The sequence below is a fragment of the Bubalus kerabau genome, chromosome 12 (genome assembly GCF_029407905.1).
Source record: "Bubalus kerabau isolate K-KA32 ecotype Philippines breed swamp buffalo chromosome 12, PCC_UOA_SB_1v2, whole genome shotgun sequence".
Lineage (NCBI taxonomy): Eukaryota > Metazoa > Chordata > Mammalia > Artiodactyla > Bovidae > Bubalus > Bubalus kerabau.
Window position 1 is genome coordinate 42,855,448 of NC_073635.1, and position 72,089 is coordinate 42,927,536.

At 37.5% G+C, this 72,089-nt stretch overlaps 2 long non-coding RNA genes across 2 annotated transcripts; one reads left to right on the forward strand and one right to left on the reverse strand.

Moving 5' to 3' along the window:
* Window positions 1-28,877: 28,877 nt before the first annotated feature.
* LOC129624132 (uncharacterized) lies at window positions 28,878-53,849 on the reverse strand. The gene is made up of 3 exons (XR_008700767.1): window positions 53,728-53,849; window positions 29,207-29,256; window positions 28,878-29,102 (listed from the first exon to the last, which is right to left on the reverse strand). It is a non-coding gene; the product is annotated as an uncharacterized LOC129624132 (long non-coding RNA).
* Window positions 53,850-65,430: 11,581 nt separating this feature from the next.
* On the forward strand, window positions 65,431-71,701 carry LOC129624133 (uncharacterized). Its single transcript, XR_008700768.1, has 4 exons — window positions 65,431-65,647; window positions 66,128-66,249; window positions 66,544-66,679; window positions 70,466-71,701. It is a non-coding gene; the product is annotated as an uncharacterized LOC129624133 (long non-coding RNA).
* Window positions 71,702-72,089: the final 388 nt, after the last annotated feature.

Below are 72,089 nucleotides of genomic sequence, written 5' to 3' on the forward strand. Positions count from 1 at the left end.
GCTGCACCAAATAACATTCCCACCAACAGTGCAGGAGGGTTCCTTTCTTGTCACACCCTCTCCAGCATTTCGTGTTTGTGGATATTTTTATGATAGCCATTATAACAAATGTGATGTGATATCTCATTATGATTTTGATTTGCATTTCTCTAATACCTAGAGATTTTAAACGTCTTTTCATGTGCCTATTGGCCATGTTTACGTCCTCTTTGGAGAAATGTCTATTCAGGTCTTCTACCTATTTTTTGAGTGACTTGCTTGTTTTGATGCTATTAAGCATCCTAAGCTATTTGTGAATTTTGGAGAGTAATCCCTTATTCGGAGAAGGCAATGGCACCCCACTCCAGTACTCTTGCCTGGAAAATCCCATGGGCGGAGGAGCCTGGTAGGCTGCAGTCCATGGGGTCGCTAAGAATCAGACACGACTGAGCGACTTCACTTTCACTTTTCATTTTCTTGCATTGGAGACAGAAATGGCAACCCACTCCAGTGTTCTTGCCTGGAGAATCCCAGGGACGGGGGAGCCTGGTGGTCTGCTGTCTATGGGGTCACACAGAGTCGGACACGACTGAAGTGACTTAGCATAGCATAGCATAGCAATCCCTTATTAGTGACATCATTTAAAAATATTTTCTCCCAATCTGTGTGTTGTCTTTTAGTTTCATTTATTATTTCCCTTGCTGTGAAAACACTTTTGAGTTTAAGTAGGTCCCATTTGCTTATTTTTGCCTTATTTCCATTTTTCTGGGTTGTTGTTCTGCCTCTCAGTCATATCCAACACTTTGCAACCCCATGGACTACAGCACACCAGGCTTTCCTGTCCTTCACTATCTCCTGGAGTTTGTTCAAATTCATGTCCATTGAATAGATGATGCCATCCAATGATCTCATCCTCTGTCAGATACTTCTTCTCCTGCCCTCAGTCTTTCCCAGCATCATGGTTGTTTCCAGTGAGTCTGCTCTTCATATCAGGTGGCCAAAGTACTGATGGTTCAGCTTCGTCATCAATCCTTCCAGTGAATATTCCTTGGTTGATTTCCTTTAGGATTTACTGCTCTGATCTCTGTGCTGCACAAGGGATTCTAAAGAGTCTTCTCCAGCATCACAATTTGAATGCATCAATTATTTGGCACTCAGCCTTCTTTATGGTCCCACTGTCACATTCATACACAAGTACTAGAAAAACCATATATTTGACTGTACAGACATTTGTCAGCAAAGTGATGTCTCTGCTTTTTAAACACCGTACAACTTTTTCATAGACTTTATTACCAAGGAGCAAGCCTCTTTTAATTTCATGGTTTCAGTCACTATCCACAATGATTATGGAACCCATAAAAATAAAGTCTGTTGCTATTTCTATTTTTTCCTGATCTATTTGTCTTGAAGTGGTGGAGCCCAATGACATAATCTTCGTTTTTTGAATGTTGAGTTTTAAGCCAGCTTTTTCACTTTCCTTTTTAACCTTCATCAAGAGGTTCCTTGTGCCTCTTCACTATCTGTAACTAGGGTGGTGTCATCTCAGTATCTGAGGTTGTTGATATATCTCCCTGCACTCTTGTGATTCATCCAGCCCAACATTTCACGTGATGCAATTTGCATATAAGTTAAATAAGCAGGATGAAATATATCATCTTTGATGTACTCCTTTTCTAATTTTGAACAGTTCTCTACATGATTCTAACTGTTGCTTCCTAATTTGCATACAGATTTCTCAGGAGGCTGGTTCAGTTCACTTCAGTCACTCAGTCGTGTCCAACTTTTTGTGAACCCATAAACGGCAGGACCCCAGGCTTCCCTGTTTATCACCAACTCCTGGAGCTTCCTCAAACTCATGTCCTTAGAGTCCGTTATGCCATCCAACCATCTCATACACTGTCATCCCTTTCTCCTCCTGTTTTCAATCTTTCCCAGTATTTGGGTCTTTTCCAAGAAATCAGTTCTTCGCATCAGGTGGCCAAAGTATGAATTTCAGCTTCAACATCAGTCCTTCCAATTAATATTCTGGACTGATTTTATTCAGGATGGACTGGTTGGATCTCCTTGCAGTCCAAGGGACTCTCAAGAGTCTTCTTCAACACCACAGTTCAAAAGCATCAGTTCTTCAGCACTTAGCTTTCTCTCACATCCATATATGACTATTAGAAAAACCATAGCTTTGGCTAGAGGGACCTTGTTGGTAAAGTAATGTCTCTGCTTTTTAATATGCTATCTATGTTGGTCAAGCTTTTCTTCCAAGGAGCAAGTGTCTTTTAATTTCATGGCTGCAGTCACCATTTGCAGTATTTTGGAGTCCAAGAAAATAAAATCTGTCACTATTTCCATTGTTTACCCATCTATTTGCCATGAAGAGTTGGGACCAGATGCCACAGTCTTAGTTTTATGAATGTTGAGTTTTAAGCCAGCTTTTTCACTCTCCTCCTTCACTTTTATCAAGAGGCTCTTTAGTTCTTCTATGCTTTCTGCCATAAGACTGGTGTTATCTGCATATCTGAGGTTACTGATATTTCTCCCGGCAATCTTGATTCCAGCGTGTGCTTCATCCAGGCTGGCATTTAACATGATGTACTCTGCATATAAGTTAAATAAGCAGGGTGAAAATATACAGCTTTAATGCACTCTTTTCCCAATTTTGAATCAGTCTGTTGTTGCATGTCCAGTTCTAACTGTTGCTTCTTGACCTGCATGCATATTTCTCAGGAGGCATGTCAGGTGGTCTGGTATTCCCATCTCTTGAAGAATTTTCCAGTTTGTTGTGATCTACACAGTCAAAGACTTTGGTGTAATCAACAACAGACTGGATCCAAATAGGAAAATGAGTATGTCAAGGCTGTATATTGTTACCCCGCTTATTTTAATAACATGCATAAAACATCATGAGAAACGCTGGGCTGGAAGAAACACAAGCTGGAATCAAGATTGCTGGGAGAAATAGCAATAATCTCAGATATGCGGATGACACCACCCTTATGGCAGAAAGTGAAGAGGGACTAAAGAGCCTGTTGATGAAAGTGAAAGAGGAGAGTGAAAAAGCTGGCCTAAAGCTCCACATTCAGAAAACTAAGATCATGGCATCTGGTCTGAACACTTCATGGAAAATAGATAGGGAAACAGTGGAAACAGTATAAGACTTTATTTTTTTGGCTCCAAAATCACTGCAGATGGTGACTGCAGCCATGAAATTAAAAGACACTTACTTCTTGGAAGGAAAGTTATGACCAACCTAGATAGGATATTCAAAAGCAGAGACATTACTTTGCCAACAAAGGTCCATCTAGTCAAGGCTATGTTTTTTTCCAGTAGTCATGTATGCATGAGAGAGTTGGACTGTGAAGAAAGCTGAGTGCTGAAGAATTGATGCTTTTGAACTGTGGTGTTGGAGAAGACTCTTGAGATTCCCTTGGACTGCAAGGAGATCTAACCAGTTCATTCTAAAGGAGATCAGTCCTGGGTGTTCATTGGAAGGACTGATGCTAAAGCTGAAACTCCAATACTTTGGCCACCTCCTGCAGAGTTGACTCATTGGCAAAAACTCTGATGCTGGGAGGGATTGGGGGCAGGAGGAGAAGGGGATGACAGAGGATGAGATGGCTGGATGGCATCACTGGATGGCTGGCTGTCCGTCATCGATGGACATGAGTTTGAGTGAACTCCAGGAGTGGGTGATGGACAGGGAGGCCTCGCGTGCTGTGATTCATGGGGTCACAAAGAGTTGGACACAACTGAACGAGTATACTGAACTGAACTGAACTGATATGTTTTTCTGGTATTCTCTAGCTTTTTTGATGATCCAGTGGATGTGGGCAGTTTGATCTCTGGTTCCTCTGCATTTCCTAATCCAATTTGAACATTTGGAAGTTCACAGTTCAAGTACTGTTGAAGCCTACCTTGGGAAATTTTGAGCATTACTTTGCTAGTGCATGCTGCTGCTGCTAAGTCACTTCAGTCGTGTCCGACTCTGTGTGACCCCATAGATGGCAGCCCACCAGGCTCCGCCATCCCTGGTGTTCTCCAGACAAGAACACTGGCATGGGTTGCCATTTCCTTCTCCAATGCGTGAAAGTGAAACGTGAAAGTGAAAGTAAAGTCACTTAGTCGTGTCCGACTCTTCGCAACCCCATGGACTGCAGCCTACCAAGCTACTCCGTCCATGGGATTTTCCAGGCAAGTCTTGGAGTGGGTTGACATTGCCTTCTCTGTGCTACTGCATGAAATGACTGTAATTGTATGATCATTTGAACACATTTTGGCATTGCCCTTCTCTGGGTTTGGAACCAAAATTGACCTTTTCAGTGGAAACTGACCAGTCCAGTGGCCACTGCTGAATTTCCAAATTTGCTGGCATATTGAGTGCAACACTTTCACAATATCATCTTTTAGGATTTGAAATAGTTCAGATGGGACACCATCACTTCCTCTAGTTTTGCTTGCAGTAATGCTTCTAAGGCCCACTTGCATTCCAACTCCAAGATGTCTGAGTCTATGTGAGTGATCACAACGTCTTGGCTATCCATTAAGACCTTTTCTGTATAGTTTTTCTTTGTATTCTTTCCAGCTCTTCTTAATATCTTCTGCTTCTGTGAGGCCAATACCATTTCTGTCTTTATTGCACCAACTTCACAGGAAATGTTCCCTTGGCATCACTAATATTCTTGAAGAGATCACTAGTCTTTCCCATTCTATTGCTTTCTGGTATTTCTTTGCATTGTTCAGTTAAGAAGGCTTTCTTATCTCTCTTTGCTATTCTTTGGAACTTTGCATTTAGATGGGTATAACTTTCCTTTTCTCCTTTGCCTTTCACTTCCATTTTTTTTTTTTTTTTTTCCCCTCAGCTATTTTTTAAGGCCTCCTCAAATGACAATTTTACCTTTTAGCTTTTATTTTTCTTGGGGATGTTTTTGATCACTGTGTCCTGTACACTGTTTCTAACTTCTGTCCATAGTTCTTCAGCCACTCTGTCCATCATATCTAGTCTCTTTATTCTTTTTGTCACTTACACTGTATAATCATAAGGATTTGATTAGGCCATCCCTGTATGACCTAATGGTTTTCCCTAATTTCTTCAGTTTATCTCTGAATTTTACAAAGGGTGTTCATGATCTTACTATTCTGATAGATGGATTGAAAAAGATGTTGCTGTAATTTATATCATACTGTGTTCTGCTTGTTTTTCCACTAAGAGTTTTATAATGTTCTATATCACATTTATATATTTAATTAATTTTGAATTTATATTTGTATATGGAGTTAAGGAATGATCTATTTTCATTTTTTTTTTTTTTAACCTGTGACTCTCCAGTTTTCCCAGGACAATTTGATAAAAAGTCCGTCATTTCAACATTGTGTAGTCTTGCTTCCTTTGTCATAGATTACTTGACCATATGTGTATGGGCTTATTTATGGTTTTTCTATTTTGTTCCCTGATCTAAATTTTTATTTTTGTGCCAGTACCATACTGTTTTGATGGTGATAGCTTTGTAGTATAGTCTGGAGTCAGTGACCCTGATTCCTCCAGCTCTATTTTTCATTTTCATATTGCTTTTGCTATTCAGGACGTTTTGTGTCTCCATACAAATTTTGAGATTTTTCATTCTAGTTCTTTGTATATATGGTTGGTAATTTGATAGGGTTTGCATTTAATCTGTAAATTTCCTTGGGTAATATAGAAATTTTTTGAATATTGATTCTTCCAATATATGAACATATTTTCATCTGTTTATGTCTTTGATATCTTTCAGCAGTATCTCATAGTTTTCATAGTATAGGCCTCTTTTCATCTTAGGTAGGTTTATTCCTATGTATTTTATTCTTTTCAACACAGTGGTAAATGGAATTGCTTATTGAATTTCTCTTTATGACCTTTCATTGGTATTGTACAGAAATGCAACAGATTTGTATTAATTTTTTAACCTACAATGTTATCAAATTTACTGATGAGTTCTAACAGTATTCTGGTAGCATCTTTAGGATCTTCTATGTATAGTATCATGTCATCTGCACACAGTGATGGTTTAACTTTTTCTCTTCCAATTTAGATTCCCTTTACTTCTTTTTCTTCTCTGATTGCTGTAGCTAAGACTTTAAAAACTATGTTGAATAAAAGAGATGACAGCAGACATCTTTGTCTTGCTTCTGATATTAGAAAAATGCTTTCAGCTGTTCACTACTGAGTATGATGCTGCTGTAGATTTGTTATATATGGTCTTTATTAGGTTGAGGTATGTAGCCTCTGTGCCCTGTTTCTGGAGAGTTTTTATCATAAATGGGTGCTGAATTTTGTCAAAGACTTTTTCTACATCTATTTTGTTGAATATTTTGCATCTATATTCATCAGTGATATTGGCTGACAATTTTCTTTCTTTCTTTCTTTCTTTCTTTTTATGGTATCTTTGTCTGGTTTTGGTATTAAGGTGATGGTGGCCTCATAAAATGAGATGGGAAGTTTTCTTTCCTCTGTGACTTTTTTGGACAGTTTTGGAAGGATAGATGTTAACTCTTCTCTAAATGTTTGATAAAATTCACCTGGGAAGCCATTGTGTCCTGGACTTTTGTTTCTTTGGAGGTTTTTAATCATGGTTTCACTTTCAGTGCTTGTGATTGGTCTGTTTGTATTTTCTATTTCTTCCTGGTTCAGTCTAGAGAGACTTACCTTTCTAAGAATTTGTCCATTCTTTTCAGGTTGTCCATTTTATTGGCATACATTTGTTCATTGTGCTCGTGGTCATTCCTGTTTGACTCTTTGAGGTTCCATGGGCTTTAGCTCTGTCCATGGGATTTTACAAGCAAGAATACTGGAGTGGGTTGCCATTTCTTTCTCCAGGGGATCTTCCTGACCCAGGGATCAAACCCATACTTCCTGTGCCTCCTGCATTGGCAGGCAGATTATTTATCATTAGTGCCACCCAAGAAGCCTACAGTTGTTCATGATAGTATCTTATAATCCTTGGTATTTCTGTGAAGTCAATTGTAACTTCTTCTTTTTGTATTCTAATTTTACTGATTTGAGTCCTCTCCCTTTTCTTCTTGGTGAAGAAAAAGAAATATTTATCAATTTTGTCTATCTTTTCAAAGAACCACCATTTAATTTGATTGATCTTTATGACTGATTTTTTCTTGTCTCTATTTCATTTATTTCTCCTCTGATCTTTATGAGTTCCTTCCTTCTACCAACTTTAGGTTTTGTTAGTTCTTTGTATAGTTGTTTTAGGTGTAAGGTTAGGTTGTTTATCTGATATTTTTCTTGTTTCTTGAGGTAAGACTGCTATAAACAATAGCAAGGTAAGGTATTGCTATAAACTTCCCTTTCAGAATTGTTTTGCTGCATCCCCTAAGTTTTGGACCACTGTGTTTTCATTCCCATTTGTCTCTAGATATTTTTTTTTAATTTATTGTTGTATTTCTTTTTTATTTCTTCAGTGATCCAATGGTTGTTTAGTAGTATATTGTTTGTGTTTCTTAGAGTCCTTTCTTGTACTTTATTTCTAATCTCATAGCCTTGTGATAAAAAAAGATGCTTGATATGATTTTTATTTTCTTAAGTTTACCAAGCTTTGCCTTATGGCCCAGAATGTGGTCAATCCTGAAGAAAGTTCTGTGTGCACTTGAGAAGAATGTTCAATCTTCTCCTTTTGATAGAATGCTCTATAAATATCATTCATGGTCTGTGTTTCCTTATTGATTTTATGTCTGGATGATTTGTCCACTGATGAAGGTGGGTTATTAAAGCCCTCCCCTATTTTGGGGACCATCTTACTTGTTGCCTAAGTAACCTGTGTATGGATCAAGAAGCAGCAGTTAGAAACTTACGTAGAACAACTGACTAGTTAAAAATTGAGAATGGAGTAAGACAAGGCTATTTATTGTCACCCTGCCTATTTAATTAAAATGTAGAGCAGAGAATGCAAAATGTTGGGCTGGATGAGTTACAAGCTGGAATCAAGATTTCCGGGAAAAATATCAACAACCTGAGATATGCAGATGATATCACTTTAATGGCAGAAAGAGAAGAGGAAGTAATGAGCCTCTTGATAAAGGTGAAAGAGGAGAGTGAAAAGCTGACTTAAAACTCAACATTAAAAACACTAAGATCATGGCATCCAGTCCCATTTTTTCATGGCAAATAGAAAAGAGGTAGGTGAAAACAGTGACAGATTTCTCTTCTTGGGTTCTAAAACCACTATAGATGGTGACTGCAGCCATTTAATTAAGAGATGATTGCTTCTTAATTGAAACTCTATAGCAAACCTACAGAATCTGTTAGAAAGCAAAGACATCATTTTGCCAATTAAGGTCCATATTGTCTTTCCAGTACTAATGTACGGATGTGAGAGCTGGCCCAGTAAGAAGGCAGAATGCCAAATAATTGATTTTTTTGAACTGCAGTGCTGGAGAAGACTCTTGAGAGTTCCTTGGACTGCAATGAAATCTAACAAGTTATTCTTAAAGAGAATCAACCCAGAATACTCACTGGAAGAACTGATGCTGAAGCTGAAATATTTTGGCCACCTGATACTAACAGCTGATTTATTAGAAAAGACCCTGATGCTAGGAAAGATTGAAGGCAGAAGAAGAGGACACCAGAAGGATGAAATTGTTGGGTGGCATCACCAATTCAATAATCATGAATTTGGGCAGTCTTCAGGAGATGATGAAGGACAGAGAAGGCTGTCTTGGGTAGACAGCACAAAACTTCCTCTACAAATTTCAGTAATAGCATTGAAGGCTGAGAAGGAACTGGAAGAATTAAACTCTCTACAGGTATTTCCATATATTGGGTCTCATTTGATTCTGGATAGTTTGAGTTTACAAACTCAAAATGTATGAAGGTAGTAAAAATGCCTGTATCAAAAGTTCTCTGTCTCCAAGAATAAAGGATTCTCGGGACAGCATCTGGATTAGTATTATTCCATTGTATATACATGCACCATATTTTCTTTATCTGTTTATCTGTTAGTGAGCACTTGAATTGTTTCCATATTTTGGCTATTGTAAATGCTATAATGAACACACACACATACACACACACACACACACACACACACACACACAAATAAGTGAATAAAATAAGCCAAACAAACATAAAGGCAAAAATTCAAAGAACAGAGCAGTGTTTACCCAAGGGAAAAGGGTTTGGGGAAGAAAGAGCAAAATTATAAAGGTGATCAACTATATGGTGACTGGATTTTTGGTGGTAAGCTGGCTATGTTATACAAGAAGTAGAAATGTAATGTACAGATAAAACTTACATGATAGTGTATAGAAGAAACATACATAATGTTATAAACCAATGTGGAATCAATAAAAACATAAATTTAAAAATCTTTAGAGATTTCTCTGGTGATTCAATGTTTAAACTTTTCTTACATCACAGGACCATTAGATCAGTCCCTGGTTAAGGAACTAAAATGACACATGTCACAGGGCACACAACTAAACTCTTTAAAAAATGAGTGATTGTAAAGGGAGGAAAGAATGAAATTAATTTAAATGAAATTTAGATGAAATTGGATATGGTAACAGAGATTGCAAAATTTTCTTTAGTGGAGAGACATGAATGTGTTTAACAACGAATGAATAGGATCCAGTAAGAAGGAAATAGTTGAATATACAAGGTAATAAAAAGGATACTTAAAGCATTAGGCACAATTTTGCCCTTAATCTTCTCAGTAGCTTTAAGCAAGGTTTTCAATATCACAGGAAAAGCAAAGCATCATTTAATAATATCTTAATTTTTTTAGTCTGCTTAAGTATAATATTTTTTAACTAAAGTATCAAATATAAAGCATATTCTAGAATTTCTTGGATAAATATATGGATTTTCTTTTTGGGTTGGATAAAATTCTGCTTTGTTGATATTTACAGCTTGGGCTTTAGACTCAAGCAGACTGGATTTGATTCCTTATAGTGCTTGGTAGCTGCAGGACATTAAGGCCTTTACTTATCTGTATCTGATCCCATTGTGACTGAATTACTTCACTATAAACATATTTACTTTTTGTTTACTCATGCTTCTTGTCCAATTTTATCAAATTTTTTATAATTTTTATCTCCTTGATTAAAAAATTATAGATAGCAGTTTTCCTATCATATTCTACTAGAAAGTGTTGCTTTGCAATTATTTTGTTTGATAAACATAGTAACCAAAACATTTTTATAGATATGTGTGCATTTATCATTATAATTTCTTGCTATAATTTTATTATTGTAAAACTTCCTCATCCCATTAATTTTTTAAAATATTCCTGAAATAATTAAACACTGAAATTTATTCTGACATTGATTTCATGATTAACTTTGCCAGGTATTGATGATCTAAGAACTCAGATATTTCTTTAGCTTAGAAAAGTAATAATTTGTCATGTTCTTGATCCATGTATTTCTGAACCTTTTAAAAATGAAAAGGATAACCATAAAATATATGCAAGGAATAAAGGATGTGAATACAGACAGAGCACAACACTCAAAATCCAGCTCAAGAAAAAAAAAAATTTTTTTTTCCATTGTTTTTGAGGTCTCTTTGTGGCTCTTTAAATACTATTAAATCTTCTACTCTCTTAAAGTACAAAGTATGTGCTATCCAGAATTTTTTGTTGTTGTTGTAAAATTCCCTGAAGCACTTTTCTAATGTAAGTTGGAACCTCTAAATGTGTGTAATTTTACATGGTTTTAAATTTTAAAATTGAAATGTAGGGCGGGTCATGGTGGAGAGATTTAACAGAATGTGGTCCACTGGAGAAGGGAATGGCGAACCACTTCAGTATTCTTGCCTTGACAACCTCATGAACTGCATGAAAAGGCAAAATGATAGGATACTGAAAGAGAAACTCCACAGGTCAGTAGGTGCACAATATGCTACAGGAGATCAATGGAGATATAACTCCAGAAAGAATGAAGGGATGGAGCCAAAGCAAAAACAATACCCAGCTGTGGACATGACTGGTGATAGAAGCAAGGTCTGATGCTGTAAAGAGCAATATTGCATAGGAACCTGGAGTGTCAGGTCCATGAATCAAGGCACATTGGAAGTGGTCAAACAAGAGATGGCAAGAGTGAATGTCGACATTCTAGGAATCAGAGAACTCAAATGGACTGGAATGGGTGAATTTAACTCAGATGTCCATTATATCTACAACTGCAGGCAGGAATCCCTCAGAAGAAATGGAGTGGCCATCATGGTCAACAAAAGAATCCGAAATGCAGTACTTGGATGCAGTCTCAAAAACGACAGAATGATCTCTGTTCGTTTCCAAGGCAAACCATTCAATATCACAGTAATCCAAGTCTATGCCCCAACCAGTAACACTGAAAAAGCTGAAGTTGAACGGTTCTATGAAGACCTACAAGATATTTTAGAACTAAAACCCAAAAAAGATGTCCTTTTCATTATAGGGGACTGGAATGCAGAAGTAGGAGGTCAAGAAACACCTGGAGTAACAGGCAAATTAGGCCTTGGAATATGGAATGAAGCAGGGCAAAGACTGATAGAGTTTTGCCAAGAAAATGCACTGGTCATAACAAACACCCTCTTCCAACAACACGAGAGAAGACTCTATACATGGACATCACCAGATGGTCAACACCGAAATCTGATTGATTATATTCTTTGCAGCCAAAGATGGAGAAGCTGTATACAGTCAGCAAAAACAAGACCAGGAGCTGACTGTGGCTCAGATCATGAACTCCTTATTGCCAAATTCAGAGTTAAATTGAAGAAAGTAGGGAAAACCACTAGACCATTCAGGTATGACCTAAATCAAATCCCTTATGATTATACAGTGGAAGTGAGAAATAGATTTAAGGGCCTAGATCTGATAGATAGACTGCCTGATGAACTATGGAATGAGGTTCGTGACATTGTACAGGAGACAGGGATCAAGACCATCCCCATGGAAAAGAAATGCAAAAAGGCAAAATGGCTGTCTGGGGAGGCCTTACAAATAGCTGTGAAAAGAAGAGAAGTGAAAAGCCAAGGAGAAAAGAAAAGATATAAACATCTAAATTCAGAGTTCCAAAGAATAGCAAGAAGAGATAAGAAAGCCTTCTTCAGCGATCGATGCAAAGAAATAGGGAAAACAACAGAATGGAAAAGATTAGGGATCTCTTCAAGAAAATTAGAGATACCAAAGGAACATTTCATGCAAAGATGGGCTCGATAAAGGACAGAAATGGTATGGACCTAACAGAAGCAGAAGATATTAAGAATAGATGGCAAGAATACACAGAAGAACTGTACAAAAAAGAACTTCACGACCCAGATAATCACGATGGTGTGATCACTGACCTAGAGCCAGACATCCTGGAATGTGAAGTCAAGTGGGCCTTAGAAAGCATCACTACAAACAAAGCTAGAGGAGGTGATGGAATTCCAGTTGAGCTATTCCAAATCCTGAAAGATGATGCTGTGAAAGTGCTGCCCTCAATATGCCAGCAAATTTGGAAAGCTCAGCAGTGGCCTCAGGACAGGAAAAGGTCAGTTTTCATTCCAATCCCAAAGAAAGGCAATGCCAAAGAATGCTCAAACTACCACACAATTGCACTCATCTCACACGCTAGTAAAGTAATGCTCAAAATTCTCCAAGCCAGGCTTCAGCAATATGTGAACTGTGAATTTCCTGATGTTCAAGCTGGTTTTAGAAAAGGCAGAGGAACCAGAGATCAAATTGCCAACATCTGCTGGATCATGGAAAAAGCAAGAGAGTTCCAGAAAAACATCTATTTCTGCTTTATTGACTATACCAAAGCCTTTGACTGTGTGGATCACAATAAACTGGAAAATTCTGAAAGAGATGGGGATACCAGACCTCCGGATCTGCCTCTTGAGAAATTTGTATGCAGGTCAGGAAGCAACAGTTAGAACTGGACATGCAACAACAGACTGGTTCCAAATAGGAAAAGGAGTACGTCAAGGCTGTATATTGTCAACCTGTTTATTTAACTTATATGCAGAGTACATCATGAGAAACGCTGGACTGGAAGAAACACAAGCTGGAATCAAGATTGCCAGGAGAAATATCAATAACCTCAGATATGCAGATGACACCACCCTTATGGCAAAAAGTGAAGAGGAACTCAAAAGCCTCTTGGTGAAAGTGAAAGAGGAGAGAGAAACTGTTGGCTTAAAGCTCAACATTCAGAAAATGAAGATCATGGTATCCGGTCCCAGCACTTCATGGGAAATAGATGGGGAAACAATGGAAACAGTGTCAGACTTTATTTTTCTGAGCTCCAAAATCACTGCAGATGATGACTGCAGCCATGAAATTAAAAGACGCTTACTCCTTGAAAGGAAAGTTATGACTAACCTAGATAGCATATTCAAAAGCAGAGGCATTACTTTGCCAACAAAGGTTCGTCTAGTCAAGGCTATTGTTTTTCCTGTGGTCATGTATGGATGTGAGAGTTGGACTGTGAAAAAGGCTGAGTGCTGAAGAATTGATGCTTTTGAACCGTGGTGTTGGAGAAGACTCTTGAGAGTCCCTTTGACTGCAAGGAGTTCCAACCAGTCCATTCTGAAGGAGATCAGCCCTGGGATTTCTTTGGAAGGAATGATACTAAAGCTGAAACTCCAGTATTTTGACCACTTCATGCGTAGAGTTGACTCATTGGAAAAGACTCTGATGCTGGGAAGGATTGCGGGCAGGAGGAGAAGGGGACGACAGAGGATGAGATGGCTGGATGGCATCACTGACTCAATGGACGTGAGTCTCAGTGAACCCCGGGATTTGGTGATGGACAGGGAGGTCTGGTGTGCTGTGATTCATGGGGTCGAAAAGAGTCGGACACGACTGAATGACTGATCTGATCTGATCTGATCTGACACATATTTTAATATCTTTTTTTTTAGATATAATATTATTAAAATTGGGAAGTCTTGATGGTTCAACAGTAAACAATCCACCTGGAATTCAGGAAAAATTAGTTTGGGTCAGGAAGATGCCTTACAAAATAAAATGGTAACCTGCTCCAGTATTCTTGCCTGGAAAATATCATATACAGAGGAGACTGGCCAACTATATTCCATGGGGACAAAAAAAGAGTCAGACATGACTGAATAAATAAACAACAGCAACAACAACATTAATAATGTTTTTTTTTAATTGTTATAATTTCTATTATGATTACATTGCATTATACTGTACTGCAATTTATTGATCCACTGATTATCAGGGAACATTTGTAGAAGTTTGGGTTGAATTTTTTTTTTGTCTCTTTTGCAAACAATGCATGTTTTACATATCTACTTTTACATACTTATAGGTGAATATGTAAGGAATGTTATAAGATATATACATGAGTAAATTGCTATATTAGAATTTTCAACTTTATTATATGTCTATTTCCTCAAAATAGTGCTCATTTATATTATCATTTGAAAGGCTTGAATAAAAAAAGAAATTCAAAAGTATTTACATTAAAAAATGGAGCAAAGTTGCATGGTAGCAGCTGGCTTAAAAAATGAAATTATTAATTTTTTTTTTTCTTTGTGCATGATAGGAGAAATAATGCCAAGTATACAAGCTAATTCAAACTTCACTACTTTAACATGGTGATAATGTACTAAAGGTAAATAAATGTCTAGCTTATTCTTTTATTGATGAAAGGGTTGCAGTTTAGTGAATACCTGGTGGGATTAACTCTAGTTAGGAGTATGAACATTTTACCCAGAATAGCAGGCTGGAAAAGAGTGTGTGAGTACAGATTCTGGTTAAGTGGGTAGAAATCATGAAAGAGTTCTATAGAATTCAATTGACTCCTTTCCCTTTGCTTCAGTTAGGTTAAAAGCAAGATCATTTTCTTGAATTCTATAGGCCTCTTTTATTTAAGTTAAAATAAAAGAGTACCAGTGATTAACCTCCTTAACTTTTATTTTAACTATGATTAACTTTATCCCCAAATTCCAGCTCCTTCTTTAGTTTCTCTGTTGTGGTTCAGTCATTAAGTCATGTCAACTCTTTGTGACCCCATGGACTGTAGTCTTCCAGGCTCCTTTGTCCATGGGATTCTCTAGGCAAGAATAGTGGAGTGGGTTGCCATTCCCTTCTCCAGGGAATCTTCCCAACCCAGGAATTGAACTCAGGTCTCCTGTACTGAAGCAGATTCTTTCCCATCTGAGCCACCAGAAGAGTCTCAGAGATAACTACAAATGTGAGTTTGACTTTTTGTCCATTACTAAAAGAAGTTATCAGCATATATGAATATAAGTACATGCTCCATTGTTATTGTTGTTCAGTCTCTTAGTTTTGTCCGACTCTTTGCAACTCCTTGGAGTGCAGCATGCCAGGCTTCTCTGTCCTTCACCATCTCTTGGAGCTTCCTCACACTCATTTCCATTGAGTCAGTGATGCCATCCCACCATCTCATCCTCTGTCATCCCCTTCTCTTCTTGCCTTCAGTCTTTTCCAGGATCAGGATCTTTTCTAAAGAACTGGGTCTTTGCATCAGGTGGCCAAAGGATTAGAGCTTCAGCTTCAGAATCGGTCCTCCCAATTAATATTCAGAGTTGATCTTTAGGATTGACTGGATTGATCTCCTTGCAGTCCAAGGACTCTCAAGAGGCTTCTCCAACACTATAGTTCAAAAGCATCAATTCTTCAGCAGTTAGCCTTCTTTATGGTCCAATTCTCACATCCATACATAACTACTGGGGGGAAAAAAAACAAAAACAAAAACATAGCTTTGACTATATAGACCTTTGTAGGCAAAGTAATGTCTCTGTTTTTTAATATGCTGTTTAGGTTTGTCACTGGTTTTCTTCCAAGGAGCAGACGTCTTTTAATTTCATGGCTGCAGTACCATCTGCAGTGATTTTGGAGCCCAAGAAAATAGCCTGTCACTATTTCCATTTGTTTCCCCATCTATTTGCCATGAAGTGATGAGACTGAATGCCATGACCTTAATATTTTGAATGTTAAGTTTTAAGCCCGCTTTTTCACTCTCCTCTTTCACCTTAATCAAGAGGCTCTTTAGTATATAAGTATATGCTTCTAAATAAAACATTTTTTAATTAATGTTTAATTGGAGGATAATTGTTTTACAATGCTGTGTCGGTTTCTGCCATACAAAATGAATCAGCCGTGTGTGTGTGTGTGTGTGTGTGTGTGTGTGTGTATCTATTTATCTATATATCACGTCTCTTGTTCCTCACTCCCCTTCCATACCACCCCTTTGGTTGTCACAGGGCACCAAGTTGAGTTCCTTGTGTTATAAAGCAACTTCCCACTAGCCATCGTTTTTGCATATGATAATGTATATACTTCAATGCTACTCTCTCAATTCATCCTGCTTTTCCATATCCTACTGTCTACACAAGTCTGTTTTCTGTGTCTACATATCTGTTCCTGCCCTGCAAATGTGTTCATCAGTACTATTTTCTAGATTCTATATATATGCATTAATATGTGTATTAGTTGTTCTGTTGTGTCTGACTCTTTGCTACCCCATGGACTTTGGTCCATCAGGCCCTTCTGTGCATGGGATTTTCCACGCAAGAATACTAAAGTGGGTGGCCATTTACTTCTCCAGGGATTAAACATTCATCTCCTGCATTGTAGATGAACTCTTTACCATCTGAACCAGCAGGATAAAATGTTAATATATGACAGACTTTATTTCCTTGGGCTACAAAATCACTGCAGATGGTGACTGCAGCCATAAAATTAAGAGATACCTGCTCCTTGGAAGAAAGCTATGACTAAACTAGACAGCACCAGAGACATGACTTTGCCAACAAAGGGCCATCTAGTCAAAGCTATGGTTTTTCCAGTAGTCGCGTATGGATGTGAGAGTTCAACTATAAAGAAAACTGAGAGCTGAAGAATTGATGCTTTTGAACTATGGTGTTGGAGAAGATTCTTGAGGGTCTCTTGGGCGGCAAGGAGATCAAATGAATCAATACTAAAGGAGATCACTCCTGAATATTCATTGGAAGGACTGATTCTGAAGCTGAAGCTCCAATACTTCGGCTACCTGAAGTGAAGAACTCTCATTGGAAAAGACCCTGATGCTAGGAAAGATTGAAGGCCGGAGGAGAATGGGACAATAGAGAACAAGATGTTTGGATGGCATCACAGACTCAATGGACATGAGTTTGAGGAAGCTCAGGGAGTTGGTAATGGACAGGGAAGCCTGGCATGCTGTAGGCCATGGGGTCACAAAGACGCGGACACGACTGAGCAACTGAACTGAAACTGATATATGTATATGTATATGTATGTGTGTGTGTGTGTATATATATATATATATATATATATATATATATATATATGTATGTATGTTGGCTCTTTCTGACTTATTTCATTTTGTGAAGTAACAGGCTCTGAGTTCATCAACTTCAGTTCAGCAGACTCAAATTCATTCTTTTTTATGACTAAGTAATACCCCATTGTATATATGTATCAAAACTTCCTTAATCATTCATCTGTGGATAGACATCTAGGTTGCTTCCATGTCCTGTCTACTGTAAATAGTACTGCAATGAACATTGGACAATATTTTTATATAACACTTTATAATATTTATAATTGAGATTCCATGAGTTAACTCTTCCATTTACTAATGTTATACAAGTCTCTGTGTGTATGTGTGTGTGCATGTGTGTGTGTGTGTGTGTACATGTCACTGAATCCAATCACAGCTTCCTCACCACTTGAAAGGTTAATAAATTGAGAGACAAGTTCTTAGGGCAAGGAACTGTGACTATATTTGTAAAACCATCAGGCTGAGAACTAGTGTCCTAAAGAACAGTCCTAACTGAGTTAGAATTCACGCTTATCTGTATTCCAAAGGGAGGGGATTGTAGCTAGTAGTTGCAAACTTCTGGGTGCCAGAATTTTTTGTGCTTGCAACTGTCCATATAGGTCCGGTTACAATATCCTTATGAAATTCCAATAAGACACTTGTTATTTTATGTTATGCAACTTTTTATTATATCTTTAAAGATCAAGACTGGGAAGCAGATCCTTGAGAATAAATTGTAGTACGTATATTTTAGGCTACTGACAACATTCTTTTACAAAAGTGCAGAGCCAGCATGACTAAGCACAGAAAACAGAGTACAATAGTTAGAGATAAAGGAATAAATACAATATGGAGTCAGGCTTGTTTTTCTATTGCAAACATACCACAAAGTTTGAGAGCAATTAACATTCAGCCTGCTTGGGTTTGGATTTCTGCTCCAAATTTTACTAGTTCTGTGACCCAAGCCATGTTTCAAAATCATCTTCTGAAGTTTTCTTATCTCTAAGTGAGGATAAAAGTGTACCAATCTAATAAAATTGTTGTTGCTGTTGTTTAGTCACTAAATCATGTCTGACTCTTTGGGGAGCTCACAGACTGCAGCCCCATCAAATTCTTCTGTTCATGAGATTTCCCAGGCAAGAATACTGGAGTGGGTTGCCATTTCCTACTTCAGGGGATCTTCCTGGCCCAGGGATCAAACTCACATCTCCTGTATTGGCAGGCAGATTCTTTCCACTGATTCTGTACCACTGAGCCACCTGAAAACCTCTTCTCATAAGATTATCAGTATTAAATAAGTTAATATTTGTAAAACACTTAGAACCATATTTAACAGATATGAGACACTATTTAAGTAATTATTAAATAAATATGCAAATATAGGAATATTGCTATATGTAATTTCTGGTTATTGATTTTATCTGCAATATAGTATTCCATCAGAGGTATGCATTTAAGCATTCCCTTTGGATGGCTCATCTAGCCATCTGATCTAATTATATTTCTCTTCAAACAAGAGTAGATAAATTCCTCATGTTTGTCCCTTTGTTCACCTGTGCTAATTTGTATTTAGATTCAATGTCAGGAATTGGAAATTGACATTGAGATTCCATGAGTAGCATTCTTATATTTATTAATGTTATATAAAACTGACATTAGTATTAAAGTTAATATTTAACTAATTGGAAATGCCTATGCAACTGTATTGGATGAATGTTTTCAGCTTTAATAAAGACTTGATCTCAGTGTGCTTGCTTTAATATGTGTGCTTTCTTATAGTCTGGACACTTTTCATGACGTACTAATATATGATATTGTCAAACTTTTGCCATCTTATGTCAGTTTAATCCATATAAATACATTCTTATCATAACATAAATTCTATTCATTTACCACTTAGATTGTTTCATTTCATAACTATCTATGTAGCATGTATCATTTGCCAGATATTATTCTAGACACTGTATACAGCCAAGACAGGATGTTCACTGAATATTTAGGACTCACTTTTTACCTCTATGGATGGTGGAAAGGAGGGCTTCCCTGGTAGCTCAGCTGGTAAGGAATCCACCTTCAATGCATGTGACCCTGTTTTGCTTCTTGGGTCAGAAAGATACCCTGGAGAAGGGATAGGCTACCCACTTCAGTATTCTTGTCCTTCCCTAGTGGCTCAATTGGTAAAGAATCCGACTGCAATCTGGGAGACCTGACTTTGATGCCTGGGTTGAGAAGATACCCTAGAGGAGGGCATGGCAGCCCTCTCATGCCTGGAGAATCCTCATGGGCAGAGGAGCCTGGCTAGCTGCAGTCTATGGGGTCACAAAGAGTCTGACATGACCAAATGACTAAGCACAGCATGACACAAACTTGGTAAAGGCTTGAAAAAGAACAACAGAAAAAAGAAAAGGATAAGAAGAGATGGAGAAACTGGAAAACATAAACTAAATTAAGTGGGAGCATTGAATATGAAATAGAAAATGTGCAACAAACTAGATAAGAATAAAAGATCATCATATAGTCCAGTTGCTTTTAAACATGATTGCTCATGTTTAAAATTAGAAACATATCTGCAGCTCTGGAGAAAAAATGCAATATCTAGGTATTTGTATTTTTCAAAAGCTTTCAAGATAATTCTGATATGCATCTGGATTTTAAATACTAATTACAGGTTTTTCTATTAAATAGTAGTTTTGGTGATATAGAATCTATTATTTATCTGTTGACCAATCATGATACAGTGGTATTAAGTGAGTAATAGTTACATAACCATAATAGTAAAAGATGCTTATCAGTTTTCACAATCAGTAGCCAGACAAAAAGTAAAAGATGGTTACAATGCAAGTCTTAATGGGAACATGATTAGCTTAATAATATAAAATAATTGCATACAATTTGGGGAGGTCAAGCAGAGTGACATGTCAAGTGGAAGTGCACACATGCACATGTTTTCCACCCAGCCTTCTATGTCTTTTGGTTGGTGCATTTAATCCATTTACATTTAAGATAATTATCCATATGCATGATCCTGTTACTATTTTTTAAATTGTTTTGGGTTTATTTTTTGCAGACTTTTCCCTTCTCTTGTGTTTCCCACCTAGAGAAGTTCCTTTAGTATTTTTTGTAAAGCTGGCTTTGTTGTGCTGAACTGTCTTTAACTTTTACTTGTCCAAAAAGCTTTTGATTTCTCCATCAAATCTGAATAAGAGTCTTGCTGGGTAGATTATTTTTGGTTATAAATTCTTCCCTTGCATTATTTTAAATATATCCTGATATCTCCTTCTGACTTATAGGGTTTCCATTGAGCTGAACATGATGGGAGTTCCCTTGTATGTTGTTTGCCATTTTTCCCTTGTTGCTTTCAATATTTTATCTTTGTCTCTAATTTCTGTCGATTTTATTACTATATTTTGGTGTGTTCTTCATTTTTTTTTTTTCCTGCTTGGATCCCTCTGCTTCCTGGACTTGGTTGACTATTTCCTTTCCCATGTTTGGAAATTTTTCAGTTATTATCTCTTCCAATATTTTATCAAACCACTTCTCTCTTGTATTCTTCTAGGACCCCTATAATGTGGATGCTGGTGAATTTAATGTTGTCCCAAGGCCTTTTAGGCAATCTTCATTTTATTTTTCCAGTATTCTGTTCTGCAGCATTGATTTCCACCGTTTAGTCCTTCACGTCATTTATTCATTCTTCTGCCTTATTAATTTTGCTATTGATTCCATCTAGTGTATTATTTATCTCTGTTTGTTTGTTCTTTAGTTCTTGTAGATCTTTGGTAAACATTTCTTACATCTTGTCCAGTGTGTTCCTGAGATCCTGGCTCATCATCACTATCATTATTCTGAATTATTTTTCTGGAATGTTCTCTACTTTCAACTCATTTAGTTGTTTTTCTGGGGTTTTATCTTGTTTATTCATCTGGGATATAACTTTTTGCTTTTCCATCATGATTTACTTTTTGTAATACAGCTTCTGTCTGGGGAGGCCTTACAAATAGCTGTGAAAAGAAGAGAAGCGAAAAGCAAAGGAGAAAAGGAAAGGTATAATAAGCATCTGAATGCAGAGTTCCAAAGAATAGCAAGAAGAGATAAGAAAGCCTTCTTCAGTGATCAATGCAAATAAATAGAGGAAAACAACAGAATGGGAAAGACTAGAGATCTCTTCAAGAAAATTAGAGATACCAAGGGAATATTTCATGCAAAGACGGGCTCAATAAAGGACAGAAATGGTATAGACCTAACAGAAGCAGAAGATAAGAAGAGATGGCAAGAATACACAGAAGAATTGTACAAAAAAGATCTTCACGACCCAGATAATCACGATGGTGTGATCACTGACCTAGAGCCAGACATCCTGGAATGTGAAGTCAAGTGGGCCTTAGAAAGAATCACTACAAACAAAGCTAGTGGAGGCGATGGAATTCCAGTTGAGCTATTTCAAATCCTGAAAGATGATGCTGTGAAAGTTCAGCACTCAATATGTCAGCAAATTTGGAAAACTCAGCAGTGGCCACAGGACTGGAAAAGGTCAGTTTTCATTCCAATCCCAAAGAGAGGCAATGCCAAAGAATGCTTAAACTACCACACAATTGCACTCATCTCACACACTAGTAAAGTAATGCTCAAAATTCTCCAAGCCAGGCTTCAGCAATACATGAACCGTGAACTTCCAGATGTTCAAGCTGGTTTTAGAAAAGGCAGAGGAACCAGAGATCAAATTGCCAACATCCGCTGGATAATGGAAAAAGCAAGAGAGTTCCAGAAAAACATCTGTTTCTGAAATGTTGTTGTTGAATCACGCGAAGACACGAGTATTCTTGGCCCCCAGAGGAGAAGAATTCAATCCAGGGCCAGAGACGAGGCTTGATCGCTCAGAGCTTCTGTGTAATAAAGTTTTATTAAAGTATAAAGGAAATAGAGAAAGCTTCTGACATAGGCATCAGAAGGGGGTAGAAAGAGTACCCGCTTGCTAGTGTTAACAATGAAGTTATATACTCTTCAATGAATCCAAAGAATGTCTGGAGGTTGTAAAGACCTCACCAGACCTACTCCCATAATTTACATTTTAAGATAACAGAATTAGCCAGAAGGTTTAATCCAGAGACTGTCCTCAGGCAGGATACATTACTGTTATAATCCTAAGGAATGTAGAGAAGGAAAAAAAGTGTGTCCTTTCTTCCTCCTTGAGAATTCCAGACCCCTCTCTCCTTGGGGACCCCTAGACTCCTTATCAACCTGCCTAGGAAATGACTCTCTCATTCCCCCCTTTTCTTTTAGGAGAATTATGTTGTCTAGGGAAAAGGGGCGTTGTTCTTGTTCCATAACTGCTTTCGAGCTGACAAGGGGCGTTGTCGCTAAATTGGTGAGGCAACATATTCTCCTAATCCTCATACTGAGGATATCTGATCCAGGGGCCCCAAATATTAATTGGAGGAAGCTGCAGCAGTAGCAGGAGTTTGAGCAATCATTTGTAACTTAAAAGCTTTCATGCGGCTAGAAACAAATCCAGTTATACAGTTACAGATGCAGGGAGCAAACAGCAAAAACATAACATTCAGAATCAAAATTAAAAGTCACACTATGTCCATAGTCAAAGTGCAGAATTTTTCACCAGTCCATTTTAGGGTTGATAAATGTCATCAGATGAAGAAGAGGCATCGAATGTGATTGTTGTCGAAGGTATTCACAGACTTGGAGAAGGTCTTTTCCTTGAAGTGGGAATGTCCACCACAGGAAGCCTTCCACTGATGAAGAGGGGAGCGCTCAGCAGATGCAGCAGTTAGATCGATTGTGGAATGCAGCATAGGAGTGAGCCCAGGACAGGAAGACATTGTCTTGAGGATCCAACCGCAGACTCAGGATATTTGGAGTCAGCAGAAGTAAGCTCACATAGGTTATCAGGTATATCTACTGCCCTTTGCTTAACTCTAGAGCTCGGGTCAGGGCCACAAGCTCCGATAACTGAGCACTGGTTCCCTGGGGGAGAGATTTTGCTTCCAAAACCTGTTCAGCAGTCACTATGGCGTAACCTGCTTTACGCTTTCTATCCTGAACAAAAGAACTGCCATCTGTAAATATTTCCGTGTCAGGATTGTCTAATGGGGTATCCTTTAGAGCCTCCTGAGCTGCATAGTTTAAAGTTAGGAATTGAGAACAATCGTGATCAGGTGTTTCATTTTCCTTCTCAGGAAGGAAAGCAGCAGGATTTAGATTTCTACGAACTTTAAGCTTAGTTACTGGTCCTTCTAACAACAATGACTGATATTTAAGAAGCCTACTGTCTGTCATCCAAATATTAACCTTAGAATTTAAGATTCCAATCACATCATGAGAAGTCAGTACAGTAAGGTTTTGTCCATTAATTATTTTTAAAGCTTCAGGTGCTAATAAAGCCGCTGCCCCAATTACTCTTAGGCAGTGGGGCACCCACGTGAAATTACATCTAATTCTCTGCTTAGATAAGCAATAGGTTGCTGGTGAGGCCCTCGGGGTTGTGTCAAAACTCCCAATGCCACACCTTTTCTTTCAGTGACAAACAGATTAAATTCTGACCCTGTGGGCAAGCTTAGAGCTGGAGCTTGCAGGAGAGCAGTCTGAAGAATCTTAAAACCCTTTTGAGTTTCTGGAGACCAAACCAGTTTGTCAGTTTGGGCCTGCTGAATTTCAGCTATAAGTTTAAAGGCCGGGCAAGTTCCCTATAACCCGGAATCCAAATGTGACAGTAATCTGTGATTCCCAAAAATCCTCTCAATTGTCTTAAAGTCAAAGGTAGGGGATGATTTAGTATCAGTTTTAATTCTCTCAGGGCCTATGGCCCTAGTCCCTTCTGATATGATTAGGCCCAGATATCTAACTGATTGTTGACAAAGCTGAGCCTTTTCTCTTGATGCCTTGTAACCACAGCCTGCCAGAAAGTTTAAGAAATCTTCTGAGGCTCGCAAACAAGCTTCCTCTGTCTCAGCACAGAGCAAAATATCATCTACATATTGTAACACCACCGCTTCAGAGCTATTAAAGTTTTGTAGATCCCGTGACAAACTTTGTCCAAATAAGTGAGGACTGTCAAAAAATCCCTGGGGCAAAACTGTCCAGGTTAACTGAGAAGCTGGCTGCGTGGGGTCTTCAAAGGCAAATAGAAATTGACTTTCTCCCGCCAAAGGCACTGAATAGAAGGCATCCTTTAAATCAATTACTGAGAAATATTTGGCCCTTTCAGGAATTTCAGACAATAGAGTATAAGGATTAGGCACCACGGGGTGTAAAGGAACTACAGCCTAATTTATTATTCATAAATCTTGAACTAGTCTCCACTTACCATTCGATTTCTTTATACCCAAAATAGGAGTGTTGCAAGGACTGTTACAGGGAATTAATAGTCTTTGCTCCTTTAATTTTTCGATGATGGGTTTTAACCCTTCCTTAACTTCAGGTTTCAGTGGATACTGCTTCTTATGTGGAAATACGTGTGGGTCTTTGAGCTTAACAACTACAGGAATAGCATTTTGTGCTCGATCCACAGATTTTCCATCAGCCCATACTCTAGGATTTACATTTTGTTCAACTAAAGGTAGAGAAAGGAAGGGCTCCCTATTCATGAAAACAGAGGCATGGACCTTGCTCAGTGTATCCCTTCCCAAAAGGGGTGAGGGAGATTCTGGCACGATAAGAAATTTGTGTGAAAACAGCGCAGAATCCCAGTTGCAAGATAAAGAATAACTGAAATAATGCCTTTTGGCTCATCTAGACAGTCCCATTACGGAAGCGGATCTGGAAGAAAGTGGGCCAGGGGCTTCAGTAAGCACAGAATAAGTTGCCCCAGTATCTAAAAGGAAATTGATGGATTGGCCCCCCACGATTATTAATACCCAGGGTTCCTCAGGTGTAATTAGGACGGGAGCTTGTGTGGGGACCCCCGGGCACCTTCAGTCCTGATTGTCTTGAGAGTCTGACTCCAGAGACCTAGGCCTCTGGTGGCAGTCTCTCTTCCAGTGTGGTCCTTTGCAGACCAGACATGGTGCCTGGGGTGGCTTAGATGCCTGAGGGCAATCCTGTTTGAGATGCCCCTCCTTTCCACAGTAATAGCAAGCCCATCCCTTTTCACCTGGGCCCCTCTGGGCATTTTTCTCAGGCTGTTTAAGAATGGTTTTCATAGCCATGGCGAAGGCTTCCGCCTTTTCCTTTGTCTTTTTTTTTTTTTTGCCTTTCTTTCTTTTCCTCATATTCCCTACCATAATAGACTGTCTGAGCCAGTTGTAACAGAGTATCTAAAGACTGATTTGGTCCATACACCCATTTTAATAGCTTACAGCGGATATCTGGAGCCAACTGAGTGAGAAATCTATCGTTTAAGATCACATTTCCAGCTTCAATTTCGGGATCAATCTCAGTGAAACTGCGAAGGCCTTCTCTCAGTCTATCTAGGAATTTACAAGGAGCTTCCTTCTCCTCCTGTTCTATGACTGCCAATTTGCCATAGTTTAAAGGCTTAGAACGCGCCTAAGTCCTTCAACAATATATCTAACAAAATGACTCTGATCCCATCTTCCTTTAGCTGTGTTGTAGTCCCATTCTGGTCCTATAGTTGGGACTGCCTGATTCTCAGTGGGGAGGGCTGCTATCTCCTTCTCCCTCTTCCCTACTGATTCATTACCAAGCCATTCATCTCCATAAGCAACCACTTTCCCCAAAACTCGAATCTTTGACTCGGGAGTCAGCGTTTGTCCCAAGATATACATCACATCCTTCCAAGTGAGGTCATAAAGCATAGTAACACCTTTAAAAGCTCTAATATATTTTTCTGGGTCCTCTAAATAGTCTCCCAGATCCTCCTTGATTCTTTGTATTTCTTGATAAGAGAAAGGCTTATTAACTCTCACAGACTGATTATTTCTCCCAGTGGGTGTTTCATAAAGAGGCAACAACTTGTGTGGCTGTTCCTCAGTTTCTCTGGCTGCTCTGCGCATATGACCCCAGGGATAGATTGGAGAAACCTGTTTCTCCTCTTCTCTTTGTCTCCTGTCCTCCATCTCATCTCTTACTTCGATGGTCTGAGTTTCTACTGAAACCAGAGTAGTCTGAGGTCATACTGAGACAGGAGTTGTTTGGACCTCCATGTGGGCAGTTTGAATCTCAGTTTGAATTTCCATTGAGATTAAAGCAACCGTTCTGAGGGGGGTTCTCTGGCTTTCAGTTTGCTCAGCTTGGAGTCCCAAGTACGGGGGCAAAGTTAGAGGACAGGAGGGAGCTGAAGGTTTCACGCCTAAATCTATACCCTTAGGACATAAGTCTGGCATATTTCACAGAAAGAAAAAGGGCAACACATATGCTACTTCTACGCATTTCCCTTGTTCCTTACAGAACTGGTCTAATTGTAGAACAGTATTACACTTAAGAGACCCTCCAACTGGCCACCGTTCGCCGTCCTCCAATGGATACCGTGGCCATGAATTATCACATAGGAAGACCAGGCCAACTTCTGTTGATAGATTTGTAATAAGGAGACAATGAGTCTTCTTCTTTTGGATAATGGGTTGTAAGTGGCTCTGTCTTAATGTTGTTCCTCCAGTATTATGGTGCATGACTAATATGCTTCCTTCTTCTAATTTTTAGCATACTTTTTTGACTGCCTTTGGTATTATTTCCATGGTGATTACAGCAGTACTTGTTAATTGAAGGTATAGATAAAACTATATGCCTATCTATATAGACTGACTTTTTTTATTATACTTCTCAATCCTGTTGCTCTATCTTTGCTTATATATTTTATACTGAAGCATTATTCTCTGTAATTTGAAAACATATGACATATTTTGGCATTTATTTTTCTAAAACAGCTATAATTCTATTCACATTCTATACTTCTTGGTATACTAATTACTAAACAATAATCCCAATCATTTAGGTAACTGGATATTTAATATATTCTTAAAAGTAAAATTAATAAATATATCATGTGCTGATCATTTAAAAATCTAGTTCCTCATATTTTCTTGTTTTATATAGCTTTCCTTCCAAACATATCTCCAATTAAGTCATGCCATAATGCTTTTAAATTTCTTCATATCAAATTCTCCAACTGTTTTTGTAACTTTACTTGGTAATTTTATTGGTAAAATATAGTTTCTGAGTGCTCTTTACCCTTTATGAATATTTAACATTTGAGTCATAAGACTGTCCTCTATGTAACTTATCCATCAATTTGATGATCTATTTATGTTTCGATTTATTATCTAACAGATGTCTGTGTAGCTAGAGACCCATATTAATAGTGTATCCTGTGGCTTGCAATGCCTTTCAAGTGATCAGTGATGACTAAGATTAAACGATTTTGAGTTTAAAAGAAAACTCACTGCAAAATTAGGTCAATATGGTGAACTCACCCTTTTCTTACAAAAGCACCAAAGTCACAAATAACTGCTAAATAATCATTAATGAAAAAACAATGGAACCTACAAAAAAGGTACCCTACCTCCAAAGATAAAGAAGAAGCCAAAATGAGTTGTAGGAGGGGTGTAATAATGACAAAATAAAATCCCATATCCACTGGTTGGGCAACCCACAAACTAGAAAACAGTTATGTTGTTCATTTACTCAGTTGTGTCCGACTCTTTGTGACTCCTTGAATTGAAGTGCACAAGGTTTCCTTGTCCTTCACTACCTCCCAGGGTTTGCTCAAACTCATGTCCATTGAGTCGGTAGTGCCATCCAACCATCCCATCCTATGTTGCCCCCTTCTTCTCATGCCCTCAATCTTTCCCAGCATCAGGGTCTTTTCCAGTGAACAGGCTCTTTGCATCAGGTGGCCAAAGTATTGGAACTTCAGCTTCAGCATTAGTCCTTCCAATTAATATTCAGGGTTGATTTCTTTAAGAGTTGACTGGTTTGATCTCTTGCTGCTCAAGGGACTCTCAGGAGTCTTCTTCAGCACCACAGTTGAAAAGCATCAATTATTTGGCACTCAGCCTTCTTTGTGATTCAACTTTCACATCCATACACAACTACTGGGAAACACACACACACACACACATAATTTTGACAATACAGACCTTTTTCAGCAAAGTGTTGTCTCTGATTTTAATATGCTGTTTCGTGTTTTAATTTCATGGCTGAAGTCACAGTCTGCAGTGATTTTGGAGCCCAAGAAAATTTAGTCTGACACTGTTTCCATTTTTTCCCCATCTATTTGCCGTAAAGGGATGGGACTGGTTCCCATGATCTGAGCTTTTTGAATGAACCAGAGATCAAAATGCCAACATTTGTTGGATCATAGGAAAAGCAAGGGAATTCCAGAAAAAAATCTACATTGACTATCGACATCTTCATTGACTATGAAGTCTTTGACTATGTCGATCACAACAAACTGTGGAAAATTCTTAAAGAGATGGGAATACCAGAGCACCTTACTTACCTCCTGAGAAACCTGTATGCAGATCAAGAAGCAATAGTTGGAATCGGACATGGAACAATGGACTGGTTCAAAATTGGAATAATAGTATGTCAAGGCTGTATATTGTCAACTTGCTAATTTAATACATATGCAGTGTACATTATGGGAAATGCCAGGCTGGATGGAGCTCAAACTGGAATCAAGATTTTCAGGAGAAATATCAATAACCTCAGATATGCAGATGAGACCACCTTAAAGGCAGAATGTGAAGAGAAACTAGAGTGTCTCTTGATGAAGGTGAAAAAGGCGAGTGAAAAAGCTGGCTTAAAACTCTACATTGAAGAAAACAATTATATCACAGAGGTTATCCCACTGGAGTGGGGTTTCAGAAACACCAGACTGGGGCGAGAAACGCGAGGAAGAGTTCCCAGAGATCTTCCTTTGAAAGCCAGTGTAGTTTGATTGTAGATCTTCCTCAGAACTGAAGAACAGAGAAATCCACTTTTGGAGAGTCCACAAGTCTCATGCTCATCAAGATCCAAGGTATAAAAGCAGTGATTCTATAAGATGCTCAACTGGACCTACCTGCTAGAATTGAAGGGTCTCCTTCAGAGGTAATGGGCAGCTGTGGCTCACTGTAGGGATAAAAACATTGGTAGGATCAGTTCTGGGAAGTACCCATCGCATGATACCTACTCAAGACCATCATTATCCCCACCAAACAGCCTGTAGGCTTCAGTGCTGTGTTTCCTCAGGCTAAATAACTGACAGGCAGGAACACAGCTGCAGACAAGTGACTTAAAATCTCCCTGAACAAGGCTCTGCCCACCAGAAGGACAAGAGCCAGACTAACTACTGCAGGGCAGGAACTAGTTATTTACATCAGGAAGGCTGCGCAAGCCTCTTAGCCTCATTCACCTGAAGGCTGACAGTAGAAATAAGAACTATAGTTCTGTATCATGGGGAAAGGAAACAGAGTCTCAGAAAATTTGACAAAATGAGATGGCATGATAATAAGTCCCAGATGAAGGCACAAAATGAGAACAGCCAATTGAAGTGAAGTGAAGACTGAACTGAACTGAACTGAACTGAAGATCATCCAAGATCTCAAAAAAAGAAGGGTGACATGCATCTGGAAGACACAAGAAATGTTTAACAACAACACAAACAACCCAATCAAAAAAATAAAATAAAATAAAATATGGGTGGACGATCTAAATAAACATTTCTCCAAAGAAGATGCACAAATGGCCAAAAACCACATTTAAAGATGTTCAACATCACTATTGTGTGTGTGTGTGTGTGTGTGTGTGTGTGTGTGCACGCATGCATGTGCTCAGTTATGTCTGACTCTTTGTGACCCCCTGGACTGTAGCCCATCGGGATCCTCTCCCCATGGGATTATCCTGGCTAGAAGGCTAAAAGGGGTTGCTGATTCCTCCTCCAGGGAATCTTCCCGACCCAGGGATCAGACCCTCATCTCTCATATGTCCTAATTTAGCAGGCAGATTCTTTACCTCTGCATCAAATTTAAATTAGCTTCAATATAAGTATGTTTTGGTTCAGGAAAGGGAGTTAAAGAGCAAAGGTAAATAGGTAATTTTCTTTACCTCTAGGTAAAGAGCAAAGAAAATTAAAGTTTAAAGATTCTGATAGGAAATATATTTTCATTTATTCTCCTTTTATTCTTCATGGAGTTCCTTTCTCACACTTTGCTTGTGGTAAAGACACAGGAGTCTGGACAAGACCCATGGAGAGAAAAAGGGCAATAGCAGATGATGAGAGGTTGCTGTGGGGACACTGCAAACTCACAGCAAGAAGAGATGGGGCATCCCTTCCATTTCTAAATGACCTTTAGTGGTAAAGGATATAGACTGGTCTCTGCCCAAAGTTTCTATTCTAATAACACCAGTTCTCAGCCACTGTCTGTTTTGTGACCAATTTGCTGAAGTGTTTGGATCACTTTACCATGTCATTAAACTCTGAATACTCAGAGCTACTAACATCTAAAGAAAACAATTCAAGGATTTCCCTTGTGGTACAGTGGATAAAAATCTGCCTCAATGCAGAGGACAGTTTCAATACATGGTCTGGGAAGATTCCACATGCTGCAAAGCAACAAAACAAGCATATCACAACTACTGGAGCCTTCAAGTCCTAGAGTCCTGATGCCACAACTGCTGAAGACTATGTGCCTAGAGCCTGTGCTCCACAACAAAAGAAGTCACCACAATGAGAAATCTCTGCCCACAGCAACTAGAGAAAGCTCATGCAGAGCAACAAAGACCCAGCGAAATTATAAATAAACAAATAGTAATAAGAAAAGAATAAATCTACTTTGACTTAAAAAAAAAAAGAAAGAAAGAAAACAATTCAAGAAGTAAATATGTCAAAGTTAAATACCAATAATTTTGGAGTCCTCAGTGTCTCAGTTTAATAGGCTATACAAAGCCAGATTAGATATCAGCTTCCAAGGGAAGAATGTGAGATACCCAGAGATTATGATGTGAGAGCTACATTTAACATAGAATTGAAGCCACATGGTCAATGCAGTTCCTAGTAAAATCTAACTCCTTCCTTTGTCCCAGAGAACAGTTACTACATTCACAACTCACAGATTTGCAAACTGCACATTATTTTTTTTTTTAATGAATTGTAATCCTCATATACAGGGCACTGAACTCATCAGAACCATCAGCAAGAATATAAGTTTTGGTCCCAAAGTCATGGCCCCAATTATTAGAGAAATTATAATCAAATTATTAGAGAAATGAAAATTAAAACTAGAATGAAATATCACCTCACACCATTCAAAATCGCCATAATCAAAGAGTCTACAAATAAATGTTGGAGAGGATGAATGTAAATTGGTACAGTACAACCACTATGGAGAAGAGTATGGAAGTTTCTTTTATAAAACTAAAAATAGAACTACCATATGATCCAGCAATACCTTCAGCATATACCTGAGGAAAAATATGATCCACAAGTATACATGCTCCCAAATGTTCATTGCAGTTCTATTCACAATAGCCAAGACATGGAAACAACTAAATGTCTATTACAGATGAATAGATAAAAAAGAGGTACATGAATATAATGGAATATTATTTAACCATTAAAAATATTGAAATAATGTTATTTTTAGTTACATGGATGGACTAAAGATTGAAATCGTGAGTGATTTGAGTTCAAATCCTAAAAGATGATGCTGTGAAAGTGCTGCACTCAAAATGCCAGCAAATTTGTAAACTCATCAGTGGCCACAGGACTGGAAAAGGTCAGTTTTCATTCCAATCCCAAATGAAAGGCATTGCCAAAGAATGTTCAAACTGCCATACAATTACTGTCATCTCACACGCTAGTAAAGTAATGCTCAAAATTCTCCAAGCCAGGTTTCAACAGTATGTGAATCATGAACTTCCAGGTATTCAAGCTAAAATTAGAAATGCAGAGGAACCAGAGATCAAATTTCAACATATGTTGGATGATCAAAAAAGCAAGAGAGTTCCAGGAAAACATCTACTTCTGCTTTATTGACTATGCCAAACCCTTTTGGCTGTGTGGATCAAAAAAAACAGTGGGAAATTCTGAAAGAGATGGGAATACTAGACCACCTGACCTGCCTCTTGAGAATCTGTATGCAGGTCAGAAAGAACAAACAGAACTGGACATGGAACAACAGACTGGTTCCGTACAGAGAAAGGAGTACATCAAGGCTGTATATTGTCACCCTGCTTATTTGACTAATATGCAGAGTACATCATGAGAAACTTTGGGCTGAATGAAACACAAGCTGGAATCAGCATTGCTGGGAGAAATATCAATAATCTCAAATATGAAGATGACACCACCCTTATGGTAGAAAGCAGAGAAGAACTAAAGAGCTTCTTGATGAAAGTGAAAGATGGTAGTGAAAATGTTGCCTTAAAAGTCAACATTCAGAAAACTAAGATGATGACATCTGGTCCCATCACTTCATCCAAATAGACAGGGAAACAGTGAAATCAGTGAAAGACTTTACTTTTTTGGGCTCCAGAATCACTTCAGATGGTGACTGCAGCCATAAAATTAAAAATTATTGCCTTTTGGAAGAAAAGTTATGACCAACAGAGAGCACATTAAAAAGCAGAGACATTACTTTGCCAACAAAGAATCGTCTAGTCAAGGCTGTGGTTTTTCCAGTAGTCTTGTATGGATATCGTCAAAGAATTGATGATTGTGAACTAGGGTGTTGGAGAAGACTCTTGAGATTCCTTTGGACTGCAAGGAGATCCAACCAGTCCATCCTAAAGGAGATCAGTCCTGGCTGTTCATTGGAAGGACTGATGCAAAAGCTGAAAGTCCAATAATTTGGCCACCTTTATGTGAAGAGGTGTGAAAAGGACTCATTTTCCAATGAGTCCATTGGAAAAGAACCCGATACTGGGAAAGATTGAACGTGAGGGGAGATGGGGACGACAGAGGATGAGATGGTTAGATAACATCACCGACTCAATGGGCATGAGTTTGAGTAAACTCTGGTAGTTGGTGATGGACATGAAGACCTGACATGCTGTGGTCCCAAAGAGTTGAACACGACTGAGCAACTGAACTGAACTGTATGGATATGAGAGTTGGACTATAAAAAAAGCTGAGCACCAAAGAATTAATGCTTTTGAACTGTGGTCTTGGAGAAGACTCTTGATAGTCCCTTGGATTGCAAGGAGATCCAACCAGTCCATTCTAATGGAAATCAGTCCTAATTATTCATTGGAAGAACTAATGTAGAAGCCGAATCTCCAGTCCTTTGGCCACCTGATTCAAAGAACTGACATTAGAAAAGACACTGATGCTGGGAAAGGTTGAAGGTGGGAGGAGAAGGGAACAACAGAGGATTAGATGGTCTGATGGCATCATCAACTCAATGGACGTGAGTTTGACTAAACTCTGGGAGTTTACTCCTAGAGTTGGTGATGGACAGGGAGGCCTGGCCTGCTGCCGTCCATGGAGTCACCAAGAGTCGGACACGACTGAGCGACTGAACTGATTGACTGAGCATTGTATTGGAAAAATTACATATGATGAAAGTTACGGAAAAACCTGGAATGCCTCGTTTCCAATAAGTTAATGCTGAAATTTAAGTGCTATGTCTAAGAATTAAGCTGTACAATTAATTTATAAAATATACTGGGTTTTATGCCTAAAAACTAGAGAATAATTTATAGTCTATTAAGAAAGACATGAAATGATAAAAGTTTTGCTTTAAATTAGTATTGGGGACATTAGCAAGATGGAAAATAGAAGGCTTCAGACCCTCCTTTCTCCTATGGAGACCTCTTTTAAACAACAGTAGGTAGACCAATTCTCTTTGTGAAAAATTCAGAAGACTTTGACTCTCCTCCACCTCAGGCAACTGCTTTTGTCATTTGTTGTCTACTAGAATTTGGCAATTTTGTATCTCTGGCAATTTAAAGATAGGTAATATTTGACAAATTATAAGTGTATAGTTTCAGGTATACATCTTATAAATACTACTAAAAATATTAGAGTAATGTTGGAAGTGTTTATTCATTTGAGGTATTAAGACACTTATTCTTAACAGTAGAGTATAATATTCATCCTTTTTTTCTAGTTCTACTCCTCTAACCCTTTTCCCCTTTGCTGCTGCTGCTAAGTCACTTCAGTCGTGTCCTATTCTGTGTGACCCCAGAGACGGCAGCCCACCAGGCTCCCCCGTCCCTGGGATTCTCCAGGCAAGAACACTGGAGTGGTTGCCATTTCCTTCTCCAATGCATGAAAGTGCATTTTAGACCTCAAATATGAACAAAAATATTAAGAACAAATGATAATAATAGAGTATAAATATAGATATTAAAGAAAAAAAAAAACTGCTCCAACAAAGAAACAAAGCAAAAATTCTGAACAGATCAAAAAAGATATTTAACATTCAATATGGAGGATTTCTCTAATGGCTCATTGAAGAATTCACCTGCTAGTGAAAGAGACATGAGTTCAATTCCTAATCTGGGAAGATCCCACATGCCACAAAGCAACTAAGCCTGTGTGCCACAACTATTGAACCTCTGCTTTAGGGCCCAGAAGCTGCAAATACTGAGACCAAGTACCACAACTACTGAATGCTCCACAAAAAGTGAAGTCACTTCAATCAGAAGCCCATGAACCACACTAGAGAGAACCCCTGCTCACTGCAACTAGAAAAAAGACTGAACAGCAATGATGACCCAGCACAGCCTTAAATAGATAAATTAGTTAAATTATATGTAAAAATATTCAATATGGAAAAGGAATACAAAAAGCTTTTCAACATAATTTTCCTTGCTTGAGCGCTCAGTTGTGTCTGACTCTTTGCAACCCTATTTACTGTTGCCTGCCAAGTTCTTCTGTCCATGGGATTATCCTGGCAAGAATACTGGAGTGGCTTGTCATTTCCTCCTCCAGGGGATCTTCCCAACACAGAGACTGAACTTATGTCTCCTGTGGCCCCTGCATTGGCAGGCAGATTTTTTTTTACCACTGAGCTACCTGGGAAGCCCCCAAGTGCTAATTAAAAACATCAAAAAATTACTGCTACCAGCCTATTATAATGTCTAGAAACCTAAACACTGAAAATGACAAGTGTTGGTGAAGATATAGAGCAATAGCAATTCTCATTCTTTGTTCAGTTCAGTTCAGTCACTCAGTCATGTCTGACTCTTTGGACCCCATGGACTGCAGCATTCCAGGCTTCCCTGTCCATCACCAACTTCCAGAGCTTGCTGAAACTCATTCTCTGTAGGTGATAATTAAAATTGATGATATTTGGCAAAACTAATACAGTTATGTAAAGTTTAAAAATAAAATAAAATTTTAAAAAAAATAATAAAATTGGTACAGCCACAATTTGAAAGTGTGTTTGGTAGTTACTTAACTAGCTAAATATAGACACACCTTATGATACAACATTCATACAACTAAGCATTTATCTAACTGATTTGAATATTTAGGACCACATAAAAATCTGTGAATGAATATTGACAGCAGTTTATGGAGACAATTATTATTTATAATAAAAAATGTAAACAGTAAAGATGTCTTTCACTATTGGGTGTAAGATAGGCTCAAGTATATGTTGTACAAGGCAAGGAATATAGCCAATATTTTGTAATAACTATAAATAGAAACTAACCTTTTAAAATTTTATGTTAAAAAAAGCATACATCCATACAGTGTAATAATAATATTCAGTGATTAAAGTAAATGCCTAATCCATCTGACATTAATTAATCAAATGCATCGTGGTAAGGAGACAAATCTAAAAGGCTACATACACAGAGTAAGGCCAGTAATTTGGCATTATTGAGAAAGCAAACTTGTGCAAACTCTGGGAGATAATGAAGGATAGGGAGGCCTGGCATGCTGCAGTCCATGGGGTCACCCTAAAGAGTCAGACATGACAGCGACTCAACAACTGTGATTGAGAAAGAAAAAGGATAGGAGTGAAAAAGCAGATCATTTGCCAGTCTTGGGAAAGAGCAGTGTTTGAGGAAGGGAAGTACAGTGAACAACTTTAGAGCAGTGCAACTAATTGTTATGTTATTGTAGTGGTGGATAAATGATGCTATGCATTTGTTTAAACTTGTACAAATTCACAACGCAAATAGTGATCCTTAATGTATGCAAATAAACAGCAGCAACAACAACAAAAACAGAAGATCAGAGAACTTTGGGAGAGAATGCAGATTAACAAAAATATTGAAATTAATAAAGTACATCATTTTGTCAGTATTCTTCTCTTAAAGCTGCTGACTCGAGTACATTGGAAAAAGATGTTTTGACAGGAAATTTTAAAACTAAAGACAATAACTATATAAGTACATAAACATTATGCTCTAGTTGGTAAACTTGTTTCTCACAAGGATATGAATTAGCAATTCTGAAATTGCTATACATACATAATGGAATTTTAAAAATAAGTATGTGAATGGAAGATAGTGAAAGTTAGTTGTCTTATTGTTGGAGGAGGAGGTAATTGATAGGTAAGTGGGGAAGAGAGGCTAGTGTGACTCATTTGGTACTGGATTAGAGTGGGAGGCATGAAGATGAGTCATGCTGAGCCTTTATGCTGCTGCTGCTGCTAAGTCATTTCAGTCATGTCCAACTCTGTGTGACCCCATAGAAGGCAGCCCACCAGGCTCCTCCATCCATGTGATTTTCCAGGCAAGAGTACTGGAGTGGCGTGAGCCTTTATAGATTCATCTAATTGTGGCTGAGCTGGTAAAGAATACTCTTGCAATGCAGGAGACCCCAGTTCGATTCTTGAGTTGGGAAGATCCCCTGGAGAAGGGAAAGGCTACCCACTGTAGTACTCGCCTGGAGAATTCCATGGACTGTATGGTTCATTGGGTCACAAAGAGTCAGACATAACTGAGTGACTTTTTTTATGTTTTAATTGCATTAGTAGTCGTAGATGTGTGTATACACGTGAGTTTGTAGAAATGAATGCATTTTCCACCTCTGCTCATTGAGAGGGTCTAGAAATAAGCACACCCAATACTCAGAACTTGATTTCTAATGACATTCTTTGATGACAGGAACCAGAGTTTCTTGAAAGCAATGGTTGATTCTAGGGCTGGGTGGAACATTTTCAAGATAAGCCTGGAGCATCTTGTGTCAAAAAAGTAAGGGAATATTCAAATGCAAAATAAGTAAAAAGATGCCAATTGATAGAGCCCCCAAAGGCCAAAACCACAGCAATTTGAACATCAAGATAAATAAATAACATTATATTTGTGTTATTGGTAAAGAATCCGCCTGCCAATGCAGGAGACAAAGACATGAGGATTCGATCCCTGGGCCAGGGAGAAGGGCATGCCATCCCACAGAAAAGGGCATGGCAACCCACTCCAGTATTCTTGCCTGGAGAATCCTTTGGACAGGGGAGCCTGTTGGGCTACAGTCCATGGGGTCACAAAGAGTCAGACTCGACTGAAGTCAGACACATGTATATTCATATTACCGCTATATTTGATTTTAACCCAAATTATGGAATTAAAATAAATCCACATTGATATAAATAAATGACTGAATAACTTATTAGAGAAGGAAAGACAAACTTTTTATACAGAAATCCCAGTAATTTATGTATGTACTTCCCTTAATGTATGCTTTCTAGCTAAAACAGTGTTTAAGAGATGCCCTGAATTGAAAAGATGGGATAGAATCACTGTATTTCCCCATTAATGTTATTATATATACAGTGGTTCTGGATATGAGGCATGACTTTAGGGGAGGAAGCTCCATGTGATAGATAATTCCCAGAAGGGGATATAACTGAAAGCCACAAGCAACCAATATTCCTGAAAGTATGGAAAAAATAAATTCCTTAGTCATTAAGTGGGACTCTATCTTGGGGCACACCAGAATATCAACTATTTATTTTTTTCCCTCTTTACTGCAGTGGGTCTCTTCACTCAGTTAGAATTGTAGGTGAATTGGTGGGCTTCATCAGAGATTTTGTGTGGGCTTATTCCGTTTTTCCTTAGTCAATTACATATATGCTGCTGCTAAGTCGCTTCAGTCGTGTCTGACTCTGTGTGACCCCATAGATGGCAGCCCACCAGGCTCCCCCATCCCTGGGATTCTCCAGGCAAGAACACTGGAGTGGGTTGCCATTTCCTTCTCCAATATATATATTTCTATATAATATGTTCATACATACAGTGACACAATATTAAGTATTATGTAGACTTCTCTTTAGTAAAATGATGCTCCTATTATTATAACTTCATTTTATTAGGTTGTGGTTGAAGTAGGCCATTGAGATAAGGCATATGTTAAGGGAATCTAAGTTACTTGCAAAGAAGTTAAGTGATTTTAGACAATTTCATTTTAAAAATTATACTTATGGGTCGTTTTTAATGAATTGGTTAAAAGCAGAGACTGCACGGCGATGGAGCAGCAAGTGGCCGAGGGGAGATATCCCATGTCAAAGGTAAGGAGCAGCGGTTGTGCTTTGCTGGAGCATCCTTGAAGAGATACTTGACGTCCAAAGTAAGAGAAACCCCAGTAAGACAGTAGGCACTCGAAAAGGGCATCAGAGGGCAGACAGACTAAAACCACAATCATAGAAAACTAACCAATCTAATCACATGAACCACAGCCTTGTATAACTCATTGAAACTAAGCCATGCCATATAGGGCCACTCAAGATGGACAAGTCATGATGGAGAGTTCTGACAAAATGTGGTCCACTGGAGAAAGGAATGGTAAACACTTCAGTATTCTTGCCTTGAGAACTGCATGAATAGTATGAAAAGGCAAAAACATAAAACACTGAAAGATAAACTCCCCAGGTTGGTACGTGCCCAATATGCTACTGAAGATCAGTGGAGAAATAATTACAGAAAGAATGAAGAGAGAGAACCAAAGCAAAAACAATATCCAGTTGTGGATGTGACTGGTGATAGAAGCAAGGCTTAATGCTGTAAAGAGCAATACTGCATAAGAACCTGGATGTTAGGTCCATGAATCAAGACAAATTGGAAGTGGTCAAACAGGAGATGGCAAGAGTGAATATCAACATTTTAGGAATCAGCAAATTAAAATGGACTAGAATACGTGAATTTAACTCGCATGACCATTATATGTACTACTGTGGGCAAGAATCCCGTAGAAGAAATGGAGTAACCATCATAGTTGACAAAAGAGTACGAAATGCAGTACCTTGGATGCAATCTCAAAAACTACAGAATGATCTCTGTTCCAAGGCCAACCATTCAATATAAGAGTAGTCCAAATTTATGCTGTGACCAGTATCACTGAAGAAGCTAAAGTTGAACAAGTCTATGAAAGTGGAGAGTGAAAAAGTTGGCTTAAAGCTCAACATTCAGAAAATGAAGATAATGGCATCCAGTCCCATTACTTCATGGGAAATAGATGGGGAAACAGTGGAAAGAGTGTCAGACTTTATTTTTCTGGGCTCCAAAATCACTGCAGATGGTGACTGCAGCCATGAAATTAAAAGACACTTACTCCTTAGAAGGAAAGTTATGACCAACCTAGACAACATATTGAAAAGCAGGGACATTACTTTGCCAACAAAGGTTCGTCCAGTCAAGGCTATGATTTTTCCAGTGGTCATGTATGGATGTGAGAGTTGGACTGTGAAGAAGGCTGAGCACCATAGAATTGATGCTTTTGAACTGTGGTGTTGGATAAGACTCTTGAGAGTCCCTTTGACTGCAAGGAGATCCAACCAGTCCATTCTGAAGGAGATCAGCCCTGGGATTTCTTTGGAAGGAATGATGCTAAAGCTGAATGAAACTCCAGTACTTTGGCCACCTCATGCGAAGAGTTGACTCATTGGAAAAGACTCTGATGCTTGGAGGGACTGGAGGCAAGAGAAGAAGGGGACGACAGAGGATGAGATGGCTGGATGGCATCACTGACTCAGTGGATGTGAGTCTGAGTGAACTCCGGGAGTTGGTGATGGCAGGGAGGCCTGGCGTTCTGCTATTCATGGGGTCTCAAAGAGTTGGAGAAGACTGAGTGACCAAACTGCACTGAAATACTTTAGTTTTAATTTTCCCACGTCCAAATTCCTTCTTGCTTTTTTGTGTCTGTTTTAAGTCTTATCTTGCACTGTTCATGCCAAAAAGAAAAGGGAATTTTTGAAAATTCACTCTACACACATTTATGATGCAATAATATGGCAAGCGCATTTTCTATTGTGGACCAAATACATGTGTTGCACCTTTCCTTTCTACAGTTAAGATAATTATTCTTTTTGAAGTAATTTATGAGAAAACACAGCTCCAAGTGTCCAATGGCCTTGTGAAATCAGGCAAAACTCCTGATGCCATAAATGTCTTACTTCAGGAGAGCAGGGAATATGTTATTAAGTCAAATCTCCATATTTTTGTTTTCCACTATAGATTGTGCAATAGAAAACATTTGTGTCCAACTTTTGATAGGTTTCCTGTTGCACATATTTGTAGTTCTTAAGGTATTATAGATATTTTAGGAAAAAATAAACTTTCTGAAATGAGACAGCGCTTAGTATACAATGTTTTATATGTCCCAGTGAACAAGATTTGAAATTGCACTCCACAGTTTATATAATAAAATGTGGATTTTTTGGTGTCAAAATGGCTGTCACAGTTGATACTCAAATATATTTTGAAGTGATTTTACTTGATGGCTATTATTCAATTTTTTAAAAGGCATACATACAAGGTAAACATGGCATGCATTTTGTAAAAGGAAATTCAATTTAATTCACACCATTACTAAGGTTTTAGCTACCTTAGATCTGTAGTTTTGGTTTGGTCTGCAAGTTATAGGGAGAAGGCAGTGGCGACCCACTCCAGTACTCGTGCCTGGAAAATCCCATGGACGGAGGAGCCTGGTGGGCTGCAGTCCATGCGGTTGCTAAGAGTCGGGCACGACTGAGCTATTTCACTTTCACTTTTCACTTTCATGCATTGGAGAAGGAAATGGCAACCCACTCTAGTATTCTTGCCCAGAGAATCCCAGGGACAGAGGAGCCTAGTGGGCTGCTGTCTATGGGGTCGCACAGAGTTGGACACGACTGAAGCTACTTAGCAGCAGCAGCAGCAAGTTATAGAATATGCAACTTGAATTAACAGTATGCTACAAAAGTTGTCAAAAAATCAAATAAATGCTGTGAGGAGATTCAGGGACTTCTCATTTAAGACAAAAGAATAGGTTGAGACATGCATTTTTTTTTTTTTTTTTTTTTAGTTTATTGCAAAAAGGGTAAAGAGAAATAATTCTATATATTTGTCTAATGAATTAAAATGACTTTTAAAATGACTGACAAATATTCTTGTATGATTCAATCATATAAAACTTTGTTTTTTGGGATTTATTACTATTATACTAGGGCTTATAAAAGTGTTTGATTAAAAGCTCTCAAATTACATGTTTTGACCTATTAGCAATTAATACATCTCTTTTCAGAGTCTCCTTAAAATTAATGGAAATTAAAATGATTGATATATGATTATCTGGATTTCATTTTAGGATATAAAAATTCTTCTTTTTTAATTTAAAAGGTATTTAAATGACAAAACAATAAAATTGTAGTGTTTACATAAGTATGGCTCAATCTATTTGTTAATATGATAATAAATTGTGCAGTTTCATTTATAATAACTTCTATTTCTTCAGATGGAAGCTTACTATAGAAAAGCATGCTTCATAACTATTATTTCAATATCTATGATTTAAACACTCTTTTAATGTGCATCTATTTCACAATATAAAATACGTACAAAATTTAAAAATAACACAAGAGCATTGTAGAAGTCTCTTTTACTTCCTCATTTATTGTCTACCAAAGGTTTTGCACTTAGAGTGAATCCACATGCTATCGGTGGTACTCAGTATTTCTCAGGCTGCATGGAGGCTTTATTTGTATATCTTGACATTATATGCCTTATCTCTTAATGAATTTGTTTTCCATATCTTTTTACTCATATCCTTTGCATCTCTGATAGGAGCTTAACTTCTTGCCATTTATAGGAAACTTGTAATGTTAAAAAGTAAACTTTTGGTCATGTTGTCAAGAAATATTAAGGTTTGTTAATTATAAATATAAGGATGTCCAAAAGAATTAACATTGATACCAAACCTCCACATATGCTCTTTGCTGTACATACAGAGACGTTAATAGTAGTTGTAGAATCTATAATATATATCTTTAAATGAATTTGAGATGTCACATTAATCACTCTTTTAGGTTATCTTAAAGTTACTACTAACCAGCTAGGTTAGCTAGGGACACAGAAATGATCTCAATTTCTTGGAGGAGGAAAATAATAACAATAAATATAGGATAATATACATAATAAACATTAGTATTATATTATGTAGGTATGTATATGAAATATATACCATCAACAAATACGTATATACAATACACACATATATATAAAATGTGTCTCCTACTATTCCAAGTCAAACTGTTATCTAGTTTTGCTTTTATTACAAATAAATTTTCTAAACTTCTCTTTGAGATATAAAACATACACAGATTTATTCACATATTAAAAAGAGCTATTCAACAGAAGAATACCTTCTGGAAAAATCACATAATCATATACACTTTTCCAATATAATTCTCTAGTAAATAACAATGTATATCACTTATATTTTGAGGCTAAACTAAATATATTAGTTTCAAAATGATATATTTAAAATAATTTAGGGAAAAAAGATCAGATTTAAAATAATATTTATAGAGAAAATAAAACGTTAAAAATAATGAACAATAGTTCAATATTTTTGGAAATGCCTTCCACATTTTATAGTTAATCCCATTCCAATTATTTTTGGAAATATTATTTTTCCTATAAACATAAAACGTTTTATCAATGGTAGCAGTTTTATTGTAGGAAATGATGGTGTAATAGGTAGTGTGGATTTAGTAACTTAATAAAAGTATAGGCTTTGGTTAATTTTGGTGGTGTGGGATTTTAAGTGTCTTCAAAATGCTGACAAAAGCAAACAGCGTGTCTCTGTCTGACCTTCTTTACTCAGGCAGCACAATTAATTGGATTTCTGCATGATAGACAGTTACATTTGCTTTATTTATCTAAATATTAATTTGTCCCTTATAGTTTGTTTGACTTTGAAATGTTTTTGACACTTGTATACTGAAAATGTAGTGTCATACTGGTACTTCATTACAGTCTCAGGGACATAATTAGAACCACAATGGTAAGATGGAGGCTCTGAATACCTTATAGGATGAGCTCATTTGCATCAACATATTCAAGACAGTTTTCCTGCTTGCTTTTTACATTATCACACAATTATAGTGTGTGTGTGTGTGTGAATATCTGTGCGTGTGTGAAAGAGAAACAGACAGGCAGATAAACAGAGACAGAAAAAGACAGAAAGAGAAACAGAGAAAGAAATCAAGAGAGACAGAGAGAGAGAACAGGAGAGAGAAAGGGAGACAGATGGAGAGAGACTATAGTGGAAATAGGATAGAAATAATTTAATTTGAATTTTAATTTAAATATTTTTTTGGTGAGTGCTTGCTTGAAAAATGTTACATTTTCCTAGTTCTACTACTTTCTTTATACAGATATGATAATATGATATCTGGTAGAAATTAGGCACTCTCTCTCTTTGAAGCAGTAATTCGTATATCAATGATAGGGGTTTCTTGTTCTGAGAGCAATAAATGAAAAGAAATGCATCTTTCACATTAGAGAGAAAAAATTATAAAATTCAATGACAAAAATGTCAGCTAAACTGGTCATACACAACAGTTTCCAAGTAACTTACTGTAGGACATAATCAATAAATTTTATGCTTAAAATAACTACTAAGCTCCAGAAAGTATTCTGAAGAAACACATGGGTGAAGAGAAAGTCTTGAAAGTTTTTACACTAGAGTAGGAATTCCAAGCTTTCACACCTTCAACATTTTCTGAATTTAATTTTGTTCAAATACTAGGTTGCTAGGATCCCCAAATATTTATCAATTTTTTTTATGAGAGAGTGAAAAACTGTATCACATATATTTATAGACTATATTTATATTCTCCATTTATTCTTCCAAAGTTTGCTTATGTTGTTTAACCAAAAAATCATTTTAAACTGACTTAGTAGAGAGAGGAATGTGAACTTAGTTTCTATAGTTAATGGGATTTCATATCGTAGTTCAACAGCATGAAATAAAGTTTCAGGCTTACATATATATATATATATATATATACATATATATATATATGAAAAATATTATTCAAATCAGTTCTAAAATTTAATTCTTTTAAAATGCTCGGGACTTAATTTTTCAAGAACCCTCTGTTGCTTTTAGTATAAAGAAAAGTGCATTTGTAGCTTTATAGGCCATTATATGTGTCAGCAATTTACATTTAAAATAATAGTAATGGGACCTTCAAGTATCTTCAAAAATATAATTATGTCCTGCAGGGTGAGTTAAGTACTTTACATGCTTCTGTCATTTAACTTTCTCAACTCCTATATTTGAGGAAGCAGGACTGCTGAAAAGTTAAGTAATTTAATGGAAGTATCACAGCTAGCAAATGGTTTATATGAAACCAAAAGCTGGATTCTTTGCACCTGAAGCTCATGTTCTCAACTGTTCTGTTATTTAACAATTATTCAATTCTAAATATCCATGAAAAAAATTAAAAAAAATATTATGGGGAAATTACAAATCTTTTAAAAAGTATTCAAATTTATATTATGTTTTTTTTTGTTTGTTTTGAATAGATGGCTTTGTACTAAAAATGTACATCCCTTTTTATAATAGATAAGATTCTGAAAGTTATAGAACTACAAACTTTTAAATGGGCATAACTGTAAATATACTTCAAAACCTAGCAGGAATTCTTTTGTCCTATGAATTACCAGATTGTATACATGGACATCACCAGATGGTCAACACCAAAATCAGACAGATTATATTCTTTGCAGCCAAAGATGGAGAAGCTCTATACAGTCAGCAAAAACAAGACCAGGAGCTGACTGTGGCTCAGACCATGAACTCCTTATTGTCAAATTCAGACTTAAATTGAAGAAAGTAGGGAAAACCACTAGACCATTCAAGTATGACCTAAATCAAATCCCTTATGATTATACAGTGGAAGTAAGAAATAGATTTAAGGGCCTAGATCTGATAGATAGACTGCCTGATGAACTATGGAATAAGGTTCGTGACATTATACAGGAGACAGGGATCAAGATCATCCCCATGGAAAAGAGATGCAAAAAAGCAAAATGGCTGTCTGGGAAGGCCTTACAAATAGCTGTGAAAAGAAGAGAAGTGAAAAGCAAAGGAGAAAAGGAAAGATATAAACATCTGAATGCTGAGTTCCAAAGAACAGCAAGAAGAGATAAGAAAGCCTTCTTCAGCGATCAATGCAAAGAAATAGAGGAAAACAACAGAATGGGAAAGATTAGGGTTCTCTTCAAGAAAATCGGAGATACCAAAGGAACATTTCATGCAAAGATGGGCTCGATAAAGGACAGAAATGGTATGGATATAACAGAAGCAGAAGTTATTAAGAAGAGATGGCAAGAATACACAGAAGAACTGTACAAAAAAGATCTTCACGACCCAGATAATCACGATTGTGTGATCACTGACCTAGAGCCAGACATCCTGGAATGTGAAGTCAAGTGGGCCTTAGAAAGTATCACTACAAACAAAGCTAGTGGAGGTGATGGAATTCCAGTTGAATTATTCCAAATCCTGAAAGATGATGCTGTGGAAGTGCTGCACTCAATATGCCAGCAAATTTGGAAAACTCAGCAGTGGCCACAGGACTGGAAAAGGTCAGTTTTCATTCCAATCCCAAATAAAGGCAATTCCAAAGAATGCTCAAACTACCGCACAATTGCACTCATCTCACACGCTAGTAAAGTAATGCTCAAAATTCTCCAAGCCAGGCTTCAGCAATATGTGAACTGTGAACTTCCTGATGTTCAAGCTGGTTTTAGAAAAGGCAGAGGAACCAGAAATCAAATTGCCAACATCCACTGGATCATAGAAATAGCAAGAGAGTTCCAGAAAAACATCTATTTCTGCTTTATTGACTATGCCAAAGCCTTTGACTGTGTGACTCACAATAAACTGTGGAAAGTTCTGAAAGAGATGGGAATATCAGACCACCTGATCTGCCTCTTGAGAAATCTGTATGCAAGTCAGGAAACAACAGTTAGAACTTGACATGGAACAACAGACTGGTTCCAAATAGGAAAAGGAGTTTGTCAAGACTGTATATTGTCACCCTATTTATTTAATTTATATGCAGAGTACATCATGAGAAACACTGGACTGGAAGGAACACAAACTGAAATCAACATTGCCGGGAGAAATATCAATAACCTCAGATATGCAGATGACATCACCCTTATGGCAGAAAGTGAAAAGGAACTCAAAAGCCTCTTTATGAAAGTGAAAGTGGAGACTGAACAGGTTGGCTTAAAGCTCAACATTCAGAACACGAAGATCATGGCATCCGGTTCCACCACTTCATGGGAAATAGATGGGGAAACAGTGGAAAGAGTGTCAGACTTTATTTTTCTGGGCTCCTAAATCACTACAGATGGTGACTGCAGCCATGAAATTAAAAGATGCTTACTCCTTGGAAGGAAAGTTATGACCAACTTAGATAGCATATTCAAAAGCAGAGACATTACTTTGCCATCAAAGGTTCGTCTAGTCAAGGCTATGATTTTTCCTGTGGTCTTGTATGGATGTGAGAGTTGGACTGTGAAGAAGGCTGAGCGCCGAAGAATTGATTCTTTTGAACTGTGGTATTGGAGAAGACTCTTGAGAGTCCCTTGGACTGCAAGGAGATCCAACCAGTCCATTTTGAAGGAGATCAGCCCTGGGATTTCTTTGGAAGGAATGATGCTAAAGCTCAAACTCCAGTACTTTGGCCACCTCATGCGAAGAGTTGACTCATTGGAAAAGACTCTGATGCTGGGAGGGATTGGGGGCAGGTGGACAAGGGGATGACAGAGGATGAGATGGCTGGATGGCATCACTGACTCAATGGATGTGAGCCTGGGTGAACTCCGGGAGTTGGTGATGGACAGGGAGGCCTGGCGTGCTGCGATTCATGGGGTCGCAAAGAGTCGGACACGACTGAGTGACTGATCTGATCTGATCTGATATATTTTATTTTCAAATATTATATGATAGTGAAAGTGTTAGTTGCTCAGTCGTCTCGGACTCTTGGTAATCTCATGGACTGTCTCTTCTCTCCATGGAATTCTCCTGGCAAGAATACTGGAGTGGATAGCCATTCCCTTCTCCAGAGGATCTTACCAGCCCAGGGATAAAATCTGAGTCTCTTTTATTGCAGGCAGATTCTTTACCATCTGATCCACCATGGTGTTTTGCTTAAAAATAGGATAAAAAGCATCTGAAACTTTATTTCAACATTATACAAGTGGGAAATATAGGGGAAAATGATATTTATGGAGTAAAAATTCACAAATATGGGAGATTAGAGAAAATAAATGCTAATTTGATTGTGGTTAATTTTATGCAAAATATGGATATCATTATTATCATGGCTAACTGTTATAAAAAGAAATAGACAGTGTAGACTTAGACCTTGTTATCTGCCTGCAGTAGAGAAGGCCTGGGTTCGAATCCTGGGTAGAGAAGATCCCCTGGAGAAGGAAATGCCAACCTACTCCAGTATTCTTGCTTGGAGAATCATGGACAGAGGATCCAGGCAGGTTACAGTCCATGGGTTCACAAGAGTCAAACATGACTTGGCAACTAAAGAGACAGAGCTTGTTAAAGAGTGAGTTGAATAATTAAAAAAAAAAAATATTACAATAGTTTTTGTTTTTGTTATTCAGTTGCCAAGTCCTGAATAACCCCTTGTTACCCTATGGACTAGAGAATTCCAGGCTTTCTGTCCTTCACTATTTCCTGTAGTTTGCTCAAACTCATGTCCATTGAGTCAGTGATGCCATCCAACCATCTCATACTCTGTTGCCCCCTTCTCCTCCTGCCCACAATCTTTCCAAGCACTCTTTTCCAATGAGTCATCTTTCCACAATAAGTGGCCTAAGTATTGGAGTTTCAGCTTCAGCATCAGCCCTTCCAATGAATATTCGGGATTGATTTCCTTTAGGATAAACTGGTTTGATCTCCTTGCTGTCCAAGGGACTCTCAGGAGTCTTCTCCAGTACCACAGTTTGAAAGGAACAATTCTTCAGTGCTCAGACTTCTTCATGGTCCAACACTCACATCCTTATATGACTGGAAACATTATAACTTTGGCTATATGGATATTTGTCAGCAAAGGGATCTCTGCTTTTTAATACACTGTCTAGGTTGGTCATAGCTTTTTTTTTTTTTCCCCAAAGATAAAGCATCTTTTAGTTACATGGCTGCAGTTACCATCTGTAGTGATTTTGGAGCCCACAAAAATAAATCAGTTTCCATTGTGTTCCCATCTATTTTCCATGAAGTGATGTGACTGCATACCATGAGGTTCATTTTTTGAATGTTGAGTTTTAAGCCAGCTTTTACACTCTCTTCAACACTTATCAAGAGGCTCTTTTGTTCTTCCCTTTCTGCCATTAGAGTGGTATCATCTGCACATCTGAGGTTATTGATATTTCCCCTGGCAATCTTGATTCCAGTTTTGAATCATCAGCCCAGCCTTTCACATAATGTACTTTGCATATTAACTAAATAAACATAAAAATTAAATAAAGACAATATATAGTCTCAATGTACTCCTTTTCTGATTTGGAACCACTCTGTTGTTCCATGTTCAGTTCTAACTCTTGCCTCTTGACCTATATACAGATTTCTCAGGAGGCAGGTAAGGTGGTCTGGTATTGCCATCACTTTAAGAATTTTCCACAGATTGCTGTGGTTCACACAGTCAAAGGTTTTAGTTTATTCAATGAAGAAGATTTTTTTTTCTGAAATTTCTTTGCTTTTTCTATGATCCAGTGGATGCTGGCAATTTGATCCGTGGTTCCTCTCTGTTTTCTAAATCCAGCTTGTGCTGGATTTGCTGGAAGTTCTTTGCTCATGTACTGCAGAAGGCTAGCTTGAAATATTTTGAGAATTACCTTGCTAGAATGTGAAATGAGTGAAGTTGTGCAATAGTTTGAACATTTTTTTACATCGCCCTTCTTTGGGACTGGAATGAAAACTGACCTTTTCCAATCTTGTGGCCACTGCTGAGTTTTCCAAATTTGCTGGCATCTTGAGTGGAGCACTTTAACAGCATCATCGGATTTGGAATAGCCTAGTTGGAATTCCATCACCTCCACTAGCTTTGTTCATAACAATGCTTCCTAAGGTCCACTTGCCTTCACACTCCAGGATGGCTGGATCCAGGTGAATGACCACACTATTGTGGTTTTCTAGGACACCGTGGTAACAATAAGATTGCTTTATAATCTGTAAATCTATTTCTGTTCTGTAGATAGATTCATTTGTACCTTTATTTTTTATTTTTTTAGATTCCACATATAAGCAGTATCATATGATATTTTTAAAATCTGAATTAGCAACATAAATGTCCATCAACAATGTAATGTCTAAAGAAAAGATGTGGTACATATATTCAATAGAATATTACCCTGCCACTAAAAGGAATGAAACTGAGTTATTTTTAATGATATGGATGGACCTAGGGTCTGTCATATAGAGTGAATATGGTCAGAAAGAGAAAAACAATATGGTATATCAATGCATATATATGGAATACAAAAAAAGGTACAGATGAATCTATTTGGAGGGCAGGAATAGAAATGCAGACATAGATAAGGGATGTATGGACACAGGGTGGAAGAAGGGGGTAGGATAAATTGGGAGATTGACTTTGACATATGTACTTCCATGTGTGAAACAGATAGCTAGTGGGAACTTGCTGTATAGTACAGGGAGTTCAGGTAAGTGCTTTGTGGCAACTTAGATGGGAGGAATTGGGGAGGGTGGTGAGAGAAATGTACAAGAGGGTGGGAATACATGTATACACATAGATGATTCACTTCATTGTATATCAGAAATCAACAGAACATTATAAAGCAACTGCACCCCAATTTTTAAAAATATGGCATAGATATAGAATGGACTATTACTCCATCATGTAAAAGAATAAAACAATGCCAGTTGTAGTGGCAGCAATACAGATGGACTTAGAGATTGTCATACAGAGTGAAGTATGTCAGACAGAGTTTTAAGTAACTTTGTTCTTGCCACACTGCACCATTTGAGATTCTATACGGCAGAAGCAATGGGAGCTGGATATTTATTAGTAGTCTCAAGTGATTAGATGCACAGTAAAAAGTGTTTTATGGGGAGACTATCTGTTAAAATGCAAATTCAGTTCAGTTCAGTTCAGTTGCTGAGTTGTGTCCTACTCTTTGTGACCCCATGAACCACAGCACGCCAGGCCTCCCTGTCCATCATCAACTGCTGGAGTCTACCCAAATCCATATTCATTGAGTTGGTGATGCCATCTAACTATTTCATCCTCTGCCGTCCCCTTCTCCTCCTGCCCTCAATCTTTCCCAGCATCAGAGTCTTTTCTAATGAGTCAGCTCTTCACATCAGGTGGCAAAAGTATTGGAGTTTCAGTTTCAGCATTAGTTCTTCCAATGAACATTCAGGACTGTCTCCTTTTGGATAGACTGGTTGGGTCTTCTTGCAGTCCAAGGGACTCTCAAGAGTCAACACCAGAGTTCAAAAGCATCAATTCTTCGGTGCTCAGGTTTCTTTATAGTCTAACTTTCACATCCATACACGACCACTGGAAAAACCATAGCCTTGACGAGACAGACCCTTGTTGACAAAGTAGTGTCTCTGCTTTTTAATATGCTGTCTAGGTTGGCCATAATTTTCCTTCCAAAGAGTAAGCAAATTATTCTCTAGTTATTGTTGGATTGTTGGAACTGTGTTTGGTTTCTTCTTTTCTCTCCATTTATTTCTGTCCCTATTTTGTCCTCTACTTCTTTCACTTCTTCCTTGTCCCTTGCTTGCTTTGTTAGTACTATCTTCATACTAACCTTTGTAAGAAAAATTCATGTTTTATTTTATATGTTAGGTGAATTTTTGATTATTGAGTGATTAGTAAAAATTATAAAGGGAATTCATGTCAATCAAATGCTCAAAATAATGTCAGGATTGCCTCTATCTGAGCAGTTTAATTATTCCCCTTATTTGTCCAAAACAGTTACCCATACAATGAGACAGTGATGGCATTATCATTCAGAAAAGATGTGTGTAATTCTATGTATATTTAAATATTATAAAAATCATGATGTAGAATGCAAAAATGCTTATCTGCATAATTACTATAATATTGTTAAATTTTATATATGTGTAACAACTTTGAATCTAAAGAAGTTATAACAAATATTTAAAATGTGACTGCAGAGTTCTGTCTATGTCCCATTTTCAGAAAATAAGGCCTTTACTCATTCATTTCTCTCCATAAGAGATACATTTGATCTCATTTACATAGATTTTCTTTTCACTTTTTTCAATAAATATAAGAGGATAAACTGCATTTTTAACATTAACAAATAAGATATTTAACTTAATAACAATTTCAAAATGAACAGTGTCCATACATCTTCAAGAATAAGTGCTTAAAACAATAAAGTTGCATAGTCTAAAATTAAATAATTTGAACTTGTAATGTAACATTGGAAAAATAAATATATAATTATAAATGTAGTTGCCTTAAAATAGCTTTATTTAAAAGATAGGAATGAACTTTTTTTTCTATATGTCACATTTGTGATTGTCTAAAAATAATAAAAAAAGAAGTTAATGTTCTATAAATCAGGAAGCATAGAAATATTTCACTATTTTCTAACAAAGGGTGACAAAATATGTCACTACAAAATTTGCCACTTTGGCATAAGGATAATTTTTAGTTAAAGGCATTTGCAAAACAGAAAATGCAAGAAAAATACTCTGATCTTTCTTATTTTTCTTAAAAGGAAAATGTTCTCCCTATATCAGAAGAAAAGTAACATTCTTAACATCAAGGACAAGAAGCTAGGACAGAGAGATTTTATATAAAGAATTCTATACAAACAGAACCTGTTTAAAAAATTCTTATATTCCTTAAGCCTCCCCACACAGTTAGTTTAGTTACTTTTCTCTCTTTAGTTACCAATTTTCTCTTTTTGTTCAACCTACTGGAAAAGCTTATTGGTTTCACCCTTTCTTTGTTTCTTCATCTCCTTGCTCTTTGTCATGCAAAAGTTGTATGAATTTACATGCATTTCTCCTGTTAATCTGTATTATATCAATTTAATTCTCAGGCTTAGCTGAAAAACCATAAGAGGATAAAGGTAAAATTTTGCCACCCCTATGCTAATAAGGTATTATTTTATTAATATTATAAATGTATATTTATATCATTCATCAATATTTTCCTTTTTTTTTTAATATTTCAGTATTAAACAAAATGTTATTTCATTGAATTTCACTGTATACTCACAAACTGGAAGAAGCAGTATTTTACATCACCATGTTTATAGAGTATCTGTAAAAAAGTAATGAAAGTTCTCAAAATATGTATAAACATATTGTTGAAATATTGATATTTAAAGCTTTTAAAGCTTTACCATCACTTTTCTGAAATCATCCTGAAAAGGTATCTAGAATAAATAAATAGTATGGAATCAGATATTAATCATATAGCTTATAAAATCTTTCTACCTTACCTGACAAAATTTCTAATAACATTTATTCATAATATTTTATAGTCTCATATACTTTCATGGATGGATATGCCAATATTTGGGCTTCCCAGGTATCTCAGTGTGTAAAGAATCTCCCTGTAATTCAGGAGTTGTGGATTATATCCCCAGGTTGGGGAGATTCCTTGGAAGAGGGCATGGCAACCCACTGCAGTATTCTGGCCTGGAGAATCCCATGGACAGAGGTGCTTAGAGGGCTACAGTCCTATAGGGTTGCAAAGAGTAGGACACAACTGAAGCAACTGAGCATGCATGAATACCAATATTTGTATTGATACACCACTCTAAAATGAATAATAAATGTTTTCTTACTAGAAAGAAATTTAAGACAAACCTATAACTGTGATTTTGTAAACTTACAAACTTACAACGTAGATTTCCTGTGATATAATTTCTTGCATAGTTAGCCAATTTTATTTTCTTGTAAGGTGATGCAAGTATTTATTTTGTTTAAATAAACAGTTTTAATTTTTGTCATATTTACATTATCATGAAAGTTAAAGTAAAATAAAATAGAGGAAATAATATAAAATTTATTCCCACAAGATCATTGTTAGAAAAACCTGTCATTCTACATTGCAAAACTAATAACTCATAATTTGTCTGGATAACTACAAATTGCCAACATAACATTTGCAGTTAAATATGTATGGTGATATCTGTCTGATGAAAAGTCTAAATAATTGACATACTTAACTGAAAGATAATGAACTGTTAAGTTTTATATATATGTATATATTTCATATTCTATATTTTTAATTAAGCTAAAACTTTAACACTAGAGGAGAGATCATATCCATAAAAATAAGCAAGAAGAACTTAGTAATAATGCAAAAACATTTTAAAAACGCTTACTGGTATTGATAGCTTACAGTGGACAATGTTGGATTCATGATCTTCAAAGAAAAATATTTAGCTTCGGGACGAGGGACCAGGCTTGAATACTCAGAGCTTTTGTGTGGTAGAAGTTTTATTACAGTGAAAAAGGACAGAGAAAGCTTCTGGCATAGACATCAAAAGGGGGACAAAGAGTGTCCCCCTTGCTAGTCTTATCAAGGCCTTATATACTTTTATCAGATCCTCTCCCTAACATATATCTTAAATTAACAAGATTAGAACTAACAATAGAAAGGTCTTAACAGATCCACTCCCACAACATATACCTTAAGACAATAGGATTATTCAGAAGGTTCTTGTTAAGAAGGAGAAATATGTGCTTGAGCAAAATACATTGTTATATTGACTAAGAAAAAGCAATGTAGGGGAAAAAAGAAAATTGCTCTTTTCTCCTCCTTGACAGTCCCACACCCCTTTTTCTCCTTCTTAAAGACCCTGGACTCATTCCTCCTTAAGGACCCCAGACTCCTTAGCAACCTACCTAAGAATTAGCTCTCAAGATTAAGAAAACAAAGATCATGGCATTTGGTCCCATCACTTCATAGCAGATAGATGAGGAAACAGTGGAAACAGTGTCAGACTTTATTTTTTGTGGTTCCAAAATCACTGCAGATGGTGACTTCAGCCATGAAATTAAAAGACACTTACTCCTTGGAAGGAAAGTTATGACCAACCTAGATAGCACATTCAAAAGCAGAGATATTACTTTGCCAACAAAGGTCCATCTGGTCAAGGCTATGGTTTTTCCAGTGGTCATGTACGGATGTGAGAGTTGGACTGTGAAGAAAGCTGAGCCCTGAAGAATTGATGCGTTTGAACTGTGGTGTTGGAGAAGACTCTTGAGAGTCCCTTGGACTGCAAGGAGATCCAACCAGTCCATTCTGAAGGAGATCAGCCCTGGGATTTCTTTGGAAGGAATGATGCTAAAGCTCAAACTCCAGTACTTTGGCCACCTCATGTGAAGAGTTGACTCATTGGAAAAGACTCTGATGCTGGGAGGGATTGGGGGCAGGAGGACAAGGGGACGACAGAGGATGAGATGGCTGGATGGCATCACCGACTTTATGGATGTGAGTTTGAGTGAACTCCGGGAGTAGGTGATGGACAGGGAGGCTTGTTGTGCTGCGGTTCATGGGGTCGCAAAGAGTCGGACAGGACTAAGCGACTGAACTGAACTGAACTGAACTGGCCAGGTGTTTTGTAGAATGTCTCTCAGCATGGGTTTGCTTATTGTGTATCCATGCTTAGATAAAGGTGATAGACTTTGGAAATAATACCACAGAGGCACAGTGTTCTCATCACATTTTATTAGGATTTAGACGATACTCACATAAGATAATTGGTAACATGAATCCAAGTTACTTGGTTAAGATAGTATTGCTAGGTTTCTAGACTAAATAGTTACAACTTTTCCATTTCTTAATTCTTTGGAATCCAATCACCAAGTCAAGCCTGCATTTAAAGAGAAAGGAGTAGTTACCTATATCACTGAAATTTCTTCAGTAAATTTTGTCCCATTTCTCTCACTTGTTTATTTATGCAATCCTGTATCCATTATCAGTATGGATGCTTTTATTTAACTTTGCTTTACTCCAAGCCTGGTATTTATCACTTGCTTAAATTCTTTCATGCGTGACAACTGAGTGTTCTTAAATATGGTACCTGAGTGCTTTGACATGACCCATTTTATGTGTGTGTTAGCACTTCATTCCCCCCCCCCAATTTATTCAAGTATCATTGACAAATAAAGCTGTATGTAGTCAAGGTGCAAAATGTGATAAATGGATAGCACTTCCTTATTTCTGAAATGGATAGATTCTCTAGGATCATCTTATGTTTTCCCTACTATACCCAAGATCATCCATTTAGCCAAAGATAAGCTTATAAATTTTGAGTGTATTTATTTTGAGCACATCTATTTCAGCACAACTGTTTGAATCACAATGACTCAGATAGAACATAGAGACTGAAAAACAACAACAACAAAAATTTTGAGCACACTCTCGAGAAAAAAAAAATAATAACAATAATAAAAATGACACATGACCAAATTCACTGAGGCTGAGAAATATGTAATATTTATATAATATTTCAGTTCAGTTCTATCACTCACTTGTCTCAGACTCATTGTGACCCCATAGACTGCAGCACACCAGGCCTCCCTGTCAATCACCAAATCCCAGAGTTTACTCAAACTCACGTCCATTGAGTCGGTGATGCCATTCAACCATCTCATCCTCCTCCGTCCCCTTCTCCTGCCACATTCAACCTTTCCCAGCATCAGGGTCTTTTCCAAAGAGTCAGTTCTTCACATCAGGTGGCAAAAGTATTGGAGTTTCAGCATCAGTCCTTCCAATGAATATTCAGGACTGATTTCCTTTAGGATGGACTGGTTGGATGTCCTTGCAGTCCAAGGGACTCTCAGGAGTCTTCACCAACAACACAGTTCAAGAACATCAATTCTTCAACACTTAGTTTTCTTTATACTCCAACTCTCACATCCATACATGAGTCCTGGAAAAACCATAGCTTTGACTAGATGGACCTTTGTTGGCAAAATAATGTATCTGCTTTTTCATATGCTATCTAGATTGGTTTTATAACTTTTCTTCCAAGGAGTAAGCATCTTTTAATTTCATGGCTGCATTCGCCATTTGCAGTGATTTTGGAAAGCAAAAAAATAAAGTTTCTCACTGTTTCCCCATCTATTTGTCATGAAGTAATGGGACCAGATGCCATGATCTTAGTTTTCTGAATGTTGAGCTTTAAGCAAAGTTTTTCACTCTCCTTTTTTACTTTCATCAAGAGGCTCTTTAGTTCTTCACTTTCTGCCATAAGGGTGATGTCATCTGTATATCTAAGGTTATTGATATCTGTCCCAGCAATCTTGATTCCAGCTTGTGCTTCATCCAGCCCAGCATTTCTCATGATGTACTCTGTATATAAGTTAAATAAGCAGGGTGACAATATACAGCCTTGACATACTCTTTTTCCTATTTGGAACCAGTCTGTTCTATGTTCATTTCTAACCATTTCTTCCTCACCTGCATACAGATTTCTCAAGAGGCAGGTTAGGTAGTCTGGTATTCCCATCTCTTTCAGAATTTTCCACAGTTTATTATGATCCACACAGTCAACGGCTTTGGCATAGTCAATAAAGCAAAAATAGATGTTTTTCTGGAAGGCCAGAATATTGGCGGGGGTAGCCTTTCCCTTCTCCGGGGGATCTTCCCAACCCAAGGATGGGATCCAGGTCTCCTGCATTGCAGGCAGATTCTTTACCAGCTGAGCCACAATGGAGGTGTGTATGTATGATTTTCCTAAGTTTACATTAGAAAATTTGTATTGATTTCTTTGTAACTAAAGTCAGTAGGATTTCCCACATGAAATTTTGCCTGATAGAATCACTTGCTGACCTCCTTCAACAGTTTTACTTGTCTCAAAGTCATACATACTTTGTACCAACCCTGTCATTTTTATTACTTTGTTTAGCATGTCTTTGAAGAGATGTTACTTGTTTTTGTATCACCAGTGTTTCAGCAATTCTATTTAACTACCTATTCATTAATTATAAATTGCACTCATGTAACACATAATTTAAGTTTTTTACTGTGTATCATTTCATGTACTTTTAGCTAATTTTACTTTTTTTAAGTTACTTTAAACATATTGATTCTTTTAAAATTTTGTTTCCCAAAACATTCCAGAAAACAATTTCTTTGAAAGCATAATTTTAACCGGGAGATAAAGTTTCTGTTTGATAAACAATGGCTGAAAAAATAGAGTTTCTATACTGCGAGACATCAGAGACTTCACTCTGTCTAATAGACCTAATAGTGGTGTTCCAAATAGGTCTATACCTTAATTTCCAGAACATTTGAATATCTTACCTTATATGCAATATGGGGTTTTGCTGATGCAAATAAGTTCATTATTTTGAGATTAAGAAATTATCTGGTTATCATAGTAGGCCTAAATATAACCACAGTTGTGCTTATAAGACTAAGTAAGAAGGTTACGGTCAGCAAATGAGTTGTCAAAATGGAAAGAGGTTGGAATGATGCAAGATCATGAGCCAAGAAATGTGCACAGTCTTTGAATACTGGAAAAGGCAAGTAAACAATTTTTCCCCTAGAGCTTCCAAAAGAAACACAATCCTGCCAATATCTTGATTTTAGCCCAGTGACCTCATTTCGAGCATCTTACTTTCAGACACATAAGATAATAAATTAATGTTGTTTCAAGCCACTAATTGTGTGCTAATTTGTTATGACAACAATATAAAAATAATATACTATGTTTGTATTTAAGTTTCTGGTGTTAAGTAGAATCAATTGGAGCATAGTTAGGATAATGTTACTTGTTTTAATATTATTTACTTATTTTAATATTTGCACCTTCAAATGTTTAAAAATTGAAAATCAGATAAGATTTTGATAAAAAAGCAAGCAGTGTATAAACACGATATTCTACTTTAGTATCCTCCATCTGATGTCCAGTTGTAAAGGTAGATGGATGCTTTCAGCACAACTTAACTCAGATATGTGGAAAGTCCTGGGTGTTCATTGGAAGGACTGATGTTGAAGCTGAAACTCCAATACTTTGACAGAGGATGAGATGGTTGGATGGCATCACCAATTCAATGGACATGGGTTTGGGTGGACTCTGGGAGTTGGTGATGGACATGGAGGCCTGGTGTGCTGCAGTTCATGGGGTTGCAAAGAGTCAGACATGACTGAACGACTGAACTGACTAACTGAACTGAGCCTAGTATCAGAAGTGATTCTCTACAAACCAACTTTAAAAAAAGTCTAGAGAGAGTGTGGAAAGAGTTCAAGTAGTTTTTACAATTGGAAGGCAATTAAAGTGTCTGGAGAATGAATATATATGATGCTGGATAAATAGAAGAGAAGAAGATTGGGTTGTACAGGTTGAGATCTTCACATTTTTTCTCAATTCATGTTAATCTGGGAGACTATAACCAGTGGTTTGCTGGGAGAAATATCAATAACCTAAGATATGCAGATGACACCACCCTTATGGCCGAAAGTGAAGAGGAACTAAAAAGCCTCTTGATGAAGGTGAAAGTGGAGAGTGAAAAAGTTGGCTTAAAGCTCAACATTCAGGAAACGAAGATCATGGCATCCAGTCCCATCACTTCATGGGAAATAGATGGGGAAACAGTGGAAATAGTGTCAGACTTTATTTTTTGGGGCTCCAAAAATCACTGCAGATGGTGACTGCATCCATGAAATTAAAAGACACTTACTCCTTGGAAGGAAAGTTATGACCAACCTAGATAGCATATTCAAAAACAGAGACATTACTTTGCCAACAAAGGTTCGTCTAGTCAAGGCTATGGTTTTTCCAGTGGTCATGTATGGATGTGAAAGTTGGACTGTGAAGAAGGCTGAGCTCCAGAGAATTGATGCTTTTGAGCTGTGGTGTTGGAGAAGACTCTTGAGAGTCCCTTGGACTGCAAGAAGATGCAAGCAGTCCGTTCTGAAGGAGATCAGCCCTGGGATTTCTCTGGAAGGAATGATGCTAAAGCTGAAACTCCGGTACTTTGGGCACCTCATGTGAAGAGTTGATTCACTGGAAAAGACTCTGATGCTGGGAGGGATTGGGGGCAAGAGGAGAAGGGGATGACAGAGGATGAGATGGCTGGATGGCATCACTGACTCGATGGACGTGAGTCTGAATGAACTCTGGGTGTTGGTGATGGACAGGGAGGCCTGGCATACTGCAATTCATGGGGTCGCAAAGAGTCGGACACGACTGAGCGACTGAACTGAACTTATATAGGTGACTATAATGTTGAAGGGGCACAGAGAAGATAATGTAAACCTGTTTAACAGGCAATTGCAGTAGTCTAAGGGATGAGGTCTAATCAAAGCTTTGGTTTTTCCAGTAGTCACGTATGGATATGAGAGTTGGACTATAAAGAAAGCTGAGTGCCAAATAATTGATGGTTTTGAACTGTGGTGTTGGGGAAGACTCTTGAGAATCCCTTGAACTTCAGGGAGATATATCATATAAGAAACAAATCGCCAGTCCAGGTTCAATGCAGGATACAGGAAGCTTGGGGCTGGTGCACTGGGATGACCCAGAGGGATGGTATGGGGAGGTGGGAGGGGGGTTCAGGATTGGGAACACGTGTACACACGTGGTGGATTCATGTTGATGTATGGCAAAACAGATATAATATTGTAAAGTAAACAACAACAACTACAACAACCAGTCCATTCTAAAGAAAATCAGTCCTGACTCTTCATTGGAAGGACTGATGCTGAAACTCCTAGCGCTTTGGCCACTTGATGCAAAGAACTGACTCACTGGAAAAGACCCTGATACTGGGAAAGATTGAAGGCGGGAGGAGAAAAGGCTGCCAGAGGATGAGATGGTTGGATGGCATCACTAACTTAGTGGACATGAGTTTGAGTAAGCTCCGGAAGTTGGTGATGGACAGGGAAGCCTGGTGTGCAGTCCATGGGGTCAAAAAGAGTCAGACACAACTGAGCAAATGAACTGAATTGAACTGAAGGGATGAAGACAGTTTAGACTAGAATAACATTAAGGAATAAGAAGAATTTTGATAGAGTCAAAATTTATATAGAATTTAGTCCGAATTTGGGGACAGCATCACTATGGGAAGCTGTGATGTTAAGGATAACTCTTCTGTAGTTACACTTTGTAATACGAAGGATGTTGGTACCATGAAAAAAAGAGAGAAAGAAAGAAAGAAAGAAAGCTACTTCATTTTATCACTTCTGTGCCTCCTTGTGGCTGGTATTCCTGCTGACCCCATTGCTTCTTGGACAGACTTTACTTGTTATCCTAGAAGAGGACTATGTTTTATTTTATTTTTATAAATTTATTTATTTTAATTAGAGGCTAATTACTTTACAATATTGTATTGGTTTTGCCATACATTGACATGAATCCACCACAGGTATACACGTGTTCCCCATCCTGAACCCCCTCTCTCCTCGCTCCCTGTACCATCCCTCTGGGTCATCCCAGTGCACCAGCCCCAAGAATCCTGTATCATGCATTGAACCTGGACTGGCGATTCCTTTCATATATGACATTATACATGTTTCAATGCCATTCTTCCAAATCATCCCACCCTTGCCCTCTCCCACAGAGTCCAAAAGACTGTTCTATACATCTGTATCTCTTTTGCTGTCTTGCATACAGGGTTATTGTTACCATCTTTCTAAATTCCATATGTATGCATTAGTATATTGTATTGGTGTTTTTCTTTCTGGCTTACTTCACTCTGTATAATACGCTCCAGTTTCATCCACCTCATTAGAACTGATTCAAATGTATTATTTTTAATGGCTGAGTAATATTCCACTGTGTGTATGTACCACAGCTTTCTTAGCCATTCATTGGCTGATGGACATCTAGGTTGCTTCCATGTCCTGGCCAAATGGTTTTTGGCCAGGATAAATATTTTGGCTAAAATATTTATTGCCCTGCAATAAATATTGAGGTACACGTGCCTCTTTCAATTCTGGTTTCCTTGGTCTGTATACCTAGTAGTGGTATTGCTGGGTCGTATGGCAGTTCTATTTCCAGTTTTTTAAGGAATCTCTACATAGTTCTCCATAGTGGCTGTACTAGTTTGCATTACCACCAACAATGTAAGAGGGTTCCCTTTTTCTTCACACCCTCTCCATCATTTGTTGCTTGTAGACTGTTGGATAGCAGCCATTCTGACTGGCATGAAATGGTACCTCATTGTGGTTTTTATTTGCATTTCTCTGATAATGAGTGATGTTGAGCATCTTTTCATGTGTTTGTTAGCCATCTGTATGTCCTATTTGGAGAAATGTCTGTTTAGTTCTTTGGCCCATTTTCTGATTGGGTCGTTTATTTTTCTGGAATTGAGCTGCAGCAGTTGCTTGTATATTTTTGAGATTAGTTGTTTGTCAGTTGCTTCACTTGGTATTATTTTCTCCCATTCTGAAGGCTGTCTTTTCACCTTTCTTAGAATTTCCTTTGTTGTGCAGAAACTTTTAATTTTAATTAGGTCCCATTTGTTTATTTTTGCTTTTATTTCCAATATTTATGAGGTGGGTCATAGAAGATCCTGCTCTGATTTATGTTGGAGAGTGCTTTGCCGATGTTCTCCTCTAGGAGTTTTATAGTTTCTGGTCTTTCATTTAGATCTTTAATCCATTTTGAGTATATTTTTGTGTATGATGCTAGAAAGTATTCTAGTTTCATTCTTTTATAAATGCTTGACCAGTTTTCCAAGCACCACTTGTTAAAGAGATTGTCTTTTGTCCATTGTATATTCTTGCCTCTTTTGTCAAAAATAAGGTGTCCACAGGTGTGTGGATTCATCTCTGGGCTTTCTATTTTGTTCCATTGATCTATATTTCTTTCTTAATGCCAGTACCATACTGTCTTGATGACAGTGGCCTTGTAGTATAGCCTGAAGTCAGGCAGGTTGATGTCTCCAGTTCTATTCTTCTTTCTCAAGATTTCTTTGGCTAGTGGAGTTTGTTTGTTTGTTTGTTTGTTTGTTTGTTTTTTGTATTTCCGTGCAAATTGTGAAATTATTTGTTCTAGCTCTGCGAAAAATACCATTGGTAGCTTAATGGGGGTTGCATTGACTCTATAGACTGCTTTGGGAAGTATACTCCATTTCACTATATTGATTCTTCTGATCCATGAACACAGTATATGTCTCCATCTATTAGTGTTCTCTTTGATTTCTTTCACCAGTGTTTTATAGTTTTCTATATAAACGTCTTTTGTTTCTTTATGTAGCTATATTCCTAAGTATTTTATTATTTTCGTTGCAAGATGAATGGAATTGTTTCCTTAATTTCTCTTTCTATTTTCTCATTATTAGTATATATGAATGCAAGGGATTTCTGTGTGTTGATTTTATATCCTGCAACTTTACTATATTCATTGTTTAGCTCTAGTAATTTTCTGCTGGAGTCTTTAGGGTTTTCTAGCAGTGGCCACAGGACTGGAAAAGGTCAGTTTTCATTCCAATCCCAAAGAAAGGCAAATGTCAAAGAATGCTCAATCTACCACACAATTGCACTCATCTCACATGCTAGTAAAGTAATGCTCAAAATTCTCCAAGCCAGGCTTCAGCAATATGTGAACTGTGAACTTCCTGATGTTCAAGCTGGTTTTCAAAAAGGCAGAGGAACCAGAGATCAGATTGCCAACATCTGCTGGATCATGGAAAAGCAAGAGAGTTCCAGAAAAACATTTATTTCTGCTTTATTGACTGTGCCAAAGCCTTTGACTGTGTGGATCAAAATAAACTGGAAAATTCTGAAAGAGATGGGAATACCAGACCACCTGATCTGCCTCTTGAGAAATTTGCATGCAGGTCAGGAAGCAACAGTTAGAACTGGACATGGAACAACAGACTGGTTCCAAATAGGAAAAGGAGTACATCAAGGCTGTATATTGTCACCCTGTTTATTTAACTTATATGCAGAGTACATCATGAGAAACGCTGGGCTGGAAGAAACACAAACTGGAATCAACATTGCCGGGAGAAATATCAATAACCTCAGATATGCAGATGACACCACCCTTATGGCAGAAAGTGAAGAGGAACTCAAAAGCCTCTTGATGAAAGTGAAAGTGGAGAGTGAAAAATTTGGCTTAAAGCTCAACATTCAGAAAATGAAGATCATGGCATCCGGTCCCATCACTTCATGGAAAATAGATGGGGAAACAGTGGAAATAGTGTCAGACTTTATTTTTCTGGGCTCCAAAATCACTACAGATCGTGACTGCAGCCATGAAATTAAAAGACGCTTACTCCTGGGAAGGAAAGTTATGACCAACCTAGATAGCATATTCAAAAGCAGAGACATTACTCTGCCAACAAAGGTTCGTCTAGTCAAGGCTATGGTTTTTCCAGTGGTCATGTATGGATGTGAGAGTTGGACTGTGAAGAAGGCTGAGCGCCATAGAATTGATGCTTTTGAACTGTGATGTTGGAGAAGACTCTTGAGAGTCCCTTGGACTGCAAGGAGATCCAACCAGTCCATTCTGAAGGAGATCAGCCCTGGGATTTCTTTGGAAGGAATGATGCTGAAGCTGAAACTCCAGTACTTTGGCTACCTCATGCGAAGAGTTGACTCATTGGAAAAGACTCTGATGCTTGGAGGAATTGCGGGCAAGAGGAGAAGGGGACGACAGAGGATGAGATGGCTGCATGGCATCACCTACTCGATGGACGTGAGTCTGGTTGAACTCCGGGAGTTGGTGTTGGACAGGGCGGCCTGGCGTGCTGCGATTCATGGGGTCGCAAAGAGTCAGACACGGATCAGCTACTGAACTGAACTGAACTGAATTGCTGATAGTAGTCTCTTATGATCCTTTGTATTTCTGTGTTGTCTGTTGTGATCTCTCCATTTGCATTTCTAATTTTATTGATTTAATTTTTCTCCCTTTGTTTCTTGATGAGTCTGGCTAATGGTTTGTCACTTTTGTTAATCCTCTCAAAGAACTAGCTTTTGCCTCTGTTGATTTTTGCTATGGTCTCTTTTGTTTCTTTTGCATTTATATCTGCCCTAATTTTTAAGATTTCTTTCCTTCTACTAACCCTGAGGTTCTTCATTTCTTCCTTTTCTAGTTGTTTTAGGGGTAAAGTTAGTTATTTATGTGACTTTTTTCTTTTTTCTTGAGTTATGCCTGTATTGCTATTAAGTTTCCCCTTAGCACTGCTTTTACAGTGTCCCACAGGTTTTGGGTTGTTGTGTTTTCATTTTCATTCATTTTTGTGCATATTCTGATTTCTTTTTTGATTTCTTCTGTGATTTGTTGGTTATTCAGCAGCGTGTTGTTCAGCCTCCATATGTTGGAATATTTAATAGTTTTTGTCTTGTAACTGAGATCTAATCTTACTGCATTGTGGTCAGAAAAGATGCTTGGAATGATTTCCTTTTTTTCAACTTACCAAAGCTAGATTTATGGCCCAGGATGTGATCTATCCTGAGGAAGGTTCCGGGTGTGCTTGAGAAAAAGGTGAAATTCATTGTTTTGGGGTGAAATGTCCTATAGATATCAATTAGGTCTAACTGGTCTATTGTATTATTTAAAGTTTGTGTTTCCTTGTTAATTTTCTGTTTAGTTGATCTATCCATAAGTGTGAGTGGGGTAATTAAGTCTCCCACTATTATTGTGTTATTGTTAATTTCTCCATTCATACTTGTTAACATTTGTTTTACATATTGCGGTGCTCCTTTGTTGGGTGAATATATATTTATAATTGTTTTATCTCCTTGGATTCATCCTTGATCATTATGTTGTAATCTTTTGTCTCTTTTCACAGCCTTTGTTTTAAAGTCTATTTTATCTGATATGAATATTGCTACTCCTGCTTTTGTTGGTCTCTATTTGTGTGAAATATCTTTTTCCAGCCCTTCACTTTCAGTCTGTATGTGTCCCTTGTTTTGAGATGGGTCTCTTGTAGACAACATATATAGGGGTCTTATTTTTGTATCCATTCAGCCAGTCTTTGTCTTTTGATTGGGGCATTCAACCCATTTATGTTTAAGGTAATTATTGATAAGTATGATCCTATTACCATTTACTTTATTGTTTTGGGTTCGAGTTTATACACCCTTTCTGTGTTTCCTGTCTAGAGAAGATCCTTTAGCATTTGTTGGAGAGCTGGTTTGATGGTGCTGAATTCTCTCAGCTTTTGCTTGTCTGTAAAGCTTTTGATTTCTCCTTTATATTAGAATGAGATCTTTGCTAGGTACAGCAATCTGGGCTGTAGTTTATTTTATTTCATCCCTTTAAGGATGTACTGTCATTCCTTCCTGGCCTGAAGAGTTTCTATTGAAAGATCAGCTGTTATCCTTATGGGAATCTCCTTGTGTGTTATTTGTTGTTTTTCCCTTGCTGCTTTTAATATTTGTTCTTTGTGTTTGATCTTTGTTAATTGTATTAATACATGTCTTGGGGTGTTTCACCTTGGATTTATCCTGTTTTGGACTCTCTGGGTTTCTTGGACTTGGGTGATTATTTCCTTCCCTATTTTAGGGAAGTTTTCAACTATTATCTCCTCAAGTATTTTTTCATGGCCTTTCTTTTTGTCTTCTTCTTCTGGGACTCCAATGATTTGAATGTTGGGGCATTTAACATTGTCCCAGAGGTCTCTGAGGTTGTTCTTGTTTCTTTCATTTATTTTTTTCTTTTTTCCTCTCTGTTTCATTTATTTCTACCATTCTATCTTCTACCTCACTAATCCTATCATCTGCCTCCATTATTCTACTGTTGGTTCACTCCAGGGTGTTTTTTTTATCTCATTTATTGCATTATTCATTATATATTGACTCTTTTTTATTTCTTCTAGGTCCTTGTTCAACCTTTCTTGCATCTTCTCAATCCTTGTCTCCAGGCTATTTATCTGTAACTCGATTTTGTTTTCAAGATTTTGGATCATTTTCACTATCATTATTTGGAATTCTTTATCAGGTAGATTCCCTATCTATTCCTATTTTTTTGGTTTGGTGGGCATTTATCCTGATTAGGGTAGAATGCTACTGTATTTGAATATTTTGTTTTGAGGCAAATTTGTGCCTTCAAGTGGAAGCATCAAATACAAACTTTCATTAATACATAAAAACATGAAAGTCACTAAAGGGATCTTGAATGTCTAGATTAGAGACAATATAGTTTCTCTGGGCATGGTTTATGTTATCTAGGAAAAGGGCATAGAGTAAGAAAATGAAAAGACATTTTGTAATTCATGTTTCATTTCTATGACAGGAAATGTTTTTCTCAAGAGTTCAACCCTCTCCTGGGACCAGAAAACAGTCTCCACCCTGCCATGGGGTTGTATATTTGATACAAATGTACAGGAATGAGGAATTTTGAAGAAGCTGGAATTTTACATAACTCAAAGGTTATAAATTATCATCTGTATTATAATTCCTTGACATTTTCAGTGAACATTCAGTAAGTCTCATAGTAAGGAATGCAATTATAGAAATTAGGGACAGTATTGTGTGCTTAAAGTGAGAACCAGAGTGATGGTAGGAAGGTCAGTCACCAGGGAAAGGCAAGTCTGCTCAAGAAGCAATGATTTCATTAAGGCCTCTAGCTACAAATAAGGACAGAAGAGCTACACTGAAATTATTAGTTTGGTTTTCTTCTTTACTACTATTTATAAGAACATAGATTTTTTTCAAGATTGGAAAACTTCAATGCAACATTTAATTATGTGTGGTATCTAAGTAAATTTTTTTTAAATTTTATTTTAAACTTTACATAACTGTATTAGTTTTGCCAAATATCAAAATGAATCCACCACAGGTATACATATGTAAATTTATCCTCTTTTCCCCACTAGCAATATATTTAATTGGTGGCTCAGATGGTTAAGAATCCGCTTGCAATGAGGGAGACCTGGGTTCAGTTCCCAGGTTGGGAAGATCCCTGGAGGAGGGCATGGCAACTCACTCCAGTATTCTTTCTTGGAGAATCCCCATGGGCAGAGGAGGCTGGTGAGGTACAGTCTATGGGGTTGCAAAGAGTTAGACAGGATTGGGTAACTAAGCACAACAGAGCAAATTATGTTTAATTACTTAGAAATCCAAAGGGATCCCAGATTCTTGGAAAAGTTTATCTGCCTTAAGACTGTCATAAGCAAGAATCTAGACTCCCATGTACCCACAGTAAGAAAAGCTTTCTTATCCTCAGGATTTGCTAGCAGTCTGTTCACTTCTGGTAAAATATCTGACACTCCTTCCTACAACACTCAAATTCTTTCCCTTAATATCTTCTGTGATTAATAAAGGATTAATGTAATCTTTCCCTTAATCATGGTTCATATTAGTTTGTTTTAAACCTTTCTAGAAAATTTTAATGGGTTATGTGCCCTTGACCAAGTTTGGTCATTTCTATAATGTCATGTCCTCACTTAAAACAATTTCCCAAGTGATATTATTACAAGAATTAGAACAGTTTAAGCAAATGGTAAAACAGTTTACTCTTACACTATTTTTATAGTATATTCTTAACATAACTGATACTTCAGTATTGTTATATGTATATGTCAGTTACGTATGGATATTAATTAAACTGAAGCAGATTAATTGATTCAAATCTTAATTCTATCACATAAGAATTGTGATCTAAACACTTTGCCTCAATTCTCTCATGTGCAAAATGGAGACCAAAGTATTCCCAACAAATGATTATTGGGAGAACTAGGAATATGAATTTATTTATGGCTTTAGGCTTCCCTCATGGCTCAGATGGTAAAGAATCTGCCTGCAATGCAGGAGACCGGGTTTAATTCCTTGGTTGGGAAGGTCCCCTGGAGAAGGGAACAACTACCCACTCCAGTATTCTGGCTTGGAGAGCTCCATGGACAGAGGAACCTGGCAGGCTAAAGTCCATGGGGTTGCAAAGAATTGGACATGACTAAGCAACTTATATGCAGAATATATCAAGAGAAACGCTGGACTGGAAGAAACACAAGCTGGAATCAAGATTGACAGGAGAAATATCAATAACCTCAGATATGCAGATGACACCACCCTTATGGCAGAAAGTGAAGAGGAACTCAAAAGCCTCTTGATGAAAGTGAAAGTGGAGAGTGAAAAAGTTGGCTTAAAGCTCAACATTCGGAAAACGAAGATTATGGCATCTGGTCCCATCACTTCATGGGAAATAGATGGGGAAACAGTGGAAACAGTGTCAGACTTTATTTTTCTGGGCTCCAAAATCACTGCAGATAGTGACTGCGGCCATGAAATTAAAAGACGCTTACTCCTGAGAAGGAAAGTTATGACCAACCTAGATAGCATATTCAAAAGCAGAGACATTACTTTGCCAACAAAGGTTCGTCCAGTCAAGGCTATGGTTTTTCCAGTGGTCATGTATGGATGTGAGAGTTGGACTGTGAAGAAGGTTGAGCGCCATAGAATTGATGCTTTTGAACTGTGGTGTTGGAGAAGACTCTTGAGAGTCCCTTGAACTGCAAAGAGATACAACCAGTCCATTCTGAAGGAGATCAGCTCTGGGATTTCTCTGGAAGGAATGATGCTAAAGCTGAAACTCCAGTACTTTGGCCACCTCATGCGAAAAGTTGACTCATTGGAAAAGACTCTGATGTTGGGAGGGATTGGGGGCAAGAGGAGAAGGGGATGACAGAGAATGAGATGGCTGGATGGCATCACCGACTCGATGGACCTGAATTTCGGTGAACTCCTGGAATTGGTGATGGACAGGGAGGCCTGACGTGCTGCAGTTCATGGGTTAACAGAGTCAGAGATGACTGAGCAACTGATCTGATTTGATCTGATCTGATCTGATCTGAAGCAACTTTCACTTTCACTTGTCAATTAGGGGAAAATGTATACATTCAAGGTAAAATGAGATAAAATTAATATTATAGAGGAGTAATTTAAATGTATAAAAGGAATTAAGAAACTCATAAGGGATATCTCACTGTCCTAGGACCAGCAATAGCAGTGATGCTTCCACTCCACATATGAAAGGATCAGGTTTACTTCAGTAAGTACAAATCTTACAGTTATTCAGACAGGCAATCAGATGGGAATCTGTGAAGCAAAGGATCCACCCACTCCAGAGTGGTCTTACTAGAGTGAAGCTATTGAAATATTCTCTTCTTACTTTCTTCACTCTTTTTTATATTTTTGCATATCTCTCCAATGACTGAATCCAACTGGAAAAAATATATAATTAAGTCAATCAGTAGCATCCAAGAAGTTTAGATTCCAGCATGGATAAGAGTCTGGGGAATCGATCTGAAAGGATTACATGATTACTTGCATAGAAGCATTGAGAAACATGTGTGGTATATAGTCAATGATATTAATTACCTATTGTTTGCAACCTCTTGCACTAAAATTGTATACATTTATGACTGCTCTTCCATTCTTCATTCTACCTCTATTTAAATGTACAGAAACATTCAGAGTACAAATGATTAACTCTTAAATCATTTCATAACCGTCTTTGATAATAGTATGATTTCAATTAAAATAATTTTCCCCTAGATGCTACTAATTTAAAAATAATTAGAAATTAAAAATGATGTAAGATTTCATTTGTGAAAAAGTTTGTACACATTTACAAATCAAAGAAAATGAGAATTTATTGAATTTCCATTTTTCTCTTCAGAAGTTATTATTTAAAATATTTAGCATTATTACATGTAAGGAGAAATACATATAACAGAGAAATAGTAAAATAAATTCAAACTGTCTATGCATTTAGTGTTTTCCCTCATTATCTATGACAGCATTTATAGTTGAGAGGCATTGGTTAGCTGTAAATCTAATACTTCAGAATATTTCTAATATTATATGGAAAGGGAATAGATATTTAGTTCAATATATATATATTTTTTTTTTTTTTGAAACGAAGATTATGCTTACATTGCTTTTTTCAGAATGGAGATTAACTATGTTTTTATAACTGGTTAAGATAATACTGTGGATTCTAAATGATGTATTTTATTACTAAGATGAGAAATTTAATATAATTAGTGTTTAATTACTTCTAATTTTCACCATTGATGTCTTGCACAGGCAGTTATATTAGATTTTCAAGGCAAACACCAACACTAACATACAAATTGCTATTAAGAATAATTTTACCTTATAATTTTAGGAGGGAAGTTTAACCAATTTTTTATCCCTTTATTACTTTATTTTAGTGCATGTGAATCATTCTTTGAACAATTAATCCTCTACATAGGAGCTTCAAATTGCAACCTTTCAAGAATGTGAACATGAGTTCAGATGTCCAATTATGTAAGTTAGTTCACATGTCTGGAGTACATTGTCATTTATGTGTATCTTCTGCAAGTGACTGTGATTCTATGTACTTTACTGTACAATGCAGTACTGTGGTAAAATATCTTTATTTCAAGCCCTGGATGTCCAGATCAAGCATAAAAACAGCAGTGATGTAGCTGGTACTGAAACAAGCCTGGAACCCGGACATTTTTGCTGCAGGACTGCAAAGTTTGCACCTGGACACACTTTTTGAACTACAAAATAAAAAGAAACTATAATGTGACTAAAAATAACTGTATACATGTGCAGTTGGGGCAAGTTCTTGACCAAAAGATATGAAGAAAAAAAAAAATGCTATTTCTGAAGAGCCAGGGTCAAAATTAAAACTGGGTGTTGGAAGCAAAAGCAGGGTGCTGCACATGGCCCCCTGCACTCAACACAACTAAAGAGTGGGCAAACCACGTAAGCCATCCCTCCAGTCCAACCCCTGGATACACCCCTCCCCTCACCCCACATAAATAACAAGCTCTCCCAACTTCGACAAGCAAACTAGTGAACCTGTTACTTGTTTTTGCTCCCTCCTGCTGCTGGAGCAGGAAACCAAAATAAGCCTTACCTGAATTTTCTATCTGGCCTCTACTTAATTTCTATTGCTTGGAAAAGGCCAAGAACCTTTGTTGATACCAGTACTACCAGAAATTGAAGACCCAGAGAAAAGAGAGACAAGAAGAAGTAACTGAAAAAACTGAAGTGATTCACGATGCAGGGAATGCCAAGAGGATTTTCTTTATTTGAGGAAGCAAAGGACCTGTATGTAGAATTGTGCAGTAATTCAGAATTCAATCCAGTGCTAGTGTCAGTTATGAAGAAAAAAAAAAAAAAAAGTTACTACCCAGACATCACTGAATCATTATTTCAAGAGGGTAGGTAGAATTGAATCCAGCAGGAAACCAGAACCTGTGTCATCAATGTCAGGCATGAGTAAAATCGCAGCTTGCCTTCTGATTCCCACTGCTGACAGTCCTTCAGCTCTAGCATCTCCTACCTCCTTTCCCTCCTCCCATCAATAACCATTCTTGCCCTTTCACTAGGTTTCAGGCCTTGTATGTCAGCTATAGTACTGTGCTACTGTACTTTTCATGTTACTATAAGATTAAAAATGTTTATTTTTTGGGTTTGCTTGCTTTTTATGTATTTTTTTGTTTGTGAAAAGTATGATAAATAATTAAGATACAGTACTATATAGCTGATTGTGTCAACTGGTTACCTAGGCTAACTTTGTAGGACTTAACAAACAAATCGGACTTTTAAACATCCTCTTGGAAAGGAATTAATTCCTACGTGTGTGCGTATGTGCGTATATGTACATGCTAAGTTGATGGACGTGAGTCTGAGTGAACTCCGGGAGTTGGTGATAGACAGGGAAGCCTGGCCTGCTGCGATTCATGGGGTCTCACAAAGACTCGGGCACGACTGAGCAACTGAACTGAACTGAACTGAACTGAAGTCGCTTCAGTCATGTCCGATTCTTTGTGACCCTAT